Below are 72,089 nucleotides of genomic sequence, written 5' to 3' on the forward strand. Positions count from 1 at the left end.
GGGATCGGGTGGGGGCTGACTGGGCATTGTGTGCATGTATGTCTACAAAAGTATGTATCCCACTATGATGTATGAATACAGTGCACCAATAAAAATAAATATGAAAAAAAAAAGAAAAAAAAAAAAAAAAAAAAAAAAGAAAATTGTTCTTTAGTAAAATTATAACTATTTTAAAGTAAAACATTTTAGGATATAATTTATTAAAGTATAAAGTGATCAATGACACATCTATATTGCAAATATAATCATTTATTAATCATCTCTCAATTATTTTTGTGTGTCTGGTGTTTTTAAGGTCCCATGTAAATGGTAAAAATAATAAATAAATAGACTAAGTAAATAGTTTAATAGTGAAATAATAAATAAAAAATGGCCCCTAGCCATCAGTTGCTTACAATGTAGTGGAGGAGACAAATTAACAAAAATATTTGATATGATTAAAGTATATTCCAAATACAGTGGGAATGTAAATTGGGTAGCAAAAAGTACTGCTTAAAATTAAAGTTCAGGAAGATCATAAAATATTTCTTTAGACTATGTCATATGCATGTGTTATTTTGAAGCTGAACACAAAATGTTGCATATTAGTGAATGAAAATAATATTAAAAATAAGCTATATAATTGTTATTTTATAAGTTTAGATAAATTTGTTTTATTTATACTTTAGAACAGAACTAAAAGGTAGATAGTCATAAATTGGTATCTTATTTCACAGGTGAAGAAATTAATACTTAGGTTGATTCCACTTGCATAGGATCTTATATCTGTGTGTGTGTGTGTGTGTGTGCGCGCGCATAGGATCTTATATCTGTGTGTGTGTGTGTGCATAGGATCTTATATCTCTGTGTGTGTGTGTGTGTGCGCATAGGATCTTATATCTGTGTGTGTGTGTGCGCATAGGATCTTATATCTGTGTGTGTGTGTGTGTGTGTGTGTGTGTGTGCGCGCGCGCATAGGATCTTATATCTGTGTGTGTGTGCGCATAGGATCTTATATCTGTGTGTGTGTGTGTGCATAGGATCTTATATCTGTGTGTGTGTGTGCATAGGATCTTATATCTGTGTGTGTGTGTGAGCATAGGATCTTATATCTGTGTGTGTGTGTGAGCATAGGATCTTATATCTGTGTGTGTGTGTGTGTGAGCATAGGATCTTATATTTGTGTGTGTGTGCATAGGATCTTATATCTGCGTGTGTGTGTGTGTGAGCATAGGATCTTATATCTGTGTGTGTGTATGTGTGTGTGTGCATAGGATCTTATATCTGTCTGTGTGTGTGTGTGCGCATAGGATCTTATATCTGTGTGTGTGTGTGCATAGGATCTTATATCTGTGTGTGTGTGTGTGTGTGCGCATAGGATCTTATATCTGTGTGTGTGTGCATAGGATTTTATATCTGTGTGTGTGTGCATAGGATCTTATATCTGTGTGTGTGTGTGTGTGCATAGGATCTTATATCTGTGTGTGTGTGTGCATAGGATCTTATATCTGTGTGTGTGTGCATAGGATTTTATATCTGTGTGTGTGTGTGTGTGCGCGCATAGGATCTTATATCTGTGTGTGTGTGTGTGTGCATAGGATCTTATATCTGTGTGTGTATGTGTGTGTGTGCATAGGATCTTATATCTGTGTGTGTGTGCATAGGATCTTATATCTGTGTGTGTGTGTGTGTGTGTGTGTGTGTGTGTGTGTGTGTGTGTGTGTGTTACTGGAAATAGAACCCAGGGGCATTCTACCTCTGAGCTATAGCCTAGCCCTATTTTTTTAGTTTTTTTGTTTGTTTGTTTGTTTGTTTGTTTGGTGGTACTGGAAACCCTTCTTTCTCCACGTTACACTCCCAGACCTATTTTATATTTTATTTGGAGACAGGGTCTCTTAAGCCAGCAAGGCTGGCTTCGAACCAGCACGATCCTCCTATCTCCGCCTCTCAAGCACGGGGATTACAAGCATGAGCCACCACGCCCGGCCAGTATTTTTATTTTTTGAAACAGGGTCTCACTAAGTTTTATGAAGGGCCTTGCCTAAGTAGCTGAAGCTGTCTATGAACCCCAATTCTCTGGTCTCCACCTCCTGAATACTGGGATTATAAGCATGAGCCACCAATGCCCAGAGCAGGATCTTATATCTTACTTATGCTTTCTCTTATATGAGATATTGAGATCCCCCCAAGAAAGAGGAAATATTTTCTGAGATGAAATTCTGATTTGATTTGAGAAGTCAGTATTAGTTTATGCTAGTTCATTTATTTGTTCAACATTATTTTATTTTTTGTGCATTGATTATTACTTAGTCACTTGTTTATTCTATCACTTTTATTCTTGCACTCTCAGATGATATATGGAGGGCCCATGTTAAGTCTAACATAGGTAGACAGAGTACAGTAAGATAATATTGTTGGCTTAGGGAGCTCTGATTCCATCAAGGGAAAGCAGATAGATATGAAAGAGTAATGAAAAGGTCCCAAGAAATGAATCGGCAAAGGGCTAGTGAATTCAATGGAGGTGGAACTGGGCACATACATACATAATAATTCTGGATCTTCATTGTGGAAAAAAAATCCTAGGAATCCTAAAGTGGAATTATGACTACTTTAATATCAGAACTGTCAAACTCCAAAACATCACAACTTTTCAAACCCCATGGTGGCAAAGGCCATGGCTCACAATAGCACCAGGAATCAACTACCTACACTAAACTTACACATTGATTCATGACACATTCCCAGCCCATAATTATTACCATCTCTGCTTCTCTCTTTCAGATCTATGCAGGCCCATAATCAGATGTCCCAGAATGTAACTAAGCATCATGAATTTAATCTCCAGCTTTTCTAGGAAATAATCCCTTCCTGTAGTGATGTTCAACATGCTTCTGGTTATTCTTGCCAAAAGACCATTTTTTTCTGCCTCCAGAGAATGTTGACATATTTAATTTCTGGATACAACCCAAGATAGCCCTAATACATACTAGCCTCCGTATATATGTGTGTGTGTGTGTGTGTGTGTGTGTGTGTTTCTTTTGTGTGTGTGTGTGTGTGTGTGTGGTACTGGGGATGGAACCCAGGGGCATTCTACCTCCAAGCTACACCTCCAGCCCTATTTCTTATTATTTATTTTGAAACAGGGTCTCACTGAGTTGCAAAGGGTCTCACTAAGTAGCTGAGGCTGTCCGCAAACTGCAATTCTCTGGTCTCAGCCTCCCAAATACTGGGATTACAAGTGTGAGCCCCCACGCCCAACTTAGATCAATTAATAATTGATCCAGAATTTACAACGCATCACTCACTCTTTTGCTCCAACTATGGTGTCTGGGTAGCTCTCCTCCCAACACTAGATTATCCAGTGCTTCTAGATCTGCCAAAGAGTTAGAACTTGACCCTGAATAGCATCTTGAGCAGTCTACGGCGTATCTCCTTTGTCTTAATGGAGTAGATGATGGGATTTAGCATGGGAGGCACAAAGAGGTAAAGAACAGACATGAGAATATGAACAGCATGAGGCAGACCAGCCCCAAAGCGATGCACAATAGACACACTGACCATGGGCACGTAGAAGATTAGCACGGCTAAGATGTGAGACACACAGGTGTTGAGCGTCTTCAGGCGCTCCTCCCGAGAGGCAATGGCTAGCACTGATCGCAGGATGAGCACGTAGGAGATGAGGATGAGTGCGGAGTCCAGGCCAAAGGTGAGCAGCACAATGGACAGCCCATAGTGGCTGTTGAGGGAGACATCAGCACATGCCAACTTAATCATATCCACATGAAGGCAATAGGCATGGGAGAGGATGTTCTGGGGGCGGCAGAAGGGCAGTCTGTGCAGCAGGAGTGGGAAGACCAGGATGAGGACAAAGCTGCGGAGGACAGTCCCCAGGCCCATCGCCACAAGGCGGGCATTGGTGAGCACTGTAGCGTAGCGCAGGGGGTTGCAAATGGCCACATAGCGATCAACACTCATAGCCAGAAGAATGCCAGACTCTGTCCAAGAGAAAAGATGGATGAAAAACATTTGGGCCAAGCAGGCATTAAAGTTGATCACTCGGGCACGGAAGCAGAGGGCCGCTAGCACCGTCGGCAGCGTGGAGAAGGACACGCCCAGGTCATTGACCGAGAGGAGGGACAAGAGGTAGTACATGGGCTGGTGCAAGCTCTGCTCCTGCTTGACGATGAGGAGGATCAGGGTATTACCCACAATGGAGATGGCATAGAACAAAAGGAGGGGAAGAGAGAGCCAGGGCTCCATTGCCTCCATTCCTGGAAAGCCGGTCAGAATAAAGCTGGGAGCATCTGAGGCGTTGATTCTGAAGTTGCCCATGAGAGGATGGGGGCATTTGCATCTGCTGACAGAATCTTTTTGAGAAACTACACCAGGAGTCTAAGATTGCTACTGTTCCTAGGGAAAAAATGGCCACATTGCAGTTTATAAAATGTGTTACCCATGGATTTTGTTCCTGAAATTTACTGGAGAAATGCCTAGAAAATTATGGAATGCTAATTATTGAAATAAAGACTTCTTTATTCAACCTGTTATAGAAGAGTGAATTTTAAGGGAGTTGACCATCTCATTCGATCTCACTGGTAGCTAACTCTGGATACCCTCGGGTGGTCATTGTGTCAGCTAGCCTTCATGTGTCTCAAATTTCCTAGCCAGAGACGTTACCATTTACAGCCATTCTGAATGATGATTAGACAGATGTTCAGGAAGAGGAAGAAAATTTCCTTTTCTCATAAGGAAATTACATGACTAGAACTTGACCTCTATAATCCAACTTCAATCCTAGGGTACTTACATAGTCGAAGGCCCCACATTTAATACTAAAAGATTTTCATAAGAAGCCTGGAAAATCCATAGTTCGTGAGAGGGATCCTAAGGTTAGAGTTGAGGGTCTGAGTGCCAGTATTTTCAGACATTAGCTATGTGACACTAGTCAAATTTCTTAAACTGTCTCCTTTTAATTAATTTATTTATGTAGGGGAAATACTTGAGATTGGATCCAGGGGCATTCTAACTCCAATACTATATCCCCATCCTTTTTTATTTTTTTTATATCAAAACAGAGTCTCTGTATGCTGCAATCCTCCCATCTCAGCCTTCCAAGTACTGGTATGCCACCTTGCCTGGATATCTCCCTTCATTTCAAGATGTGGACCAAAATAGTTATTCAATGGATATATACATATGGAAAGAGACGCAGAAATAGACAGAATGATAGAGAAAGAATTTGTACTTTTAACAGGTCCTGCCTATTAGTAAGCATTTGTTGTTGTCATAATTATTTAAAGGGAAGTCAATCATACATTGTAGTTTCTTTTTTACAAAATACATGTTACATGTTTATATAAAATACATATAATTTTAAACCCTATATGATCACCTAATAGATTATAAGACATTAAACACAAGTAAAATACAAAAGATTACAAAACAAAAATTATGACACTGAGAACATTCTGCCCATTACCTTATTTTTTCTATGAATGGATAAAGAATAGAGTTCTTTAGTTTCCATCTCAGACAACTGTTGTTGCTCTTACAGAATGTCACACTTGCAGAAATGTTGCCTTACATCAGGACAAATGAGGGTGTGAGAGAAGCTGATGAAGGAGACGTGTGATGGCTTTTATATTCTTCCCCTTGCACTTTGGAATTTCAGGAACACCATTTGGGAAAGAAACTTCACTTAAAAGAATGCCATTACATTTCTGTATCATGTAGAAGAGCATCCTCACCTACCATTTTCTGGCTCTCACAAATAATTCCTGACTGAGTAATTTATTATAACACTGTCATATTTATTGCTTCATATAACCATCAGAATAAAAAGTTATTTTCTCTAATATAAGCTATGTTATATGAGTAAATAATCAAATTAGACATTAGAGGGAAATTTCTTGCTAGAAGAATAAGGGTCAGGGGGGGAGAGTCCCACAGACCTACTTCTGAAGGATGAGATGTTTACTGAACAGCATCACTAGATTTAAATAGGTAAGAAGAATGAACCAGGTGAGCCCTGAGAAACCTGTACAGCACAGTGAATCTCACTAGTGCCCTGCAAAGAAACGAACACTGAAGATTTTAGAGGAGATGGCCTCAAGGCCACCCTACATCTTAAACAATGCACCCAATGTGCAATATGAGGCCTTCCACTGTACTGATGCTGAAAAATACCTTAACTAAAACCCTCTGCTACAGAATAAGATGGTTTTAGTGTTTCTTTCCTGGTGTAAATGGAGATGATGGAGCACAAATGAGTGGCCCCTGCTGGCACTTGTGTCTTTTTTGTTCCTTGATATGGTTTCCCTGTGTTTTCACCAAGCACAAAGTGGTGACAGAGAGTGACAAGTGCTAAAGAGACAGAAAGATAGGCATAGAAGGCAGTGGAAAAAAACAGAAAAAGTGACAGGCCAAGAAGGATAAAAAACACAGAACAAATAACACGAAGGCGGGAAGACAAAGGTGAGGGAAGCAAATGCAAGATCCAAGAAAAAATTTTAGGAAGACAATTACTGGGACATTGAACATGAAGAAAAAGGAAGAGAAACAGACAAAGCTGAGCAGAGCTACAAGCAATGCCCCAGCCTGTCCCAGGTGCTTTCCCTGGGGCAGTCCAAGGCTACAGAAGACACCACACTTGTACCATGTTCACAAGAGCCAGCCCTCAATCTCTGAGCAGCAGATGGGCTATTGCCTGCCCTAATATCCCCCAGCTGAACCTGCTGGGAATTGATCTCCACAGAGGGATCCAGAGCACGTCTCCTTCTGCCTATTCCCTTGGGTGGTTCAGATAAGGCAACACTGCCTCTCCCCCCAGCCAGGCAGGACTTACCTGCTGCCACACCATGTCCTCATGGCCCCTGAAGTCCTGAAAGAGATGCATCCTGAGAGTCCTCTGCCCAATCGAATGCAAAAATCAGAAATAAACCAATTCATTTTGTTACACCTCACAATATTTTAAAACTATTTTTATTGGTACATTATAGTCTTACGGTCTCACATCATAATGTAGTTCATGCACACAGTAGTTGAAGATAAAACGGTGTTACTAGAAAATGTGAAAAATTTTACAAGAATAAATCATTATCATCCACTCACCTCTAGGAGAAAGGGCACACAGAAAATCACAGACTGTCTCCTTTCAGTGGTGGGGATGCTCAGACAATAACACTAGGATGAGAAGGAGACTTCTGACTTCACTGAGAGCACTTAGAAAAATATCCTATATCTCCTCCCACCTTTTCTCATAATGTTTCTGTCATTCTCAGGCCCAGCCTGAAAGCTTTTATTCATCTTTGTTTTCTCTCATCTTTGATGTTCAGTTATTAAATGTCAAGACCAATTATTTAACAATAAATAATAAATGTCTGATTATATAAATGATATTTAAATTAAATGTCATCTCACCACATTTTGACAAATTCTTTTACCACTTCATTTACACTTCATTTACTCTATCTGAATTAAAGAAGCAGCCTCCAAATTGTTTCCTGTAACAACTCTGCTAGATATGATCTTTTTCTTTCTTTTGCTGATGGGATGATGATTCTAGGGTCTAAAACAGAGCCTGGTGCTGTAACGTGCACCTGTAATCCCATTACTTAGGAAGCTGAAATGAGATGATTGCAAGCTCAGGGACAGTGCTTACTAACTTAGCAAGATCTTGTTTCAAAATAAAAAAATAAAAAGAGCTTTGAGTGTAGCTCAGTGGTAAAATACACCTGGGTTGAAACCTCAGTACCTGCCGGGCATGGTGGCTTATCCTTGTAGTCCCCACGCTTGGGAGGTGGAGACAGGAGGATCGCACAGGATCGAAGCCAGCCTTGCTGGCTTAAGAGACCCTGTTTCCAAATTAAAAAAAAAAAAGGTATAAAATAGGTCTGGGAGTGTAGCCCAGAGGTAGAAGGGTTTCCAGGAACCCCAGTACCACCAAAAAAGAAAAAAGGGGGAAAAAAAGAAACCTCAGTACCTGAGGCAGAGAGAAGAGGAAGAGGAGGAGGAGGCGAGGAGGAGGAGGAGGAGGAGGAGGAGGAGGAGGAGGAGGAGGAGGAGGAGGGAAAAGAGCCCTACATTCTTCAAACATATACATCTCACTTTAAAAACAAAACTTAAACAACAACGCAGACACATGTCATCTTTCAGAATTTCATGAACTGGTCTGAATTCATGTCTCTACTTCCAGATCCATTCATGTTTGTTTGGAATACTTAAGCCCTTCTTTTACTAGCAGTAAAAGAAGTGTATCTATTGCAGCCTGTAGTTCATCACTGTTCTATGAGACGCTCAAGCACAGGTTCGGGGACCACTTGGTTCTGAAGAGTTCGAAATTGCCCACCTTCCCAAATAACGGAGAATACACAAGGGATGTAATTCCAAGCAGGGTTTATTGCTGCAGCATGTTCCTCACCGGCAAGGGGCCTTCCAAGATCGACGGCACTCACCCGTGGGGAGGAGGAGTCAGTCGTGGTCCGGCGGCCCCTAGCCTCTGGTTCCCTCTAACTCTATAGCCGGAGTAGGGGGTGGGCACACACACCAGAGCCCGCCAAGGAGAAGCCCGCGAAAGATACATCCAATCAATTAAACTGGTAAACAGGTACAACCACTAAGTTTAAAGCAATCACACATCCATTTGAATTACAGCAAATGGTTTCACAGAGCTGCCTCCCTATGTCATTGCCCGCCAAGGGTCTCCTTTGTCTTCCCTATGGGGGGATGTGCGCCCCTGCTTCAGGAGCCGCCCCTAGCTGGCAAATGTTTCCCATCAGATAACTTTTATGGCTTCCAACATTCCTTCCGTATCACCCCTGTCTGAAACAAATGGCTATCTCCTCTGCGTGGACAAACGGCTATCTCACACTTATCTCCGGTACCTCAGCCAGGGTCTTAAGCAGGTTATAACAGAAGAAAGAAGTTTGCCCATTTATTCAATTCATTGCTTACACAAACTGCTACCTTCTTATCCTAACCTTATATAATATTTCCTTAACTCTAATATTAGCAAGGGCTTCTTTAACTAAAACCTCAAGCTGGGGTAGACTTTTCTTCCTGCATTCCTACAGTTCATTTATATCTCCTTCCTTTTGCCATTCACTCCTAAGTGGGCTGCATTTTGACATTATCACCTCATAAAATCCTCCTCTGCTGTCACCACAACACAGCCCAGATATTGGGACAGCTCCTTCTTGTTTTGTTTTATTTTTTGGTGGTACTGGGGTTTCTGGAAACCCTTCTACCTCTGGGCTACACCCCCAGACCAATTTTTTATATTTTTTATTTGGAAACAGGGTCTCTTAAACCAGAGCCACTGGCTTTGAACCTGCGCGATCCTCCTGTCTCTGCCTCCCAAGCGCAGGTATTACAAGCATGCGCCACCACGCCCGCTGGACAGCTCCTTCTTATTTTTTTATTTTTCCTCCTTTCTTAAATCAGTATCACTGGGCTTTCTTAGCTCTACCTTTTTCTGCATCTACCTTTCTTTAGTTTCCTTTACAAATGACAATACCTCCTTTCTCCTCTAAATGTTACATTCTCTTCAGCTCTTTTCCAAGCATGCTTCAGTTGGACTCTGTTCTCTCTGGATGATCCCAGAAAACGTTAAATTTCTACTACCTCTGACACACAGGTGACTCTAAAGTATATACCTGTATTTCTAATTTCTAACTGCTTGCCAACTATCATTGGCTACTTAATAGACATTTTAAGATCAACATGTTCAAAAATGTGAATAAAAACTTCTTTCCAGTTTCCTTTTCATCATGAATGACATGTTTTTAGCTAACTAAACCAAAACTCATATATAATTCTTCATATAGGTATGAAGTCAGCATAGATTTCTCTCATGACTCCCCAGATCCTGAATATTGTACATACTGAGTACAGATGATTAGTGCAGAGAGCTCCAGTGGCACGGTGTGTATTTGAAAAGTCTTTTAAGAGGGAATTAACCACATCAAGGGGACTGGTTTCTGAATAAAACTAAGGTTTGAGCTATGGGTTTATATGGTACTTGAGGGATTTTTTTCCATAGTAATTATTATGAATTTAATTGTATCCTCATCACCCCATCCCCAATTTCATATGTCAAAGTACAAACGTTTTAAGTAATGAAGAAAAATATTATGAGCTATAACAAAATAAATTAATTTATTTCTGATTTTACACAGGCTTTATATTTACTCACTCCCAAATGGCCATACAAGTTATAGCATGTGTATGTATGGAGGTGTACTAAGCGATGACTGTGATGACTGTGTAGTCTTTTAGCTCCCAAGCCACCCTGCTGTGCTCAGCTTAGGAGGCCTAGGAGGTTGGACTCTGTTTTCCCTCTCCAGACAGAGTCCTATTGGGTTCTGCCGCCAGGAAGCTTTAAAGGCGAGCTGGAGGGACTGACTGAGGGAGGAGGGCTTTGCTGGGCCTATTCAGGTTTATTTTATCAGTGTCATTTTATCAGGTTTATTTTATCAAGTTCTTCATGCAAACGAATTCTTAGAGCTTGCTTTTTTTTTAATATAAATACATTAAGAATAAATGAATATTAACCCTATCTTGTTTTATCAATACTCTCTTGTGTATTCATGAAGTTACTTGAGAGGAAAAAAATAAAGTTCTATCAATTTCACTAAGAAAAATATTTCCAAAGACATAGGGCTATATTTAATAATTTATAAAATTTAAATATTTTCATATTGAATTTATTAATGTATTCTTGTAATAGTTATAAAATATATTAAAACAAAGATGGGCATGGTGTGCACATTTGTAATTCCAGTACTTGGGAGGGTGAAATAGGAGGATCATAGGTTCATGGCCAGCCTCAGCTACTTAAATGAGGTCCTCTGCAACTTAATGAGACCCTGTTTCAAAATAAAAAATAAAAAATAGAGGTGAGGGTATAGCTTGGAGGTAAAATGTGCCTTGGTTCAATCCCCAGCACTTAAAAAAAAGATATTAAAATATTTGAAGCTCATTACAAGAAGTAAATGAAATAATTCTGGTTTGTAAACATGTTAATATGAGAGACGTAGAATAAAGAAATATTCAAGCGAAAAATAAATCATATATTAATGGAACAACTTTCAGGAGATGAAGCAGTGACATTAAAGTTCTGACAGTTAAGAAACTTTCTTATATATTTTTAAATAATGATGGTTAGTTGGAAGTTTCTAGGGTACACACATTCCACTGGTATATTTAAAATAGAAATGTAAAAGTTTAATTTTTAAAAAGGCAATATACTGAAAATTGCATCCTTTTCTAATATTTAAACTTTTAAAGATGATTGTTAAATGTTGACACAGTGTTTAAAGGGACAGATAGTATTTTTGAAATTCTTGTACTTTTTAAAATTTATTCTCATTAGTGCATAGAAACATAATAGCTGTATATGCTAATGCAATAAATATAGTTATTTTTACATACTTTTATTACAGTGCACCAATAAAATGCTTTTAGAAAGTAATAGATAAAAATGTTGAAGGCCACTGGATTGAGTTAATTTGAGAAAATGTGTGCACAAGAGAAGAGAGTATGCTACTCTGAAGTGGAGAAATTAATTAATCCTGTAAAAAGGTTTTGATGTAAATGAATATTGAGAGGAGGACCTAATACATGGCTAATGTCATGAGATACGGGAAATCTGGCCAGAAAACTGAAGCCATTTCTTAAAATGACTGGCTTTATGGGCATACAGTCTGGGCATCTACAGTGAGCTATGCTCAGAAAAGTCTACAGTGAAAATGGGTGGAACTGGAGACCATTATGCTAACTGAGATTAGCCAGTCACAGAAAGTGAAGGCTCATATGTTTTCTTTCACATGTGAAAGGTAGAGAATAATCGAGATTCCAGAAGGACCTCAGATAATGGAGGAAAAACTCCAGTGGAGGCAGGGAGGTGGTTCAGGGGGGAAGAAGAGGGAGAATGAATGAAGAAATCACTTCCATGGATATTATGTACTTATGTAAGAATACCAATGTCAGTGTCAGTACCCTGCATGGGGCAGGAGGAGTGGGGAAGGAGGGAGCGGGAAAGCTCCCAAGTGCTGTGTGCATGTGTGTCGCCCTCACTGTGAACTGCATTATGATGTGAGACAGTAATGCCCCAATAAGTATTAGTATTAGCATTTTTTAAAGCCCTGCAGTTCACGCAATACTCTTCTACATAGTCATGAAAATATTTATACTTTTGTTTTTGAATTTACATTTTGAAAAGAAAGTATGATGGTACAATAAGGTATATAAATGTCAAACACCATTATTGGCTGAACCATTCACAAAAATATTTCATCTTGCCCCACAAGCACAAAATTTAGGCGAATCCATAAGAAAAAGGAATTCAGAGGCTCACAGAAATAAAGAAATAAAGGAGAGTGAGAAGAGACAGGAAAAGAAGATATTAGAATGCAGAATAAAACGTATGGATGAGACATTTAATTTCCATTTCTCTCTTTTTTTTTTTTTTTTTTTTACAGTATTGGGGATTGAACCCAGGGGTATTCTACTTCCAAGCTACACCTCCAGTCCCCTATATTTTATTCTTTGTTTTGAAACAGGATTTTATTAATTTGCAGAAGTCCTCACTAAGTAGCTGAGGCTGGCTTTGAACATGTGATCCTCCTGTCTCAGTCTCCCAGGTACTGGGATTACAAGCATGCACCACCAGGCCTGGCTCATTTCCACTTGTCTTACAAAGTTACTGGAAAGAGTTCCTTGCTCATTTCTTCTTTATTTATCAACAACTCATTTTCTTTCTCTCCCTTAACAGATAAACCAGAGATCAAATCCCTAGAGGTGGCCAGGGGAGATTTCACACCTGAGCATCACAAAGAAAGTCAATAAATAACATCACTTACCAAGCCCTTAGACCAAAGACTAGAATACAGAAATGAGCTGAATATTCAGCGAGTCCAAAAGACAGAAAGGAGCAGATAGCTCTACACAGATTATCCATTCAGACCCTCATACCATACCTATCTTGACCTACAAAAAACACGAAGTTCACTTCTGGAAACGAAACTTTGTATTCTGGTACTTACCTCCCACTCCTGCAAATGCACTGCTACACTCTGTCCCACACCGCTTCATACCATGAAACAAATCTTATCTTGGAGCTTTTAATTCAGCATCTTCCACCAGCAAAAGCATGTCTTCTGCACAGGTAAGTTCTTCAAATCGGATTTCCTACAACTAGTATTCAGTGAACAAACTCAGAGTTAAGTTACTAAGTTGTGGTGTAGCTCTGACAGCAGGATCTCAAAGACTCAGTTGTTATATTGAAACAAAAACCACCTTGTACTCCATTAAGATGTATGACTAAACCAGACATGGTGGTGCTAGTTTGTAATCCCAGCATTTAGGAGGCTGAGACAGAAGGATCCAGATTCGAGGACAGCCTCAGCTACTTAGTGAGGCCCTTTGCAACTCAGTGAGAATCTGTTTCAAAATAAAGAATAAGCCAGTGTGGTGGCACATGCTTGTAATCCCAGCATTTGGGAGGCTTCGACAGAAAGACCGGTTCACTGACAGCCTCAGCTACTACTTAGGCCCTTTGCAACTCAGTGAGACCCTGTTTCAAAAATAAAAGAATAAAAAATAGGGCTGGGGATGTAGCTTGGAGGTAGTGTCCCTGAGTTCCATCTCCAGTACCGCTAAAAAAAAAAATGTATGACTACAATGTACCAATTAAATTTTTTTTTCAGTAGTAAGAAAAGCCAGGCGTGGTGGTGCACGCTTGTAATCCCCGCACTTGGGAGGCGGAGACAGGAGGATCGCTCAGGTTCAAAGCCAGCTGTGCTAGCTTAAGAGACCCTGTTTCCAAATATTAAAAAAAAAAGTATAAAATAGGTCTTGGAGTGTAGCCCGGAGGTAGAAGGGCTTCCAGGAACCCCAGTACCACCGGAAAAAAAAAACAAGGTGATGAAACAAGTTTAGGGGGATGAAACAGGGTTGTGCTTCAGTATAATATCCTTTTCCTATTGTTTCCCAAAGGGGGATAAAGAAATTCTGCTCTTATCCTCATCTTTTGGGTCTTCTCATCCATAGATGCTGAAAGAGTAGCAGATATAACACAGGAACCATTTGAAATACTCCATAGCAGAAAGGGATGTAGTTACTTCTGCTCTCCAGAGTTCATTATCGAAGCTTCTTTCCCCTAGTGTCACAGGCCAGTGTCGAGTAAGCCCAAGACCTCAATGCATATAGAAAGTGACTTCTTAGTTTTCTGTACATATTTCAAACAAGGAGTAACATTATTATTGCACAAGTAGAAGTTGATACTAAAGAAAATGGTTTGTTTGGAAGAGATAGAAATTCAAGTACTATCTATATTAATGAACTGTATGGTAAGATAAAAACACCAAACTATGAATCTGGAGATAGGACATCTATTACTGGTCTGCAAACAACAAGCCTACCGTGTAAATTACATCAGGTAATCTCTCTGGGCTTGGTTTTTCTGCTGGTTGGGTGTGAATAGTATTTATGCACTTCAGAGTGTATATTGTTAAGAGATAAAGATCTTGTAGAAAAAAAAGAGAGGAAATATTTTGGAAATGCATATTTTTAATTTGGACTAATATTAATATCCAGGAACACTAATCTTTGCTCAACTAAAAAAAAAATAAAGGTATTTACTGAGAGACACATGAAATTTTTACCAATTTAGAAATGAAAAAGTGAGTCACAAAAAAAATTTGGGATCTTTCTAATGCCACATAATGAGCATATAGAAAAACAAAGAATGACTAGAGAATCAAGCCCTTTCTAAACTGAAGTTTCCAAGAGAAGGAAGAAATTTGTTCAAGGTCACACAGCAATCTTGTAATGAAATCAGAACCAAACTTCAGGCTTTCTAGTGTTCTGACATTCTTGTAAGTACACAGTATGTTACTGAGATAATACAGACAACATTAGCTCTCCCCTTATAGCCAAATCAGACTTCTCTTCCAGTGTGTCCTTGCAGTTGACAACACTAGAACATCCCCACCTTCTCCTTCCTCTCCTGCCTTCTCCTGCCTCTCTCAGCACTTGATATCTGGTCCAGCCATTACACTGGTGGATTTGCAGGATATGAGCTCATTTGGACATCGCTAAGAGTTGTCTTCTCACAAAAAAGCTCTGATTTATCTCACCCTTTCTTCTATTACACCTATATGAATGTCCAAACCATTGAAGATATTCATTCTTAAAGTATGTAAGCATGTCCAGGTGGCCTAACCTCTTTCTAGGAATTTCAGATGAAATATAAAAATTAACTGTTTGGCATGTATCAGGAAAAAATAGTCTACAAATCCAGAGAAGAAAGTGAATGCTTTGTTATATCACCGTCAAAAAGTCAATGATATGTTGCTGAGTTATGAGATTTGAGTCTTTGGTGAACATCTGTCACAGTGCCTAGATACAGTCATGAGCATGGGGAGGTTACAATCTCATAGATATATAGTCCCAGCTCCCAAAGGATTATGGAGTATTGTAAAAGAATGAAGAGTAAAAATTTAAAGATTATTATGCTATCTGAATGGCAAGGAAACTTTCCCTTAAACTTATTAAAATAGAGGGGAAGAAAACAAAGAAAAGAGACTTGTCCTGCATGGAAAACACATGAAGAGAAGAGAGGTTAGCGAGTGGCTCCAGATGTGGGTGGAATAAATTCAATAAACAAAGTGCAGGATGTGGTAGGAGATAACTCACAAAAGGTCAATGTAAGCAGATAAATACTTGGTTCTTTGAGCATAGTACTCAAAACATCTTTGTTGACTATTGGAGGAAAGAATAAATGGTTTAAAAATGGATTCAATGTGAAAAACTCTTCTCAGATGTTTGAACAAGTGATAAATATTTTTCTCAGTCCCCAAACTATTATTTCACAGAAAGGTCATTATTTCGTGTGAATCAAGCACAGTGTGCTGCTGTAGGGGAGGCCTGCCATCGCCCTGTGGCCAGATCCCTTGATTCGGCATGAAAGATGTCAACCTCCAACATCAGTGGCAATAGTCTCCCAGCCACTCTCTTCCTGACAGGGATCCCGGGGCTGGAGTTTGCCCACATCTGGATCGCAATCCCATTCTGTGCCATGTACCTGATAGCACTGCTTGGAAACGCTGCTCTCATCGTTGTCATAGTGACAGACAGTGCTCTCCACGCTCCCATGTACCTCTTCCTTTGCCTTCTTTCACTCACTGACCTGGCTCTCAGCTCCACCACTGTGCCCAAAATGCTGGCTATTCTGTGGCTCCACGCTGGCGAGATTTCCTTCAGCGGATGCCTGGCTCAGATGTTCTGTGTCCATTCTATTTATGCTCTAGAGTCCTCGGTCCTCCTGGCCATGGCCTTTGATCGATATGTGGCTATCTGCAACCCACTAAGGTACATGACCATCCTCAACCATGCTGTCATAGGCCGCATTGGTTTTGCTGGAATATTCCGTAGCGTGGCTATCGTCTCCCCCTTTATCTTCTTGCTGAGAAGACTGCCCTACTGTGGTCACCGTGTCATGGCTCACACATACTGTGAGCATATGGGCATTGCCCGACTGGCCTGTGCCAACATCACTGTCAATATTGTCTATGGGCTTACTGTGGCACTTCTGGCCATGGGCCTGGATTCCATCCTCATCGCTGTCTCCTATGGCTTCATCCTCCGTGCTGTCTTCCGTCTTCCTTCCCGAGATGCTCAACACAAGGCTCTGAGTACCTGTGGCTCGCACTTGGGCGTCATCCTGGTTTTCTACATCCCTGCCTTCTTCTCCTTTCTCACCCACCGCTTTGGCCACAACCGAGTCCCCAGGCATGTGCACATCTTCCTGGCTAATCTCTACGTGTTGGTGCCTCCTGTGCTCAACCCTATCATCTACGGAGCTAGAACCAGGGAGATTCGCAGTCGACTTCTGAAACTGCTTCACTTAGAGGCGATCTCAGCATGAATTATGAGCAGAAATCAGAAATAAGAAAAATGAGTAAGACTAGAGGACATTAATATAAGTGAGATTAGCCAGTCTCAGAAAGTGAACAGTTGAAAATTTTCTCACTTTTTTGGAAGCTAGAGAGCTATTGGGTGAAGAAAGGTATCTCAGATAAAGGAATAGACTCCAAAGGAGCAAGGGAGGGAGTGTCTTGTGGAAAGAGGGGAGAAATAGACATGATAGCAACAATTCAAATAATGCTATGTTCATATATAAAATTATCAATACAAATCTCAGTGACAGGTACAGAGAAGGAAAGGGAGCAAGATGGGAGTTTGGAGGGAAACACTTCAAGTGTTGTGTGCATGTGCATTCTTATTCCTTTATGCCTTATTGTGATGTATAATTACAGTGCACCAATAAAAGCATATTCAACCAAAAACTAAATAATTAGGTAGGTTAGCTCTCCAGAAAGATTTACATGATGGAGACCTAGGATAAGAGAGGACTGTATTCACATAGTTGGAAACTCAGGAAGGAAGAGGATTGGCTGGATGAAATAGAGATGTTAATTTTAACACATTGGACCTAACATATTTCTAAGACTTCTTGAGGAACTCTGAAGAGCCCAGGAAGATGATCATATTTTCACTCTTTTCTCTAAAGTGGCTCTGACCTACTAAGGAGCAAGTCAGTTATTGATCTTAAGAGAAGACTGGGTTTCAAGATAGGAACACTCTCAGGTGAATCCTGGGAGACAGGAAAGGAGAGCAGGGTGGAACGAGAAAGGAAAAACACCATGTGATGAGTACATATAGCATTTTGAGATTCACTATGTGGCATAATTGTAATGCACTAATAAAAGTATAAAAACATATTGAAAAGGAAGAAAAAAGTGTTTGTTGTAAACTTGAATCTGAATTCCACCATTCAGGTAGCAAATGAGAGGACAGAGTATGGAGTGAGAGTGCCTGGGTTTGAATCTCAGCTTCTCCTCCTATTAAATTACCTTGAGCTTATTACTAAACATCTCTTTACCTCAGTTTGACCAACTGTTATATAGGGATAATAAATAAACATATAAAACTTAAGACAGTGACTTACATACCAATTATTCAATGTGTAGCCTCTCTACACATTCTTAGGCATACCATTTAACTTATCTAAGACTTTTTTTATATTATCTCGATTACTGTGCTAACTATGTTACATAAAAATGTATAATATTTAAACAGTGGTTAAGATGTGACTCATGCTCAGTGGAATCATATTTTGTCCCTCTCTTCCTCCAGTTCTCCATTCTGAGGTCCCTTTCCTTTTACCCATAAAGTGATCCCTGTTCAGAATTCAGAGAGCCAGCTCTGTGTACACGTTCTTCTTTTGTAATAGTCCTTCCACGCTTTAGTCATCCCAGTTCTAAAACAAGCAAGTTCACCAATAATACCCTTACCACTTTTTCAAAAAGATGGTTGTAATGCACATAGGAGAAATTATCAACGCCAATCTCAATATTTTGTATGGGGAAGGAGAGGGAGCAGGGAGGGTGCTGGGGGAAAGCTCACCAAGTGCTGTATGTATGTATGTACGCTCCTATCATTCTGAAGGACATTATGACATGAGACTACAGTGTACCAATAAAAGTATGTTAAAAAGATATAATTGGCAAATAAAAATTGTATACATGTGTAGTAAAAAATGGTTGTTGGCACATACATTTTAGATTATCTATTCAGAGAAACTGATAGTCTAAGGTTGCTCCTTTTATATAGACGATATTTCATACATTATCTAGAATTTTATCGTGGGAATAAGCTCTAGATACAGATGACCATGAGTTTAAGTTTCAGAATCCTTATCCACTAACTGCACAAATTACTGCATGCCCCTTATCTCTCCTGAGTAAAGTGCATTCTATGCTATCTAAAACAAAGCAAGCTCTCAATACACATTGGTGGTTGTTGGTATTATTTGGCTAGTGATCCTGTATTTTATAAAAGTAGACTCAGTTTCATCCTATCTACCTAACTAAGTGACCTGCTGTTATTCTATGCGTTCTTCTTCACTGGTTATTACTGTTAAAGTCATCACATCAAACATTTCATCACACTTTACACGTAACTGATAAGTGCTCAGTAAATGCTATGGAAAAAGTCTCATGGTTCCTACTGGTGCGTATCATATTCTTTGCTGAATCAATAAATGGCATCTTCTTTATACTACTGCGATGAGTGATGAAAGTGTATGTCTAGCACAGTGTCTGGCATGACACAGATATGTAGTCATTTAATTCCTATTTTTTCATATTATGCTGAGACTGTTCAGATGGAGGCACAGCCATGGAATTAGTATAGAGCTAAGGCAGAGTATTTTACCCAAAAGAGTAATTAGAAGAAAAAAATTTATCATGAATTCCACGGGTGAGATAGATGAGAAGTGTCAGCGCTAGCCCTAGAAAGATCCTTGCACAAGGCCAGGGCCAGTGATATCTTGGCACAGAAAAACTCTAAGAGCAAAGATCAAATGGGCTGGAGCTCAAATGAAGTGAAAGAGAAAGAGGGACAGAACAGAGGTGCAGGCAAGAGACAACAGGGAGGGCACCAAGAGAGTGCGAGGAAGCCACATGAGGTTACATTTCCAGGGAGCCTCAGAAACCACGCCCAGACCTGAGACACGGCAGAACCTTGGAAGTTTTATCAATCAGCCTGTACTGAAGCAGCAATGGACTGGCCTCAATCCATTGTGACAGAAGTTCTAGATAAAGTGAGACTGCTGGCTGATGAGGGAAGCAGAGATTCCCTAAAGTGACACTTCCCTGGGGACAGCCCAGTATTCACACCATCCTTCCCTAACAAGAAATCTTATGCTGTGATGTAGCCCTCAAAGGAAATTGAGCTTCCAAGGAAGTCACCAGTCCTAGAACATATGCAGATGATTCATCCTGCTGTGTGAGCTTGCTTTATAATAAGTCTAACCCTGAGCTCTTGCTTTGTTAAATAAACTAGGTTTTGTTTTTTGTTTTTTTGTTTTGTTTTGTTTTGTTTTTGTTTTTTTACCCTAAGTCTAGTGCTTTAATTTGTACTGAGGGAGAATGTCTGAACTCAATTTTAAGAGACTGCCCTGGAACTGGCAAAGCACTGAATTTTTTGTGCCACGTTCTTTTCAATTTAATAATCCATCTCAGAGCCAGAATTCAACCTATTCCAACACTCTCAAACCTCTCCTGCTTAAAATACCCACCTATGATACTAGTACTTGGAAAGCTGAGACAGGAGGATCAAGGCCAGCCTCAGAGATTTAGCAACATTTTTAGCAACTTAGCAAGATTCTATTTAAAAATAAAAAATAAAGTAGGACTGAAGGCATAGCTCATAGGTGGAATGCCCCTGGATTCAATCCCCAGTACCAAACGATAATAATAATAATAATAATAATAATAATAATAATAACAACAACAACAACAACAACAACAACAGATACTCACACACTGCCCCAACCACAAACACGAGCACACATTTTCGTACACATATAGAATTGTAAAATAAAAATAAATTCTTCCAAATAGTCCCTGAGAAAACTCCACTTATCATTCTTCCCTTCCTCCTACTCCACAGCCACATAATTTATTTTGCTTTGATATATTAATTATGATTCTCAGCATCTGGGAGAATTCTATTTGTGTTTTCTTTTTATTTTTGTTTTTATGATTTTTTTATTTTTGTTTTTGTACTGGGGATTGAACCAGGGGCATTCTACTTCTGCGCTATACTTCCAGTCATATTTTATTTTCTATTTGGAAACAGGGTCTCACTAAGTTGCTGAGGGTTTTGCTAAATTGTTGAAGCCATCCTAAAACTTGAAATCTTCCTATCTCGGCCTCCCAAGTAATGGTATTAGAGGCATGTGCCACCATTCTTGGCTTTAATTTGTTCTTATTACAAACATATAGGAAATTTCTTTGCTGTAATTTGTATTATTCTCTGAATTTCTCCTCTCTAAATAAGATTCTAAACTTCCAAAGAGTTTGGAAACATAATTTGTTCCTTCCTCTGTGCTGGGGCAAAATGGAATACACTTTCTTCTCACTGAATTCAGGGATATATTGATTTTGGTTGTATTCCAGCAAAATGTTTTAAATGTTCTGAAACTCAAGAGCTCAAATTGCCACATGTCTGTTCATCGCCAACCTTGTGACACTGGGAAAATTATAAACCTCTCTGTACCTGCTTCGTAGTGTTTATAACTCTGTCCAGTTTGCCTTGGTATTTAAAGGATAAATATGGCTGTTATATCAATAATACAGTAAAAGATAGGACGGGAGCAAGGGTGTAGCAAGAACAGTGTTAGAACACTACTTCAATGATAATGTGAAACTTGTCAGCAGTAAGATAGAGTCACAAGTGTCAAACCCAAACAAAAGAGTCAGAAGGTTAAGAAGAGACAGACCTCTGCACACGCACCTATATAAGAACTATTGCAGACTCCCTAAAGGATGCATACACACACATATATATATATATATATATATATATATATATATATATATATATATATATTTGAAAAGAACTTTCCAAAGTGCAGCTTGCTACCTATGTCATAAGGACAGCTAGCTGGATGTACAAGAATTCTTGTATGACTCACTTTTCAGAAAACAAAGAAAATAGACAAAAACTTTAAAATTGAAAGGTCAAGAAGAAGAAACAGTAAAGGGAACTGAGAAGAAAAAGTCATAGAGAGAAGTATTAACTTAAAAATATGTGGAGTCAGTCTAAAAATAGAGTGGAAAGTGTTTGAAGGAAGAATGATGACCTACTATGTCCTATATAAGGACTCCCCCCCCCAACATGACTGGGGTAAATAGAGTGGTGACTGAGGAATTACATAGGATTCAGCCATGCAGAGCTCTTTGGTTGACCAGAGTACTTGCAAACTTTTACTAAACTATACTAACATTGTAATCCTGCATTATCACTAGTAATACAGAAAGGACTTGTTTTAGCAGAGATAGCCACCTTTCTTCTCCAATTATAGCTTTTCCAGTAGCTCCTCACATTTCTTTTCCCTGCTAGAGAAATAATCAGGGAGGCAGGCACCATAGTTGCTAATGCCTCACGGGATCTAGCTAGAGCCTCTATTCTGGACTGGCAGCTATGGGTCAAGCACAGGACAGCTTGTCTTCATGATTTTCCATTGCTGAACAAAGCACAGACTTGCAGTTGCCACAGACAACAGATGATGGATTCTTTTTTTTTTTTTTTTTTTTGTGGTACTGAGGTTGGAACCCAGGGGCTTTAATCCCAGACCTATTTTATACTTTATTTGGAAACAGGGTCTTACTAAGTTGCTGAGAGCCTCACTAAGTAGCTGAGGCTGGCTTTGAACCTGTGCGATCGATCCTCCTGTCTCAGCCTCCTAAGCGTGGGGATTAAAAGCGTGCGCCACCACGCCCGGCTCAACAGATGATGGATTCTATGGGATTGACAGCGAGCTCTACCCCTTTCACTGCTGGTTTGGACTCCTTTATCATCACACAGCAATAGATCTTGTGGTATAGGGAGTGCTTTGAGAAAGTCAGTAGGCTGCCATCCATTTCCATTGAGGTATAGCAGGACCCAGCCTGCAGTAAGACAATAATAATATCGTCTGCCCCACTCAGAGATCTAGCCCATGGGGTCTGTATGATGAAGGAAGAAAGCCTAATTCCCTTTCCATCATTCTCACTCCATCTCAGGAACTCTCACTCTTCCCTAGGACCAAACATTGGCAACTGATCTCAGAAATTAAGACCAAGTTCCTGGAGAATAAAGAATAAACCATGTACCAGGATCACTGATGGGAAGTGAGGCCCCAGAGATATTTGGTCTACAGTTCCTGGCCTCCAAAACCTTTAGGTATCTAGCCTCACAGAGCATCACAACACAATTAAGTCACAGTGTCTACATCATAGATGTACATCCTTTCTATCCCAACCCCCAGGAATGCTACATGGTTATACTAAGTCACTGGTACTCTGGAACACAGTCTATTTGCCTGCTCTACGAGTTGCCTCGCTAACAGATCAGAAGTTTACAGGAGAGGTGGTTGGGTGGTTTGTGAAATCATCACTTTCACTGAGGTATCAGAAACATAGGATTTAAAGAAAGAGAGGAGAAAATTGCTGAAATATATTTGGAAATAATGAGCTAGAGACTCCCTTGATACACCCAAAGAGGAAGCTGGTAAAAGAGAGAAGCATAAATATTAAACTAAAAGTGTACAGGTAAGAGTGTAGAAGTAAGAGCCAGAGCTTTGGCTATGGAAATGGCCAAACTCTGAGAGAGGAATAAAGAATTGAGCCAGGCATAGGGGCACACACTTGTAACTTCAGTAATTGGGGAGGCTGAGACAGGAGCATCACAGGTTTGATGCTGGCCTCAGCAGGTTAGCAAGGCCTTCAGCAATTTAGTGAGACCCTGTTTTAAAATAAAAATGTCTAGGGTGTAGCTTAGAGGTAGAATGCCCCTGAGTTCAATCCCCAGTGCTGAAGAAGGGGGAGGAGGAGGAGGAGGAGGAGGAGGAGGAGGAGGAGGAGGAGAGAAAATTTTTTAAAAGGAATATAAGGAAAGAATAGATATAATATACTCAATGTACTCTCAAGAAGCACCACTGTATAAGGGAATGGATAAAAAAATTAAAAAAGCAGTTTCAGGAAACTGATGTCAGTAGATCAGGTTCTGTAGAAAATTTTGTAATATAAGAAATGAGAAAGCGTCTCCACTTTATCAGGGGTAAGTCCTCAAATGTCGAGGATGGAGACACATTGCCTCTGGAAGGGGAGACACTCGCATGAAATTCAGAAGCAAAACTTCAGTGACAAATTTCATTTACTGATAATACAACAGAGTCAAGCACTCTGCAGGTTACAAAAAGGCCTGCACGGAGAGAGGGAAAGGTGTTCAGGTGGTAGAAATCCTTCACAGATCAGGATCCTGGCATAGACAGATACCAAGGGAATAGATCTGAGAGGGAAATTACACATCTCCTCCCAGCATTAAAATACTGGGCCTATAGACAGAGAAAACAAGCCATTAAATTCACACCTTCTTGGGAGAGCAGCAGCCAGGATTTCTTCAGAATCTTTTTAGATTGGAATAGATTGCTTATGGGGATATTGGTGTATTGGTGGGGGATCAGATTCCTGATTAAGCATGAGTAAATTTACAAAATAATAGCCAGGCGTGGTGGCACACATTTGTAATCCCCAGAAAGGAGGATCATACAGGTTCGAAGCCAGCCTTGCTGGCTTAAGAGACCCTGTTTCCAAATGAAAATATAAAAATAGGTCTGGGAGTGTAGTACGAAGGTAGAAGGGTTTCCAGGAACCCCAGAACCACCAAAAAACAAACAACAAAAATAAAACAAAATAATAAAAACCCCTGCCAGGCATGGTGGTACATTCCTGTAATCCCAGCACTTGGGAGACTAAAACAGGAGGATCCCAGATTTAAGGCTGGCAAGCAATAACTTAGTAAGACCCCATTTCAAAATTAAAAAAATAAATAAAAGAGTATAGTGGCACATAAAAGGTATAGTGGCACATGCCTGTGATCCAAGTTTTTGAAACAGACATAAGGATCACAGGTTCCAGGTCAGCCTCAGCAATGTGGCAAGACTTTCAGTAACCTAGTGAGACCCTGTTTCAAATAAAAAATTTGAGAGGGAGACACGTGCTAGGGATGTGGCTTGGAGGTAACATGCCCCTGGGTTCAATCCCAAATACCAAAACAGAAAAGGGAGGACTGGGGGTGCAATGTATATCAGTGGTAGAACACTCTTGGATTCTATCCCTAGTACTACACACACACACAAATAAAAGAACCTTAAGAATGTTTCCGCCTCTGGTTCAAAATATAGAGACTAATGTTGGAGGCATGAGGAGATGAAGGTCCCAAAATCAAATAACATGATTGATCCTTTTTCAAATTATATTTGCTTTGCCCACCTACTTTCAGATTTACATCACACCTGAGATCCAAGCATCATACCTGAGATCCAAGCAATCTCTTTAATGTAGAACAGGCTTAGACAGTGAGAGGGGAGCTGTCCCAATGAACTCATGACCTGAGTAGGGGGCATTCCCAAAATAAGTGACTTCCCTCCCCTCCCTCCCCCTCCTTTTCTCTCCCTCTCCATGGGGTGATGCTCGTGAGCATCAGCTGCTGGATCCTAGGCCTGTGGTACCCCTAGTAGTCTCTCAATGGCAGCATAGATGTCTCCATCTGTGGCCATCAGGGCCTGCAAGTTGGCATCACGATTAGCAAACCCCAGGGCCTTCAGCTGCTCCAGTTCTTGCTGGTAGCGACCTTCAGTGAAGAGGGATGAAGGCTGGGTAGACTGGGAACAGGCATTGGCCAACTCATGGAGAAGCTGAAGAACGGCTAGGGTGGGATGCACAGCATCTTCTCTGTGACCTTGTCTTCCACCCCTCATTTCTTGGACTCCTCTGGCCCCACGTGGTCGAGCTGGGTCCCGTAAGAAGGGTCGTAGTCCAGGCACCTCCCTGCACAGCATCTGTAGGCCTTGTTCTATCTGTATCAATGCCTGTAGAGCTCGTGGGTTAGTGAGGATGGGAAGCAGAGGGATATGATGCTGCAGGGGACTGCCAGTTGCCAGCTGGTGTAGCAGAGCTGGATTCCGCTGCAGGACATGCAAGGCTCGGTGCAAAACAGAGGGTGAAGTTCTTGGCTGACTGGGTACAGAGGTTTTCTCCATGGGCTGCTGGCTATCCTGGGAGGGGAGGTCTTGGCTGGAGGATAAGTCCTGCATGCCAGTCTTACACCCTGAACTGGCCTGATTCAAATCCACACCCTTGCCTTGGGCAGTGACTCCTGTACTGACCTCTTGTATCAATGGCTTGGCAGGTGCAGCACCAAGAGGGATGGTGGTGGTGGCATCAGAACTGCTGTGAGCATTGGCTTCTCCTCTGAAAGCCTCTGCACCTGAGATGTGGCCTTTGGAGACAACTAATAGGGCCAGAGTGGAGAGCATGAGATGCTGGAGATCAGAGCAGACTGGACGCATGGCGTTGTCACCACCCGGCACTGCCTTCAAGGCCTCCAGCCTCCGTTTGTCTACCTGCAGGAGCTCCTGCTGCTGGGCTGGCTTCTGCAAGATTTCCAGAGCCTTGAGAGCTGAGTCACGTCTCTGTGCTGGCCTTGAGGAGTCTGGAACATGGCTGCCATTGGCTTGCTTCTCACCTGCCAAACCTTGAGTCACAGGGTCTTCCAAGAACTGCACCATGGACTCCGGTGCAGTCATCAGGAACTGAGCCAGCTGGCCAAAGAAGTCAGCTAGATCGGGTGAGCTCCGGCCCAGCCGGGCCAGCCTACCTAGCATGACAGCGCTCTCCGAGGCTGATGGTTCTGGACGATGGGCACCGTGGCCTGTGGGGCCTGGCACAGTTCCGTGCCTGGCTAACCCTCTCAAACGAGTCCTCACCACCAAGTGGACTGTTGTGCCATCGAGGATGCCACGCTGGCTCAGTATGTCTTGGTCTCGAAGGATCTTTCCAGTGAAGATGAGCACCAGCCGGTCAGTGTCACAGTGAAGGCGCTTGGAGATCTGCTTTTTAAAGTGGCGGACGCTGCTATTTTCTGCCAGCAAAAATTCCTGGCAGTCCTGTGGGGTCTTGACAGACACTCTGATGATACGTAATGATGGCTCCCGACCAGACACCAGCTGGCTGTCCCCTGCTTCTTCCCTAGCCCGTGCCATATTGCCTTGATTCGAGGCCAGCTGAGGACACTGTGGAGCACAGACCTGCAGAAGCCTGGATGCGTCAATGAGTACACCTGGGTGCAGGGACCAGTAGGTGTCCAGTGATGTCCTTACACCCACGTCCTGCAGGTTCCACCTCCCCAGTGTAGTCCTGCAGCCGCCTGGCTCCCAGAGAGGGGGCCGCTGCTCCTCTCCTGGGCCAGGCTTTGGGAATATGGTGTCAGTGATGAGGTCACAGTTGAAAAGCTGGCATGCATGAATGGGGGAAGGGCAGAGGGCTTTGCCACCTGCTTGAGGTTGGGGTCCTCTTATGATTTGATTTAAGCAGCAATAGAAAAAGAATTAAGAGTCCCTATCTAGACACAGAAAATAAAGGGTAATATGCTTGCTCTCATACACAGAAGCTAGGGAATCATTGGGCTACAAGAGGGACTTTAGATAACAGAAAAGAAACCCCAGTGAAGCGAGTGATCTAGAGAGGGTAGGGCGGTGGAGAAATGAGGAAAACACTTCCAGTGACGTCTGTAGGTATGTGAGCATATCAGTGTCAATCTCGGCGTCATGTATGGGGAGGGTGAAGAATAGGGAAGGAGCCAGAGGAAAGCTCACCAAGTGCTGAGTGCATGTACGTCATGAAGTACGTCAGAACTGCCTCATGCTGTGAGACTACAGTACCCCAGTAAGAGTATATAAAAAGAGTCCCTGTCTAGAAGTATGTTTCACACCAGCCTATTCCACTGTGTAAAGTCCAACCATTGGAGTTTAATATAATTTATTGGTACATAGTCATTACCATTGGAGCTTGATGAATGAATATGGCTGAGTAAGCAAGGTACCAGTCTATGCATTTGCTTAGGAAGTACTAATTCTAGTCAGTAATCTCCCACTAAATTACCATACACTGACCATGGCCCAGTCAGGTCCCCAAGTCCCTGTTTCTATACAAACAGAATAAAGATCCATATAATTAGTCTACACATTCTCACTAGGGCCTGTAAGGCAACTTGGACCCAGAAACCCTCCAGATTAAGTAACCCATCTGCATGATTTTAAAGAACTTGTAAGCAAAGTTGTTTTCAGGGAAATAAATTATAATAGTGATCCAGGTGTGGTGGCACACACTTGTATTCTCAGTACTTGGGAAGCTGAGACAGGAGGATCCGGGTTACTGGCCAGCCTCAGCTATTTCATGAGGCTCACCCTCTGCAACTTAGTGAGATTCTATTTCAAAATAAAGAATAAAAAACAGGGCTAGCCGGGCGTGGTGGCGCACGCTTGTAATCCCCGCGCTTGGGAGGCGGAGACAGGAGGATTGCGCAGGTTCGAGGCCAGCCGTGCTGGCGTAAGAGACCCTTTTTCAAAAATATAAAAAAATAGGTCTGGGAGTGTAGCCCGGAGGTAGAAGGGCTTCCAGGAACCCCAGTACCACCAAAAAAAAAAAAAAAAAAAAAAACAGGGCTAGAGGTGTTGCTCTGAGGTAGAATGCCCCTGGGTTCAATCCCCAGTACCCCAACCCCCCCCCCAAAAAAAAAAACATTATACCAACTCAAAGGATTGGGGCTGAGATAAGAAAAATCATACAAAAATGCTTTAATCTAGGTCAGTATGATTAACCATTATTAGATGTAAAATAACATAGAGAGATATCACATAGAGGTGACATATTTCAACTATAAAAGCACAAAATAGCCTCTAAGGCACCGATTTGGACCACTCCAGGCAAGTAGAGACTAAAGTCTAATCCCTGCAGCAACTATTGGTTACTCTGAGACTGGATGATATCTCGAGCTATCTTAAGTTTGTATGATTAACTACTGCCATCATATACTTAAACCTTTCCTTTATTCTAAAACTTCCAAGGACTACAAAATCAGAATGTGGCTGCCTAGAATGCCACCTCCAAAAGATCCTGCTGGATGTGACATGAGTGTCTAGATTCTTCAGCAGCCACATTTTTATCATCTATTTAAATACATTCTTATATATCGATTTGTTTGAATTAGTATCTTCACAGTCAGAACAATAAATGATGTAATAAGTTATAATTTTGAGTTGAAAGAATGTCTCACTCCAAGAAACCTTCAGAGTGCCTTGTGGCTGACTTTGATAATGTCCTGACTTCAGAATGATGTCCATGCAAGCACTACAAGTATAACCAACTCCTTTGGTGATTCTCTCTATTCTAATTAACATTTCTGGATTCCCCTTAGGAAATACATGCATGTGCGTGTATGGCAGGGGTTAAAGAATGGTCCAGGTAACAATTATCAAGGGCCATCTTTTCATATTTCATATTTTCCAGGAATCTCATGTTCCCCTCGTAGACTTGGAGGCGAATCATCCTGTTGGCCTCCTCCTTTACAGGTTTTATTGTCTGTGCCTAATGTACTGGAAAGGAGCAGGTTCTCAGGAGAAAATCAAGATTACTGTTTGGATCATAATTTATTTAGTAGTCTCTATTAGAGTTTAAGGAAGATGACAAGTCTCGAGGGGGACGCATGTCAAAGCAGGACACGTGGGCCTGCTGCTCTTCAGAATGAATGGATGTGACTGAAAGCCATGGAGCCAGATTACCCAGGCAGACTGAGCAGTCAGAAGTGTGGGGTACACAGAAGATCCACAGTTTTGACTACTTAGTTTTATTGGGTAAAATCACAGAAATAGACTTATTCTTGGGCCAAAAAGTAACCTAAATTTTAAGCTTATTTAACAATTTAAAATGCCTTTTAGGGTGGCTGTATTATATCTGCCAGTCAGAACTAGAGAAAGAAGCAACAGGTCCAATTTTTCACAGGAAGAATTTAAGGAGATCTAGGTCAGACAGTCAAGAGTTTGAACAATTGTACCATCTTAGCACCAAGTTTTTCTTTCAATTTATGTACCATTCTAGAAATTTAGTCCCTAGTGGCACTGTCACCTAGCAGTATTGTGATGGCCAACTTTTGATAGTGGAAAGCCAATAAAAATCTCACTTGACCTTTTATGAAATATGGTATGTACTATACAAATGTATTTAGAAAAAATTGACAAAATTAGCACATGATATTTTGCAAAAGAATAATAAATAATTTTGTAAAACCTTTGTCATTAAATATTTTGATGTTAAAATAACTGAAGTATAATACTGGTAAATAAAATTTAAAAGAAACAGGCATATAGATATGCCTGTTTATATGCATATATATGATATATATATGTGTATATATATATATATATTATAAAATAAATAAGATTTGTAATTTAAATAGGTGTAGATATTTGTAGAAATTAAGCTTGCAAACATTCCAAATTAAATACCACAACTTCTGCCCTGCTCTACATTTTGGGGAATAAGAAGGCACAAATTAATTTGCTTTGCTAAAGTGATTAACAGTATGGGCTCTGGAAATAGACTAATTTTAAATCCTGGACATAATCTGAAAAGACTTTTAACTTTTTTTCCTCTGTGTAATTCCTTTATTTTCTACATATTAGTGCTTTACCCCCACCCACTATAACCATAAAGAACACAATTCCAAATACTATACTTTCTCATTTGGAGAGATCACAGTCTACAGACTAATTTACTTATATTAGACAAGATTAACCTCATTCAAAACCTACTGTGATTTATAAATTCACATAAATATAGAAATTGATGCAATTAAACAAAAATTTCAGGATCTTATTTTTTTAATTCTTGGATTTTAACTTTTTTTCTGTGGGCTATAATTACCTGCTCCATAATAATCAATGTTATTATTCAGCTTAACTACATCAATTTTAAGACTTTTAACTTTAAGTCATGTACTATCCTTCTTCCTAGGCCTCAGCTTTCCTTATCTATAAATTAGGGATACTAATACTACGTCCATTCAAAGACTATTGTATAGAATCAGACCTAAAGAGATTGAAACAGGGCCTGGCATATTTTTTAAAAATCCTCAATAAGTGCTAGCTATTATTAAAATTAAATGTTAAGTAGGGAAACTCTAAAGTATTCAAAAAATATGGGCAAACATTTATGATGAAAATTAGAATACATTTTAAAAAGAAAGAACACTAATGCATAGAAGCTTCTCTTAAACTGCTGTCCAACTCCCTAGCTATTTGTGATGCAGATAGGCATTGCAGACTTAACCACTTGTTTTTGGGGGAGGGTTCTTTTGGTTTGTTTGTTTTGTCTGCTTTCTTTTTTTGTGGGTCTGGGGATGGAACCTCTGAGCTATACCCCCTGACCTATTTCTTATTATTTTGAAACAAGGTCTCACTGAGTTGCAGAGGGCCTCACTAAGTAGCTGAGGCTTCCACGAACCACAATCCTCCTGTCTCAGCCTCCCGAATGCTGGGATTACAAGCGTGTGCCACCATGCCCGGCTTCTGCTTTCTTTTTTCATTTTAGTTTTTAAAAAAAAATTTATTGGCTGGGTGTGGTGGCGCACGCTTGTAATCCCCACACTTGGGAGGCGGAGACAGGAGGATCACGCAGGTTCGAAGCCAGCCGCGCTGGCTTAAGAGACCCTGTTTCCAAATTTTAAAAAAGTACAAAACTAGGTCTGGGAGTGTAGCCCAGAGGTAGAAGGGTTTTCAGGAATCCCAGTACCACCAAAAAAAATTTTTTTTTCATTGGTACATTGTAGTCATATAACTCAGTGGGGTACAAGATGGCAGGGGCATACATGCACGCATCACTAGCAAGTCCATTGGTCTGAAAAAAGATAATTATTTGGAAGGAGACAGTCACTCGGCCTTGTATGACCAAAGCTTTCTGAGACTGTCTTCTCTTTTCCACCAGCACAACCTCCATGCCCTATCTTTCCAAGGCCCAGATATTTGATCTCACACCACTGCTGAGAGGGTAGGATAGTACAAAAACCAGAGCAGAGACAGCAAATGGGAAGCCCCAGGAGACCTGCAATTTAGTAAACATCAGCCTGCAGGGACCTCATTTCTGCAAAGTTTCCACAGGCTTATTCCTCCAGGCACATGCTCTGGTCCTGTGGCATCTTCTACTTAATTTGTGTCTATCCTGTCTCAAACTTGTTCTCATGCAGTTGCCTCTCCTCACTCATCACTCCGTCCGCAATCATCCAATCACTCGTGAACTGCTTACCATGGGACAGATTTCATCTTAGCTTCTGAGCGGAAGGCAGTGACCCAAACCTTCCTCTCCTAAACTCATCACCATGGAGCTGAGCACGAGGCTGAGTTCAGTCTCTGATGAAGCTACAGCCAGGAATTTAAGCACCCAATCAACAGTGGAGGGTTCTCTAGAGTTGGTGAAGATGTAAATGAGTCCAGCCATTATGAAGGACAGTATGGAAGTTCCCTAAGAAACTGAAAATAGATCTATCATATGATTCAGCTGTCCAGCTAGTGTATACATCTAAAGGAAGTGAAATCACTTTGTATCAAAGAGATACCTGAACACCCACATTTATTATAGAACTATTCAAGCCGGGCGTGGTGGCGCACGCTTGTAATCCCCGTGCTTGGGAGGCTGAGATAGGAGGATTGCGCAGGTTCAAAGCCAGCCTCGGCTACCTAGTGAGGCTCTCAGCAACTTAGTGAGACCCTGTTTCCAAATAAAATATAAAAAAAGGTCTGGGAGTATAGCCCGGAGGTAGAAAGCCTCTGGGTTCCATCCCCAGTACCACCAAAAAAATAAAAAAAAATTTAAATTATAGAACTATTCACAATAGCTAAGATATGAAGTCAGCCTAGAAAAACGCAAAAGGGATATGTGACATACAGACACAACGGAGTATTATTCAGCCAAGAGAAATGAAATCCTGTCATTTGCAGCAAAAGGGATGGACCCGGAAAACATTTAGTGGAACAAGCCAGGCATGTAAAGACAAGAACTGCATGTTCTCTCTCATATGTGGAAGCTTATAAAGTCAACCTAAAAGTAGAATAGTGATTACTAAGGCTGAGAAGGGTGTAGGAGGTGAGTAAAAAAGGGTGGTTGGATTTAATCAAGGTGCACTGTTTACAAGTATGGAAATATCACAATGTTTACTGAATACTCTACTCCCCTAGTCAAGGCTTTCAGATGGAGCCCACTGCGATCTGCTCTGGTGAGCTGGACTTCAGGCTTTCTCCAGCACAGATGGAAGTCAGGTAAAGGCAGCAACATTTCTTTCCATGAGTGTTTTTCCCAGACCTACTTCACCTTTCTAAGATGGAAACTACAGGTGATGTCGTACATCTGCTCCAGTTAGAAGGAGCCCCAGAGCACATGCCTTATGAGTTGCAAGAAACAGAGAGGCAGGACTTTCCTCTTCCCCTGCTCCCGAGTACCACCATAAACTGCAGTGTGTTTTGATTTGGACAAAAATTCCATTAATGGAGAACAGAGGTTCTTAAAGCTTTGTGTCCCTAAGATTAAAACCTAAATCACAAAGATAAAGTTTTTCCCCATATGGCAGTAGCTCAAAGTTGGATAGGCTTGTCTAAGTATCTCAGGCTCTAAGTGGACTTTCTGTTTCTCTCAGCCCCAGTTGTCACACTGAGTCTCTGACACTTCAACACAGCCCTGACCACTCTTACCACGGTGGTATACCACGTGAAGGGCCCTCTTCCTTCCTTGACTGCAATACACCATGAATGTTTTGTTTGCATTCCTACTCAACTCTGATCTAACAGACTGTGATTTGTATATGTGTATGTGCATGTGTGTACGTAGTGTGCCCATGTGAAAGTATAAGAAGATACACCTTGTATGTGCGTTTTCACCAACATGTGCTTATAGACACATTTATGCAGATACACACTGGAAAGTGTAACTCATGTGACATATGAATTGTAACATTTTTATCCTAGAAGTTGGAATGCATCCCTGAATGTAAACCAGAATTTAGTCTGAGATGCTGGGGACCGAGGAGGAGGGGACCTCCTGTCTTTTGTACTTTATAGATCAGTCCTTGTGCGCATCCTGGTTCTTCAGCAGAAATTCTCTTCCATTTTCCTTCAAAGCTTTACCTACTTCTCTCTCACCACATTTCAGGTTTTATCCATGAATAGACACTGAGAGAACCCTTTCCTAGCTCCCTGGACTCTATGAGCAACAAGCCCTTTTCTGCTCTTCACAGACTCCCATCTTTTCCCTTAACACTTATCATAGCTTGCAATTATGTATAATGAGCACTTTTCATGTCTTTTGTTTGAGCAGTTTCTGCTACCATTCTATAAATTCAAGAGGGCAGGACTATATTTCCTTTACTCACAGTGAATTCATAATAGTTAGCCGATACCATCCATGCACAGGGTAGATACCAGAATTTTTGAGCTAGAAGTTTTAAGTCAACTACTCAAGTATGACTGCAAGGGTCTGGGTAAAATTCAAGAATCTTATAATTAAGTCTGAATCTTTGTCACTGTCTGGGCAGGGACGAATATAAAATTCTGAAAAGTGACAGCCATCTGTAGGATAGACTTCAGGGACAATAAATATAAGAAACCATGACAATTCTTCAACTACCTGGTGGGAGCCTCTCAAAACAACACATGATGGCAGCTACTTCAGGACATAAAATCTGAAAGACTTTGGGAAAGACACCAAAGGACCTGCAGGCCTTGGCCTTCAAAGGGCTACAGCAACAGAGCCCCTCTCTGTCTCCAGGCCTCTGACCTTCTAACTTCCAACTTCTTAATCTCCCCCAAACTATGTTTTTGTTATTGTTTCTGCTGAGGTTTGAACCTGGGGGCCTTCTATCTCCAAGTGATACCCCAACCATTTATTTGTTTATCTATTTATTTATTTGAAACAGGTATCGCTAAGTTGCTGAGACTGGCCTCAAAACTACAATCCTTCGGTCCCAATGTCCCAAGTATTGAGATTACAGATGTGCATCACCACACCCAGCTTAGTCTTCCATTTAAGCCCTCCCATCCATAGAGACAGAACTTATCACTAGCTCTTCTCCCATTCCTTCCCCTTTTCCTTTAGCCCACAAGAACAAGACTGAGACAACAGCTAACACTGGAGATTGGCTGTAATTGCATCTCAAGATAGGCATACACCAAGCTCAGACAGGGGCCCCGTGGTAGTACAGTGGCGAGGGCAGTTGGGTCACGCAGAGCACCTTCACCCTATTTCTGGCTCCTGGTCTTCTGCACTGACTCTGGAACATTGTCTCCACAGTAAAGGGCATCATAGTAAATTTGGTTTATAATGCGGTTGCATTCAAGAATTGGAGAACTAGAGTAATAGGATATGGGGAAAAGACACAGAGGAAAAAAGGTGCAGCCTGAACAAGGGTGCCTAGGACTGCCTCAGCTTCTCCACCGCAGCATCTACATCGCCCCCCGTGGCAATGAGGGCCTGAAGGTTGGCTTCGGCATTCAGAAAGCCCATGGACCGCAGTTGTTCCAGTTGTGCCTGGAAGTGAGCCTCGGGCTGTAGCTGCTGTGGGTTGGTGTTGGCCAAGGCTTGCAACATCTGGAGAAAGCGAGTGGAGCGGAAGCCTAGTTCTGTAGAGCCCTGTGCTGGGGAAACCTGAGGAGCCAGGGCTGGAGGGGGATTGTCAGACACAAAGCCACCTTCTCTAGACTCTGTACCTCCCGCCACATCACCCGTCCCTGCTAGGCAAGGCATGAACCACAGCAGGAGGCGAGGCGCCTCCGTAGCCAGGATCTGCAGGCCCTGCTCAATCTGCAGCAGGGCTTGCATTGCACAAGGGTTTGCCATGGCTGCCTGCAGATGCAGCAGCAGTGGTAGCTGTTGGTGCAGCTCATCCTGCAACTGTGGGGACTGATTCACACCAGCTGACCTCACAGATCTCGAGTAACCTGGTGGTGTCGACCAGGGAGCTTCGGGGCCCCCAGGAGGGGCTGCTGTAGGGGAAGGTGGAGAAGGACCAAATGTAGCATGGTTGGCAGAATTGCCTAGCCCAGAGACAAGATTGGGCATGCTGGCGCTGTGGCCAGTAGAGTCCTTCCCTGCGCCCTCTTGACCTCCACCTTGTTCAGTACCACTCTCAGAGGGGCATCTCAGGAAAGCCGGGCAGGAAGACTTTCCCTTGATTACTACTGACTCCTTGGGCTGGCCTGACCTGGGTTCCTGAGATGAGGGTGAAGTTGGGGGAACTCTGTTTCCTGGTGGTGATGGTTCCTGTCTTGGGCTGAGGGTGGATGCTGTACCCTGCAAATAGGTTCCTAGGGTCTGGGGGGTCTCATGTAACTGCTGGATATAATCATAGAGCCCAATGTTGCCCAGAAAATTTGGAATCCTATTTCTAGTTTCAGATGCATTCTGGGCCCCAGACTGTCCTCCTTGCCTGCTACCAGAACCTCCATATGTAGAAGTCCAGGGATTGGGGAGAGGGTCACAATTCTCTGTCCTTGAAGGTTGGTTGCTGCTGGTAGTGGTGTTGGTAGTAGTGGTAGTGGCAAAAGGATTGCCACCGAACTGCTCCTGGACTGCATTAAGCATTGGGTCCATAATATCTGTGTACATGGTACGAAGTACGTTGTAGCCCCCAGGGATGCTCTCCAGGTTACTGAGTGCCCGGTCCTGGCTACGCATCATCTCTTGCATCATGGCAGGGTTACGTAGAAACTCAAGTGTCTGCCGCATGATCTCTGGGTTGTTGAGAATGTGCCCAATCTCAGGGTTGTGCTGGATAAGCTGCTGCATGCGAGGATTGTCGAGAACCAGCTGGCGCACCAGGCCCGTGTTGGACAGCAGACCCTGGATGAAAGGGTCATCAATGAGCTGATCCATGATGTCGGGTACTGATACGTGCTGCCACATCAGGGAGTTTGGCTGGTCAGGAAAGCTACCAGAAGTCAGGCCCAGCCCACTGAGGCCTGTGAGGACACCTAAGCTGAAGGTAGGGGGCCCATCTGCCGGGTAAATGGAGCTTAGCTGAGGGAGTGACCCAGGACTTGGGCCTGGGGTAGGGACTGAAGCAGCTGGACACTCGGTACCCACAGCATGGCGCTGCATCTTGATGACCAGGTGAACGGTAAGACCATCTCGCACTCCACACTGCGCCAGTGAGTCGGGGTCCTTGAGGATTTTGCCAGCAAAGATGAGGACCAGTTGATCAGGATGGGCCTTAAAGCGCTGAGATATCTCTTCCTTCAGCTGCTGGATGGTGCACGTGTCTGTAACCGAGAAATCCTCCTTGTCCTTGGGCGTCTTCACTGTCACCTTGATGAGGTGGGGATCCTGGACTGGTGCTGGACTGCCCTGTGGCAGAGCCTCTCCACTTTTGGCCATGGTGCGCAGCAGGAGGCCCAGGTCTGTGGGAACACAGCTGGAGGAGAGGGGATGGGAGACCAAGATCATCCTTTCAGGCAGCCGTGAAAGTAAGAAAGATTAGGATGAAGAGGGCCATGGGCCTTGGAGTAGGGGGAGCCTTAGGGTCCACACGGAAGGGGTCACATCATCCCTGGACGGGGATGCTTTGCAGGTGATGGGATTAAGAGATGTTGGAGTGAGGGAAAGGAAGTCTAGGGCCCTGGGGGAAAAGGTCATCAGTTGATGGATGAGGAGACAAAGGTAGGAAGAAGGGCCCAGTCTGAGAAACACATACCAGTCAGCTGTGGCCCTGTCCTTCCTCTTATGCAGGGCTCCAAACCACCCTCATCTTGTTTCACAGCTGCCCCTGAAGCCTTCTGGGCTGGAACCTACTCCATCAGGTCACCTCTGTGACTTCATTACTGACATCACAACCTCACACAATGGATTCTAGAGACTCCTCCAAGGTGCTCTGGGTTCCTAGGAACCCCTTTTCCCACCCTTTACCTTTTCTATTTTCTATACCTCAGTTCCTTGATTCATAGTGAGGGCCCTGGGTTGAACTCCTTAAGCCAAGAGCCTTGCTTCCACACAGCCTCAAAAGTGGTTTACAGAGACTCAGACTAGAATTGGAGAGTTCCTAGTCCTTCAGTTCTGTCCCCAGTAAGGCCCAAATTCATCTTCCTTTGTTCAAAGGGATTCTTCCTGAGTTTCTTCTATGTCCTCATTTTCTGTCTGATTCAACATTACCCATGAATTCATTCTATATTTCCAAAGTATTAATTTGCTGATAGATAGAACTTGGGGTATGAAAATGGGATTGAGGATGACTTGAAGTGTTTTTTTTTTTACCTGTTTTAAAGTTATTTCCAAAAAAAATCCCAGAGGATGAACATTTATTGAGATAAAAATATCAATGAATAAAGCAGGTCATCAAGGAGAAAAATTAGCATGTTGTTTTAACAGTATACTTATATACATATACATACATATATTTGAGATGACTATATCTAAATGGAGATAAAAAGAGATGATGGAAGATAGCTTAATATTATAAGTCTAGAGTTTATCAGCATTTAGGAAATACTTAAAAATAATTTACTGGTTAATATTAACTAGTTAGCAGTCGCAGAAAAAAAGAGATAAAAAATTTGAATAGTGGCACTAAAACATTTAGAAGTCTGAAATATTCGAAGAATTCAGAAAAATAGAGGAAATAAAGCAGTTAGGAAGAAAAAGAAGTGTCAAATGAAGAACTTGAAGAACAAAATTGTGTCATTAGCAGGAAGATGAATGAACTAATGAATATTATGCTAAGTGAGATTTGCCAGTCTTAAAAAGTGAACAGTTGTGTGTTTCCTGTCATGTATGGAAGCTAGATAAAAATTGGGAAACAAGAGTAACCTCAGATGGGCAAGCAGAGACTCCACTGGAGTGATGGACTGAGTTTAGGAGATGGAGGAGAGGGATGGAGGGGTAAAGAAGGTTAGAAGTTGAAATGATGCTGTGTATACTAAACTACCAAAGACAATCTCAAAGACGTTTGAGGGGAATTGAAAGGGAGAAGGTAGAAACTGGAGTTGAAACGCTCTATGAATTGTGCGCGTGTATATTCCTATCATTCTGTAGTCGGTATGATGAATAATTACAAGGTAACCAATAAAAAAGAGAGAGGGTAACCAATTCTAACAAATGATGCTAGTAGATCAATAGGATGAGAACTGAGACTTAACCACTAAATTTGATTTAAAAAATAGCTCTAGACCATGTTGAGTACAACTTTGTAACCGTGGTGGGAGACAGAAAGCTTGAATCAACATGTGCTTAAGAGTAAATGACTAGGAAAGGAACAGAATCCAACATAGTATGAAAATAAGAAAAGGGGGTGATGGCTATATGGGAATGTAGGTTTTAAAGACTCTTTGATGTTTTGTTTTGTTTTAAGATGAAGCTAGTATTCAAGTTTTTTAGTTGATGTTGAGTTGTTGGCTGGTTGGCTGGTCAGTTGTTTGGTTGATTTGGGGATTGGACCCAGGGGCATTCTACCTCTGAGCTACAGCCTGAGCCTTTTTCATTTTTATTTTGAAATCTTGTCTTGCTAATCTGCTATGGGTCACACCAAGTTCCTGAGGCTGCCCTTGAAACTGTCATTCTTCTGTCTCAGCCTCCAAAGTACTGAAATTACAGGCATGCACCACTATGCCTGTAATTCCAAACACAATATCTTTATTTTGATGGAAATAATTCAATGAGAAGAGAAAAAATAATTCAGGAAAAAAGAAAACAATCACAAGAACACAGCCTTGAGTAAATAGGTTTCAGAGATTGGGAGCAAGTACCCAAGGAAAGAGTTTTGGTTAGAAACATATATGGTTTACTCATTACAACAGAATGAAGAGTAGAGAAGGTACCAATATGTTAGTTGGTCATTTGGCAGCTGACACATCTGAAAATCCCTTTTAATTTGTCCCTTTTGGTCTTGTTAAAATAGGCAAAATTCTGGCTGAGATCCAGAATACACAAGAAGACTCTGAAGATTTGAGAAGCCCAGAAAAGGTATGAAATAGTTGTCTCAAAGAATAAGGTAATGGAGATCACCATATGTGGTCCCCACATTGCTCTGTACCTCCACATCACCTGAAACTTGTTAAAAATGAGAAAATTAGGCCCCGCTCGAGATCTAATGAATCAGAGGCCCTTGAAATGCAACTCAGCTAGTACAAATTCTGGTGAGAATCATCAGCTGGTATTATGTAAGTAGGATTATTAAGAGAGTGATTAAGGCTTTCCACAATAAATGTAAATAAAACTAGTCCCCATGGCTGTGTGCTTTTCTCTTCCTACAAAGAGATTAGGCAAAGCTGGATATAACCATGATAAATTTACTAGGTGTTTACTATGCCAGAATGATTATTTCATGGCTGGTGGGGTAGTCTTCAAGAGAACTAGAGTTGAGAAGCAACTAGAAGGTACAAAAATGACACCACCCACTCCTAAGATCATTGGGAATGAAAGAAACAGCTACCATGCCAGGAAAGTAGTGGCTGCAGTGTTTTCAGTGGACACATTTCTGTTATACCACAAAGGTTAGGGAATATTTAGAAAGAAGGTTGTATATAGGAGAGTTTTGAAGGTTTTTTTTTTTTTTTTTTTTTTTTTTTTGGTGTACTGGGGTTCCTGGAAGCCCTTCTACCTCCAGGCTACCCTCCCAGACTTATTTTATACTTTGTATTTGGAAACAGGGTCTCTTAAGCCAGCCCGGCTGGCTTCGAACCAGTGTGATCCTCCTGTCTGCCTCCCAAGCGCGGGGATTACAAGTGTGTGTCACTACACCTAGCTCGGAGGGTTTCACCATGCTTTGAATCGTATCCATCTTCCTCTGTTTGGATCACCCTTCTCTCAGAGAATTGCATGTTCAGCTTTTATTTTCTTTAGATTTTAGCTCAAACATCATCTTTTCGGAAAGGCCTTTTCTGATTGCTCTGTTCAGAGAAACTTATCCAAGTTCATTTTTCTTCATAACACTCAGCACCATCTAATGTATCTATAATTTTAATATTGCCCATATATCCACAAAAGAGAGATCCAATCAATAAATAAAAGGTCTTTGTATCATCTTGCTATTTAGTCAATGCCTAAAACCATGTTGACTTAATAAATTATGGCAAAAGCTTATTCCATTATCAAACAATTGAACTGAACCATAGTTGGTTGCATATTATGCCAGGCTGTGATACACTAGTTGAGGCAGGAAGAAAAGGGAGGGTCTTGGCACTGTGGGAAGCACAAGCTATAAATAAAAAAAAAAGATATGCTGAAGGGTATGATTCTCTTAGAAGGTGCCATGTCCCATGGAGGGCTGGCTTTGTGATGACGGAAATGTTCATTGAAGGTGGCAGCAGCTGCATCCTTTTGTACTAATGCAAGAATAGAAACAGCCCTTCCTATGATCATAGAAATGACAATTACTAAGAGGCCCCAATTGTAGTTACTTATTAATTGTAGTTACTCATTAAGACCTGGTCAATAGGTAATTTTTTCCTACTCTGATCATTTAAGTCATTCTCTGTCACTCTCAAACTTGAATGATACAGGTTTAAGAAATGTGTGACTAAATACCTGTCTTTCAAACTAAGTATCTGCGTCTATGTAACTTTCCCGTTCTGTGTGGATATTTTGTAATTTGTCTAACCCTACATGTGGGTCTGTTTAGGTATCTCTAGAATTTTGTTACAGTGTATGTGTATGCACATCAGGCTACATATGCATGCCCTTGGATATTTAACCATGAGTGCAACTGGGGTTCTTTTCATTTGTATATTAATATGTATGCGTGTATGTATATATACCTGTGATGTGTGTGAGGGAGTGTGTGTGTGTGTATGTGTGGTAGGTAAGACAGGAATGTTGAACACATGTAGTTGTGTTTCTGCAAAGGAAACAAAGCCAAACCTCAAATGAAGGCATGTAGAGGTAGCCATTTTATTGACAGATCTTCCAGCCATGACCCATGGTTCCAGTATTCAGTAGAGAGAGCATTGGTTGGTTTCCCCTTTACCAGGACTTCACCTAGGGGACAGCATCAGGAGAGGTGGAAAAGGCAGATGAGGTGGTCAAATAGGACAGCAGGCAGGTAGAAAGCAGACAGGTAGGTGGCTAGAATCCCTGGGATCTCTTGAGCTTGCGAATTGCAGCATTAGTGTCCCCCTCGGTAGCAATAAGTGCCTGAAGATTGGCCTGGTGATTCCCAAATCCCATGGCCTGGAGAGATTCCATCTGCTTGCTGAAACGCACCTCAGGGGCTTGTGAAGGGTGAGAAGGATCTCCAGCTAGGGAACGAAGCTTCTGCAGAACAGCCCCAGATTTGTGACAGCAATCAGGCTTCTTGGGCTCGGTCATATCTGGCACATTCCAGGCCCAGGGCACCATTTCAGGATAGCTGCAGCTGGGAGCAGGAAGCCAACCTAGGCCCCAGAGGCAAGGTGCAACCCAGGGCAGAAGAGCAGGAGCCTCTGTGGCCAACAGCTGGAGGCCCTGCTCGATCTGTAATATTGCTTGTGATGCTTTAGGGTTGGCTACGGCTAAGAGCAGGTCAGAAAGCTGTGACTGCTGCAGGGATGTGGGCAGCTGCTGCCTCCACTGTTCACTCAGCTGGGGCATGCTCAGAAACAGCATCATCTGAGCTGCCAACTGGGGGTTGTTCATAAGCAACTGCATCATGCCTCCTGTGATTTGAGAGCTGGCCTGCTCATCAGACAGCAGGGAATCTTCCTCCATCCTCCGTTCTGAGCTGCAAATAGAGATGGTGGTATCCTTGTCTTCCTCCCGGGACTGATGAGTGACTTCTATGCTAGGTAAAGCTGGTATCCCAGAGGGCTGTTGAATGGAACAGACATAGTTCTGGCCCTTGGTGGAGATTGTATTGGCTCTGGAAGTCTGGTCAACCCTGTTGGTGGCGGTGTTGGTGGAGGTAACAGGAGATAAACCATGAGAACTGGTATATATGACTCGAGTTGTATGGAGTTGTGGGAGCTGGTCCCGTTGTTCCTGGGATGGCGGTGGAGGTAGGGATGAAGGCTGGGCCTGTTCTGGCATTTGTCCTGCCAGGAGAGCTGTAAAAGGGTTACCACCAAAGGGATCCTGCATGCTGTTGAGCATCTGGTCACTAAAACCAGCATAGCTCTGGCCCAGGGCATTGCTCCCACCCGGGATTGTCTCTAAGTTCGGGTAGGGCTGTAAATTCAGTGCATGCTCAAGGTTCTGTGCAGGTTGCTGGATCTGCATTATCTCTTGGATCATGGCGAGGTTCTTGGCCAGCTCCAGAGCCTGACAGAGGATCTCAGAATTGTTGAGCAGGTGGAAGACTTCTGAATTCTGCTGCATGTCGGGGTGTTCTGAGACAAACTGCCGCATGAACTCCATGTTGGACAGAAGCCGCTGGACGCTCGGACTCCCCAGCATCTGTGCCATGTGCTCTGAATTGTCCCCTTCGAAGTTCCGGGTACACACCTTGGAGGCATCCGAATCCATAGAGACCGTTGACTGCACTGGGGCCTGACTCACAGCAGCAGGTTGGTACGCTCCACTGTTACCTCCTTTGGTACTTCTGTCCCGGTGGCAGGGCACATTGGTTGGCAGGTTCTGGGAAGAATGCGCCAGGGATTTGGGGCCATGTCTAGACTTGATGACCAGGTGGATTGTGTGTCCATCTACGATGCCCCTCTGGCTCAGCGTGTCCTGGTCTTTGAGAAGGCGACCCATGAAGACCAACACGAGTTGGTCCATTTGGCACTTGAAGTGAGCCGATAGCTTCTCCTTGAACTGCCTCACTGAGATGTCATCAGCCACTGTGAAGTCTTTATGGTTACCTGCTGTCTTCACTATCACTCGAGTGACACTTGAGATATTCCTGTTTGCAGGAAGACCTGCAGGACGCCCTCTCTGGGGCATCTTGGGTGTTCGAGAGAGTACATGCGGCATGGAACTTAGTGGGTGGGCAGCTGGGGAGCAGGCAGAAGCAAGGACAGCGGGGTGAGGCAGACAGAGGCTTCTGCTGGCCTTTGTTGCAGGTGTTGTGTTCGCAAGCCGCAGGCTAGTTTCCTTGCTGCCCAAGAGAGGATGAGTTACTGGGCTGGGGCCAGTATTTTGTGGTGTTATACCCTCACCCCAGTTCTTCAGATGTGGCCCAGCTGAGGCCTGACGTGGCTATTAATTCATATTGGCACAGGGTGGACTAAGTAGTGCTGACTCTCCCTTAACACAGCTGCCCCTGCTGCCCCACCCACCCATGGCGTGAAACTTCAGAAAAGGGATATTGTGATGTCAAGATAAGCCTCATTGCATGCTAGGACTAGCTGAGGACAAATTTGGTGGGATAGAGGGGAGTCTAAGTGTCTATTATAAATTAAAATAAAACAATTTCCCCGAAAAAAAAAAATGAAGATGCAATTCCCCAGCAAAAAAAAAAAAAGAAAAAATACGTGTGTGTGTGTGTGTGTGTGTGTGTGTGTGTGTGTGTGTGTGTGTGTGTGTGTGGTGTGTTTCCGAGTGGTGCTATGTATAGGTCCCTTAAGGGGATGTTAGGCATATCATATAAAAGGCTGCAGCTACTGAAGCCATTGACAAAACCACATTCCTGTGAGTACTAATGGACCTATGCCACCAGAAGGTGCTTATTAATTTTATTAGTAATCTGGGAAAAGCAGGCCTTACAAAGGAATATGGAGAGGCGGGTGTGGTGGCACAAGCTTGTAATCCCAGTATTTGGGAGGCTGAGACAGGAGAACCACGGTTCACGGAGAGTCTCAGCTACTTAGTGAGACCCTTTGCAACTTAGTGAGACCCTGTTTCAAAATAAAGAATAAAAAAAATAGGGTTAAGGATGTAGTTCGGAGGTAGAAGACCTCTGGGTTCCATCCCCAGTACCTCAAAAAAAAAAAAAAAAAGAAAAGAAAATTGAATTGAGAAAGAAAGGGAGTTTACGTTTTCCTCTGGTGTCTAGATTGGGGATTCTAGACCTAACAGAGTGCTCCCATGTAGTGGGAAAAAATATTTCTTCTCTAGGAAGCTAGAGGGCTAACGCGGGCTTCTCTCTATAGGAGTATTACAGACTAAAGGTGAGTGAGCCACGCTTGAACATAATTCACGTTTTGCTTTTCTATTTACCAGCACAACAAATTTTAGACTGATTTATTTCAAGGTCCTTACTCAGTCTTAAGAGTGCTCACCTTTGCATCAGAGCATTAAAGAAGAAAGGCATCCGCAAATCGAGAGGAGGAGTGGAGATGGTTTGTAGATGACTCCTCGGGGCCTATTCAGATAACTGAAAAGCCAGGTTCACAAATTTGGAGATAGCGTTTGATTTTTAGTTGGGAATCTGATTAATTAGTTATTAGTGAATATGTTAAAATGTCTATGTTGATATTTAGGTAGAAATTAAATTATCATATATTCAAGAACAAAAATACATGTTATTATTTTGGGGTGTGTATTTGTGAATGTATGTATTGCAAAAGTTATATATACTGTGTAAGAGTGGGAATACTTCAGGTCTTGAATTCCCAAACATTTCATCTCCTGCCTAGAAGAATCACACCCCATATTCTCTCAGGGTGTTGAAGACTAGCAAAGAAACTACAAACAGTTGGTCCAGAGACTTCCTGCATTCACACCTAAGATTCTTTATTGACAATATCTGGGCCCCCACACAATCCATCTCAGATTCAGTTCATTCATCAGTTGCCAGCTTTCCTGAGCAGGTTTCCAGCTTCAGCACATTTTTCCATTGCACTTAAAGTGGATTGTTTTGTTACAGTAAAGAAATTAATAATAATCTTCAGACCAAGACTCTGGCCTCTTTTATCTCTGGGGACCCCATAGGAAGAACAGGTCTTCCCTATAGGAAGAGGGAATTTCTGTATCCCTAATGACTATTTTTCATGGATCTTGCATGCTAGAATCCAATGTTCTCAACTTAACACTAGAAATTATAGGTCATATAACTGTAGAATTTTAGGAGCCACACAGATTATGAGATAGCAGAGTCTAAGAGAAGGTAAAATTTCCCTAAGTACTGTGTGTGTGTGTGTGTGTGTGTGTGTGTGTGTGTGCGTGTGTTGCTAGGAGTTGAAAAAACAATTTATCTGTGCTTAGAATTATACAGAGCTGGGTGCCTGCTAAGCATGTGCTCTACCACTGAACTATTCCACCAGACCCTCCCTAGCTAATATTGTCTTTCATTTCTCAAGCAAATCCTCCCAGACCATTACTAAAGGAAACCTTATTGTGTTGATTGAGATGTTAATTACATAAAGAACTAGCTAGGTAAAAATCATTGCTTCTCAATCATCTAGAGTCTCTAGCTATTTTGAAAAGTGGTTCTTCTAGAGGTGAGGAAGAGGTCACATGCTTGCCAATGCCCTGCCTAGCCCTGGGGTCTCAGGACCCAGAGGGCTTGTTTGGTTTGACAGGTTTGAGTGGAGCACGGGTCCCAGAAGACTTTTCAGCTTCTGGTCTCGGTAGCCCGTCCTTCAGTGCCAGGAAAGTGAGATCATAATCCATCAGGTAACCATCGTTGTAGACGTAGAGCTTGTGGTCTGAGGGGCAGTAATTGATGCCGTGTAGTGTCTCCAGCATCTTGTCCAACAGGATGCTGAGGTGATGTTCCTGCCCAGTGTTGGTATCAAAGGCATAGAAGATCTCCTCCTGGCGAGTGCTCAGAGAGCGGAGGGCGTAGAGCACCCCGCAGGCCATGAAGGCCCCCGACAGGGCTGGCTTATACTGGCTGGTGCGCCAGGTCTTCTCTACCTCTAGGGTGCTGGCATTGAGACGACTCACCACCAGGTTGCCCTTGCTCTCCTCGGTGGCATAGAGCACCCATAGGCCCTTCTCATCACCAGCAAAATCTAAGGCCTTCCAAGGCACAGCAGCATAGGAGAAGCGGTTATTGTAGGTGGCACCCGGCAAAGGGCGCCGCAGCACTAGGGCATTGGTGGAAAGGTCCACCTTGGCCATGTCGCCCGTACCGTAGTAGTTAAAGTACATGAAGTTCTTGTACACGGTGTTGCCGCTGCCATCTCCATAGCCTACCTTCCACTGCTCATAGTTCTTCAGCAGCAGCAGGTCGTCAAGGGACTTATGCAGGCGGTAGTAGTCAAAGTACCTAGGCCAAGCCCATGACATGGAGACATTAGGTGACAGCCATCCGCAGGATGACAAAGTGCTATGACAGTGGGCAGCTTATTTGAACTGTCCCCTTCCTCAAGCCTCATTCCCCCTTCCCAGCTCCCTCCCCAGCACCTTCCGCCATTCTACTGGTTTCTCTCCTCCTTAGACTGACGTCTTTTTTGTTGCCTATTTTCTAACTCCCACACATGGGAGAGAAAACATATAGTCTTTGGCTCTCTGAGCCTGGCTGATTTTACTTAGCATAATATTCTCTAATTCCATCCATTTTCCTGCAAATGCCATATTTTTGTTGTTCTTGATGGCTGAATAAAATCCCATTTTTTTGTGTGTGTAATATACCAGTTCAAATCAAGGGTCATATGTTTTCTCTCATACATGGAAGCCAGAACAAAAATAGGAAGAAGCAGAAAAGGACGTCAGTCAAATAAAAGAAAAACAGTAAAATAGGAGAAAGGGGGCTGGGGAAGGGAAGGGGCGGGGTATAAATGAGGATGAGGAAGGGAAACAGTTCATATAAGGTTATGTCCTTATAAGGTTTCACTACCAATCTCACTAACATGTATGGGGAAAGAGGAAAGAGAAGGGGAGTTTGGTATACTTAGAGAAATACACCAAGTGATGTGTGTCTATATATATTTGTATCACTTTGAATCTCCACATGGTGTATAATTACATTGTACCAATAAAAGTACAAAAATAAAATTAGTTTAAAAATAAGGTTTTATTCATAAATAAGGTCATATTCACTAGTAATCTCACTAACAGGTATAGGGAAGGATGAAGGGGATTGGGGTGAGATTCAGAAGGAAATACACCAAGTAATGTGTGTATATACTTACATATCACTCTGAATCACACTCTCATGTATAATTATAGTATGCCAATAAAAGTATGAGAAAAATGGTCATGTAAATGATTCAAATAAAAGCAGAAACTTTGCCGGGTGTGGTGGCCCACGCTTGTAATCCCCTCGCTTGGGAGGCGGAGACAGGAGGATCGCCTGGTTCGAAGCCAGCCTCGCTGGCTTAAGAGACCCTGTTTCCAAATTTAAAAATATAAAATAGGTCTGGGAGTGTAGCCCGGTGGTAGAAGGTCTTCCAGGAACCCCAGTACCATCAAAAAAAAAAAAAAAAAAAAAAGCAGAAACTTAGCCTGGCTATGGTGACCCATGCCTATAATCCCAGTACCTGAGAGGCTGAGACAGGATTACAGGTTTGAGGCCAGCCCCGGCAACTTAGTGGAACTAAGCAATTTAGTAAAATATTTATTTTAAGATGAAAAATAAAAATAGGGTTGGAGATGCAGCTCGGAGGTAGAATACCCCCTGAATTCAATTCCCAGTACAAAAAAAAAAGCAAGGAGTATAGAATCAAATAGAATTGAATTTTAACCTAGGTTCTTTTTACTTATTACATACTATGACAAAATAACAGTACCACCTGGGCACAGTGCTACACAGCAGTAATCCCAGTACTGGAAAGGCTGAAACAGGCGTACTGTAGGTTTGAGACCAGTGTATGGTAACTTAGAAACACCCTGAGTTCAAGTCCAGGTAACACACACACACACACACACACAGAGCAACAGTGAAAATAAAGCAGCAACTGAGTGCCTGTTAGGCACTGTATATGCATTGACTCTTAATTATAATAAAGACACTGTCAGGCATGTTTTGTCTTCACAGAAAAGGAAAACTAGATCTCAGGAAGATTAATTTGCTCGAGGCCATACAACATGTATGTAAAATATGTAAAAGGAAAATGTAATTATCAGAACTGATCAAGATAATGCAAAGAAAGGAAATAACACAGTATTCATCTCAAAGTGAGCCATCAACAGACAGTAATCTTTCTTTTCTTCTTATTTTTCTTTGTGTGTGTGTGGGGAGGGAGGTCCTGGGGATTGAACCCAGGGGCATTCTACCACGGAGTTACATCCTCAGCCCTTTTTTATTTTGAAAGAGGCCTTGCTAAGTTGCCACATGCTGACTTTGAACCTGTAATCCTCCAGTCTCAGCCTCCCAAGCATACCCCCACGTATTGTCCCAGGTATTGCTTCCCTCTTTCTGAACACTCTTCTGTATCTAGACTCCACTGATTCACCTGCCCTTCAGATTCAGGTTTTCTGTAGTGGGACATAGTTCTGGGGCTGGATTTAGGGTGTTTATATTCATGAGGTCATTTTGAAAAGTCACTTAATTATTTTTTAACACTGAGCAGAAAGTGCTAACTTATGGACTAGAATTCTGAGAAGACTCAAAGAGCAAAGGCATATTGGCGTATTTCATAAACCACAAAATGCATATAGGAACTGAGGAGCATGTTATCTCCAATGCTGATATTTCTGAGAGGAGCTTCGACTAGACCCTTCAATGACTGGTTCAACCTATGTGTATCCCTCTCTTCCATAACCTTTTACTCAATTGGGTCTACACCACACTTCCGCATCTACTGACTTTATTTTTTTAATTTTTTTTTTTTTTTTTGCGGGTTTGGGGATGGAACCCAGGGGCATTTGACCTCCGAGCTACACTCCCTGCCCTATTTTTCTTTATATTTTTGAAACAGGGTCTCACTGAGTTGCAGAGGGCCTCACTAAATAGCTGAGGCTGTCCGCGAACCGCGATCCTCCGGTTTCAGCCTCCCAAATGCTGGGATTACAAGCGTGCGCCACCACACCCGGCTTCTACTGACTTTAAACACTCTGTGAGGCCAACCAAGTAAGGGCTCATTCATCTATTAAATGAGCCATTTCTTTTATCAGCAAATACTTGTCAGTGCCTACTATATTGTTTATACTTTTCTGTGTAATCTCATGTAATGGTCTCATATGTTCCCCTCATGCTCTAAATGGCTAAGAATGGGCCTATGTCTCCAAGGTCACTTAGTTTAAGTGGCAGTGCTAACAATCATCCTTGGAACAGCTTAACTCCAAGTCTCAAGCTTGACCAGGGTCATTTTCTAAATTTCTAAGAAGAAATTAGGATTCTAAGGCCAAGGTGTAAAAAAAGTTTGTCCATAAGATGGATTGGAGTAGAGAAAGAACCATCTTTGGTTAAAATATTGAAAACAGTGGAATTCTGAACGAAGCTCAGGGAAGTCTAGACCACAGGAGAAAAAATGTCAACAGGTTGTCTATTAGATCTGGGTCAGATTTTTCCAGGAACTTTGCTAAAATCTGGGCTGGAACTACAAAGAAACCTGCTAGGAAAAGAATAGGGCATACTTAGAATGAATCTGGTTGCAAAAATCTATCATCCAGAGCTCACCTGCCATCTGTTCTCAGTGGGGCCACCCAGTAAAGGGAAGAGACTGGGTTTGGTGCTGAGTCCCGGCCCCACATGCCTGCCTTGTGTGAGAGGCCCTTCCAGTTGAGCTGCACCACATGGGGTCTGCTGACCTTCTGGAGTCCTCCGTGAGCACAAGAACCTAGAAATTAGAGCATCAAAGGAGTGAGCTAGGTGCAAAACACACAACCCTCAGAAAGCAGATTGTGAAAAATAGTAGTCATGTGTGTATGAGAGAGCCCAGCCATATACCTGAGGCATATACAAGTCTATAAGCAGGTTGGCTTCTCATGAATAGAGATCAGCATGTATATATGATTATGAGGTATTCCAAGTGCGTGTATCTGGGTATTCCTGTGTGTGAGAATATACTAATCTTGGTCTGCACTCCTTAGCAACACACAAAACTAGGAAAGTATAGCTGGATTCTATCAAGATCTTTAGTGCTCTCCTCACACTATGGCCAAGACTGCACTCTCAACACAGTCGCAAGGGAACAAGCTCTTGGGACATTCAGTTTGTGAACTCACCAGGAAGCAGGGGAGGCCCAAGGTCCCCGGAAGCCTGTTCTTGCTCCTTCTCCCTCTCGCACTCCCTCAGCCGGCCCTCCAGCACATCCACCTCCTGCTGCAGAGCTCCGACGCTGCGCTGCTCAGAGTCGGCCAAAAGCTGAAGCGTGAGACTAGCATTGATCACCTAGGGCAACGAGATGCCGGGATGCAGGTCACAGAGCATGCTAAAAAGTTAAACTCGAGACCTCATACCTCTCTGTTCTGGGACTTCTTTCCCCAAAAGAAGTGATTTTCAAAATTGTCAAGCATCTGGGGTTCATTAAGAGTGTGGCGGTGGAAGGAGGGAAGGGCTCATTAATCTATCGCATACCTGGTCCTGGAGTTGGTGGAGGAGGTCCACAGCCTCGTCAACTCCTCCCTGGGCCTTCAGCTGGGTCGCAAACTCCTGTGCTCCTTCTAGCTCCAGGCGCAGCAGATGGAAGGCTGGGGTCTCAGAGAGGGACGCAATGGCGCTGGGATCCCTGGACTCCTGCACGTGGCGCATTTCCAGGGCCTGGTTTTCTTGATCTTCAACGGCAGGTGTGTGTGCACCAGCCTGGGTAGGGGGAATGGACAGGCATCCCTCCAGATGTCAACACCTGTGGCTCTTCCCAGCCATTCCCATCCTCTGAGCGCCAAATCGCCTACAAATTATTCTCATATCTAGGATCTTATTTGCTTCCATGAACAGTCTCTGAGATGAGAATTAAGCTTGTCCTCCAAGAAGGATAATGAAGGAGAAACCCCACTAGAGAGATGGAGGGGCCTAGGAGAAGGTGGGGTGGAGGGGAGATGAGGAACTAATGGAGGAAACACTTTCACTTATATGCATATGTGAAGTTACCAAAGCTGATCTCAATGTCATGTAGGGAGAAGGGGAGGGGTGGGGAGAGAGCTGGAGGGAGCTCACCAAGTGCTATGTACATGTACGTGTCTGTCACTCTGAACTACATCACGAGGAGAGACAACAGTGCACCAATGCAAGTATATTATTCCCATTCCACAGCTGAGACCACTCACCTCCTTCACACTTCAAGAAAAAACTTCTTAGCCCACAACCAGCACAACTTCTTTTCCCTACCCTGGTCCCACCACCCTTCAGGACTGGCTGGGTGAATGAGAATGAATGGACAGGCTCCCCGCTTCCGATCTGGCCACATCCCTCAGGCTTCCCCACCAGCCCAACGAATGAAGAAGTACCATATCACACTGCAGGAGCGACACTTGTGTTCACTCATCCTTGTGAGAGGATCAACTCCGAGCTTAGCAGACTGCCCACAAATCCTCCCACTCAGTGCTCCCACTCGTCAAGCCAACTTCTGCCTCCTCTGTGTGGCTCATTCCACGTCCAAGCCTTTGATTAGTCTACACTTGTGTCTCATTTTCCCCCTTCTCCAGCATACTCATATCTATTAATATTACCCATTTACAGAGGAAGCACCCTTACATAAGCCTTATTATACTGTTACTAACACTGGGGATCCCAAAAACAGTTCCTAATTTTGCCTCCCTTCTAAGGATTCATCTCAGAGATAAGGGCTGTGCTTATTTTAGCTTCTTCTCTACTTCCAAAACTCACCCCCTGGCTGCACCTGATAGAGGCTGGGTTTGGATCGCTCTGAGCCTCCACCCCAGCCCACAGCTCCAGTACTCACCCTGAGCAGCTCCTGCTCATACTTGCCAAGGAGCTCCCGCACTGTGCTTTGTAGCTGCTCCAGCTGCTGCAGGAGGGTTGAGTTATTGGGCAGTTGGATTGTGCAATGGCATTTGTCACTCTCCTCCTCAGAGATTGACACACTTCTCACCTTTACATTCTGCAAAAACATGGTCATAAGCATATGATGTGTGGCAAAGTATGTTTGGCCACAACGTGCTATTTGAGAACGTGAGGCAGGAGAAGCACTGATTCTGCTCTGCAGTGCCAGGAAAGAGTTTGCTCTGTACAGGGGGGCTCTCCTTGATTTTCTGGGCATCCCTCTGTCCGGAGTTTGAGTCATCCTCTTCCCCCTCTTCCTTTGAGTTACTGGAGATTGAAGTTACTGGAGTACAGAAGTTCTCTACCACAGAACCATATGCCCAGCCCCACCCACCCACCCACTCAATAGCCCCCCTCCTTATTTTTTTTTTCTTGCTTGAGACAGGGTTTCACCAAGTTGCCCAGTCTGATTTCAAGCTTGCAATTCTCCTGCCCCAGCCTCCCAAGTCGCGGGTATTACAGGCAGGCACCACTGTACCCAGATGAGCCACCCTCCTTTAAAGTCCCATAACTGAAGCTTCAATCCCTTTCTGGCTCCTATTAGACCATCCTCGCTCTACTTCATGCCCTGGCTACACGTGCCTACAGTTCACGTAGCTAGAAGCCAACTTCTCCTTAAGGCCCTGTGAGGAGAGAGCATAGCTAACCTTCAGAGACACATTAGGGAGCTGGCTTCAGTTCTCTCCAATATCCCCACTCTAGATATTTGACAAGATTCCCATGACTTTATCCTGCCTTGAAGACAGCAGGTAAAGAGAGCTCCTAATCCTCAAATAAAGGAATTAGCAGTAATAGCACCATGAGGCACTGGGATCAGAACTGATGATATTTATATAAAAATGACATGAATTTTAATTTTAATCCATATTTTACAGTTGCAAGAAAGAGAGTCTGAGACTTTAAAGATATCTTATAAAGTCACTTGATTGGCTGGCAGCTTGTAGCTACCCTAGGTTTCACATTTGTTCTAGATTCTGCTCTCACACCTTAAAGGAGCTACGCAGCTCCAAGCTATGCTGGGGAGGGTGTGCGGTGCCAGCCAAAAGGGCGGGGGTGGGAGGCAGCTCCCTTGTCAGCTCAGTACATCAAAGAGGGAAGGTCCTAGATATATATCATTTGGAATCTTCTTCTCCTTACTGCTCATACTCATATAGACAACAAACCCAACTGATTCTATAATCAGAACTCCTGAGTTCTAACTTTCGCTCTTAATATAGGATAAATTACTGCATTTCTTTGTGTCCCAGTGTCTTTGTGTGCATAATGGTAGGCATTATGATCTCTGCATTATTGTTTTACTTTAAGAATAATAGATTGGTAGATAAGAAGAATGTTTACAAGAGATTTATAATAGTAATTGCCTGCCTATGATAGAGTCATTTATACTATTATAATTCTCTAAGTCCATCTCTCTACTCTCATTTTGAAGTTGGATGAACCAGTGCTACACTGAAAATTCCTTTCCAAATTTTTAAATTAGAAATTAGACCTGTGGCATCAGCTGGGGTTACGTATAGAATCTTTGAGAATTAAATATGTGGCCTTTTTGCTGCTCTGCAAAGTCCCACTCATAGCTTTTCTGGCCCTGGCAACCATAGTTTACTCTGGCTATCTGTCCTCAACTTGTCTAAGAGCTTCGGCAGGCAGGGTGGGGAGATAATGAAGCATAGTCTGAAATCGCCTGGCCTGGTCTCCATTAGCTCCAGCATCCTTAGTACAGGAAGAAGGAGGCAGATTTTGTGGAGAACAAGGCTTCATATCTGAGCAGAGTAGACAACCCAGACCTCTTTCCTCTATTGTCTTCTCCATCACAACCTCTGCCCATAGAAGAAAAATAATTAGATAAACTTGGTCGGTCTCTCTCTCTCTCTCTCTCTCTCTCTCTCTCTCTCTCATTCTACCTCCCAACTCTGTCCTCACTCTCTCTCTCTGGGGGTTCTTGAAAAGAATCTGAATATAGAAGAAAGCCATCTCAAAGCACAAAACCATCTTTCCTACTTTCTTGAGACCCCTCCACCCTCAGCCTGTACCTGAGGCCGCCCTGGGAGCACCAGGAGCAGCAGCAGTAGAGTGGTCAGAAGAGTTGGGATGGGCTGCATCTTGTCCCAGCTACAGGAGTGCAGTAAGTCTTTGGGGCTCCCCTGAGCTTTTATCTCTAGTGCAAACAAATAGTCTCTGTAGGAGGGGAAACTGATTTCAACATCTGAAGACTGAGAGCCTGAGAATATATGGGGAGGGTCTGAAGAGGTAGAGAAGTGGAATGTGACAGACCAATGGACCCAAACATGGGTGAAGGTGGGTTTCCCAGTGCAAACAGGGTTGTCCTCGTCCATATCCAGGCTGAGATCATCTCCAGCCCTGCCAAGCCCTCCTCTCCAAACAGATTAAGGCAAACCTGATACAACCCAGGAGGCCTTGAGATGGGTCCGTTTCAGGAGGGATTGTGGTCTGTCCCTCAACTTTAAGAAAGGGAAGACTCTAGAAGGAAATGCAACCCTATCTATTCAATCTCAGTAACAGAAGCCATTTACTTAACCCTGTGCCTTGGAAGAGGGCCAACATGTGTACTTGGGTATTGCTTCAGCAACACTCCTGGATTGCTCTGTTTATACCCCCTCTTACCCCTAGCAATTAGCTTCCTCTATTACCCTAAGCACTGTTTGTCATCCCACCCCACTATTTAAATGCTCCCTCTAATTCCCCTAGTCTTGATGCCCATAGCCTCCTCTGCTTGTTGTCCAAGAATGTTCTCATCTAATGCTTTCTACGCTGCCCCCAGAGGCTGTCAAGCCTCAAATCCTCTGGCCTCTCAACTGGACAGCCCTATAGAGAAGGAAGAGTTTGGCTCCCAAGGCCTGGGCGAGGAGTCACAGCTCAGTGTTCTTGGTGATGGCCCTCTAAATTGCTCTCTCCTCCTCTGCCATCTCACCTGAGTTCTTCCCAGGTAACGAGGAGAACACTGGCATTCACCTGAGTGCCAGGGGATGTCAGATTTCTTGTAGGAGTGTATATCATTTCCTGTGAAGTACATCTATTTTTTTTACTGAGGAATTTGGTTTCTGTAGGTCCTCTCTCCATACCTATTGTTGCTTCCCTTCTTCTCATAGCACCCCCAACTTCAGATACCAAGGCCACTCAACATAAATGTCCTCTGCTTGTCTGTATCATTATTTGAGGCTATCCCAACTCTGGTACATAACCCAGTACAGAAGGAATATGAGGACTGCCCTTTATCTTCAGGGAAAAACTTCAAAAGCTTAGGTGAAGCCAGGTGTGGTGATTCATGCCTGTAACCCCAGTACTTGGGAGGTAGAGAGAGGAGAACTAGGAGTTCAAGGCCAACCTCAGCAACTCAGAACTTCAGCAACTTAGTGACACCTTGTTTCAAAACAAACAAACAAAAAAATTAAAAGCTTAGCTGAATGTAAGACCCCATGGAGACAGGCCCAGGGCTCTGCTGAGGAGACTGTTGATGAGAGATCAAATTTTTATCTTCTTTAAGGATTCCTACCCTCTGAATTCCTACCCCAAAACAGAGACTCGTTCTCTATCAACCCCTCTAGCCTGGCCTTGCTGTAACCATGGTGTTCAGAGAAGCATAGAGGCTAGGAAGATAAGAGAGAAGTAGGGTGGGAAAACTTAGAGTGCAAGGCACAGGGCAACTGTCCATCAGAATGCAGGTGGGTGTCACTAGACCTGCGGCAGCTTACAGAGAGAGGCGTGAAGAGAGAGATGAGTAGAATAGAACGTGAAGTGCTCTGATGCTGGGGTCATCTTCTCATTTATTTCCCACCTACATTTTGCCAGTAGCACATGGCATAACAGCAACTGTAACCTCGGCATCCAATCAAAGATGGGAAACAGTTTCGGGAAGGGGCCACAGAATGGCCTGCTCTCTTCTCAGGTGTACAGAGCCGTAGATATCAACCACCAAGGTCAGAAACAGAGCCAGTAGCCAGATCTGTGGTCTATTTTATTCACACTGCACGGTTTCCCAAACCCCTCCTGTCTTCACCCATTCGGCAAACATAAAATTCCTTTTTAGTATCAGACACTGTGGAAAGGACCCATTCAGAGGTACCTTTCACTAATCTGGCTCTGTCTAGGTAATAACCCCGAGGCTGTGTCCTGAGCTGCCCTGCCTGTCACAGTCCAGGCCGAATCTCTTCCATAGGTGCGCAAATTATTTATCTATGGAGGTCAATCTAGAGTTATAAGAGGCAGGAGTACACCCTGCAGGTGGTCATTTCAGTGTACTCTACACACGTGATGGGATAGGATGGGCTAAGGTGTGAGCATAGTGCCACCTAGGGGCAGAAGCAGGAGATGCCTTGGTCAGCTCCCTCCCCAAATACAAAGCATATTCATTCTGGACGTGAGGCCCTCTCTGGGCCCACCTTCCTCATCGCCCCTGCCCATAAGAGCTGAAGCAAGTGCCTAAGCCTTTGCGCAATCTGCTGGGTCCGTACTCCATATACCACGGGATTCAGGGCTGGGGGAACCACTATATAGAGGTTGGCCAGGAGGATGTGGATATGGCCAGGCACTGTGTGGCGGCCAAAACGGTGAGCCAGGAAGGAGAAGAGGGCAGGTGTGTAGAAAAGGGCAATGACACTGGCATGGGCCCCGCAGGTACCAAGGGCCTTGTGGCGGGCACCATGGGACGGCAGGCGGCAGACATCCCGGAGAATAAGGACGTAGGAAGCACCTATGAGCCCCAGGTCCAGGGCTGGGGAGAGCAGCGTGGTGGCCAGTCCATACCAGATGTTGGGGCGGGTGTCGCCACATGCCAGGCGAGCCACACCCATGTGCTCACAGTAGGTGTGGGGCATGGCCCGCTGCCCACAGTAAGGCAGCCTCTGGAGCAAGACCACTGGGGGCGCCATGACGCAGGCACCGCGGGCCACAGCGGCCACAGCCACTACACCCACCACGCGCTGGGTCAGCAAGGCTCCATAGCGCAGAGGCTGGCAAATGGCCACGTAGCGGTCCACAGCCATGGCCAGCAGCACCGAGGACTCAGCAATGAAGGCCACGTGGGCAATGAAGAGCTGGGCTAGGCAGGCCCCAAAGGAGATCTCACCCGACAAGCCCCAGAGCACGGCCAGAGCTTTGGGAACGGTGGATGTGGCCAGAATCAAGTCAGCAGCAGCCAGAAGCCCCAGCAGCTGGTACATGGGAGCCTGAAGTGCCTTGTCAGTCGCCACCAGCCCCAGGAGAAGGACATTCCCTACCAAAGCCACCACATATAGCAGACATATAGGCACAGAAAGCCAGGCATGCAGGGCCTCCAACCCTGGAACCCCCAGCAGGACAAAGGGCCCAGGACCAGAGAGCAGCAAAGTCTGGTTGAGTGCAGTCAGGGCAGGATGAAGCTCCATCTCCTGGTTCCACCTGGCTTTGTCCCTGCAGGGCAAAAATAGCACCTCTGAGAGGCAACCAGCAGCTATAGAGATTTTAGCAACATAGGTATGAACATCAGGGTTTAGGATGCTATAGCTAATCTGGTACTGTTGTGAGATTTGTCATAAACCAAATGATGGACTTCTTATCAGTCTTGTGGGTTCATTAGCATTCCATATGATGGATCAAGGAATTCATTTTCTGGAAGTTTAAAAAACTCTTAGTCATATAAATGGTAAGTAGAAGAGCTAGGCTATGACTCAAAACCCATCTGACTAAACACCACACTCTTCTGACAGTCCACTCCTCAGGGTGGAATGTTCCCACATCAGCCCCAGGATACAAAAAGTTGTTCATGTAATCTAAGTCTAATCCCTCCAAAGGTTACCAGAGAGATATAAGCCACAAGGAAGGAGATACACAATGGTTGTTTTCCAGTTCATTCACTGACAGATGCTCAGACAAAACCTCTGTTCTATGATCATTTCTGAATGGGAGAGGGGTAAGAGAGAGAGAGAGAATGTGTGTGTGTGTGTGTGTGTGTGTGTGTGTGTGTGTGTGTGTGTGTGTGTGTGATACTCCTCCCAATCTGTCCAGTACATTTTCCAGCTGCCCATGACATCCTTCCTCCAAGCTCTTGTCCACCCATAGTTCTAGGCACCTGGCTCATGGAATTTAGTTCTTTCTTTGACCAGTGTAGACATCCATCGTCTGACTCAAATCTGTGCTCCTCTTTCCTCTGTCCTTTATCCATGGGAAGACACTTCAGGTTCTACCCAATCCAGTCTGGGAAATCTGATGCCTGCTAAGGACAAAGAAGATCATCAAGTCTGGGCTGCAGTGGAAGGGAAATCAGTCACCAAGATGCCATGGTGACAGTGCAGATGGAGGGGAAGTTAACATGGTGGTGAGTGGGAAGGGCACACTTTACTTACCTGGCCTTAAGTAGATATAAATAAGCCTTGGGAAGAATCTAAAGTAAGATGGATCTTCCAACTCAGGACCATGGTTATGTCCTTGATCATCTTGATATAAAATCTGGTAAGCTAACCTGAGCCTGGATGATGAAAACCCAGAGTAGGAGTAGGGCCTCTGACCCTGAGTAAGGCTCTAGGCTTCCATCACAGCCCGCTCTGCAGCCCTGCCTCCTGTGCCTTCACGCATCCCTCACTCTGACCCCTCCTGAGACAAGACAGATTAAAACCCAAACTAATCTTTCCCACAGAGGAGTCTTGTTGGTTTAGAAACCCAAGCTTTCTTCTAAGGGTTGAGGCTTTGCCAAGTCATGGGGCCCTGCTGGCTCCTCCAGACCCTGGAAACATCTTGCCAGGGCCCAACTCACTGCAGAGCTGGCTCAGCCTTCACTAGGGAGGAAAGATATCAAGTCTCTCAGCAACTGGGGACATCTCTCCCAAAACTACAGGGCAAGTACCCAGGCAAGACCTCTCAGGAAAGCCCTATATGCAGGATGCAGGCTCTACTAACACACTTCTTCTTGGCAATTTTCTACAGATGACTACCTTAGTTTCTCCATGTTTGTAGCATACACTTACCTCTGTTTCCTCCTATAGGGTAAGAAAAGGAAGAGGAGGATGCTAGGGACCTCCTCAACTTGTCTCTGCCCTGTGTCCCTCCTCATCTTACCTGCATCTTCTGTTTTCTTGACTCCCAGCCCCTCAACTCATACCCAGGGCTTACCAGCTCATCTTCCTCTGCAAGTTCCAGTTCATAAAAGGCCATGAAGGCTCCCTGAGCTCCCAAGAACAGCACTGTCTCCAAGCTGCATCTCCAAGTCCTGGAACACCTCCAGAGTGGTGGTGCGGCTGCAGGCGTGTTACATTATTCTGTGCTCCTTTCTAGGATGAAGAAATCCATGTAACCAAAAGAATAGGGTCACAGAGCTGGGGCCAAGAGTAAGTTCTTCCATATCCTAGTCCAGCATTGTTACTTCTCCCAGATTCTTAGCCTTATTCCCTATGTGACAGCTGTTTACTTCTCGTCCAAAGATGCTGCCTGGGCCACTCACACAGATTCTAAACATCTGTATGACTCTGGGCTTTCATTCCTACTCTTTGTTCTAACTCTGCTCACATATGAAATTTTCACCAGCCTAGGTCCTTGGAGCATTAGTGATACAGAGACCCTCCAGAATCAGCTGTGGACTGAGACTTGTCCAAGACCATCCACTGGCCTGGAATTCTGTAGTCCTCAACAAGGTCACACTCTCCCTCATCTTTTTTCTCTTTATCCTCCTCAGGGTGATTATGGATTCTCAGAGGCAGTCCACTCAGAATGGCTCATAGGTGGAGTCCTGTCTATGAGCCTGAAGGATAAGGTATGCCCTCCATGTCATTATAGAGCATCAAAGAACATAGTAAGTGCAGCTGGATGCTGGGGAAGAAAGAAGACATAGGGAAAAGAGTGTTTGAAAGGAACTTGTGTGACCTGTGCTTGATCTCACTTCTCCTGCATGGTAAATCATTAATTAATAACTTGTAGCCATCAGCATATATGGTCCTCGCTCTGATGGTTGGAAGGAAAATATGGAACAAAGTCATATTTTTCTTATTCCTGTTTATTATCATTTTAGCACAGTGGCAAAATGCAGATTATCTAGGCTCAAATCTTAGCTCTGCTGCATAAAACCTGTGTGATTCGGAGTACGATCCTCAACTTTTAGTGGCTCCATTTTCTCATCTCTAAATTGGGAATAATCAGAAGTGCATCTACTTTACATAGAATATCATATAGATTTAACAAAATAGCGTATGTAAAGAAGTTACATAGGATTCAACAGCGCCTGCAACACAGTAAACGCCCAAAGCATGGTAAATATTATTGCTATTATAATTAGCACTATTATTGCTCCTTGACTCTATCATGTTTGAGAACTGTTCCATTGCATAATCTGATGAATAATCCCAAAATGTAGTTTACATTTTAAAAACACAAGTTGGGAACTGAAGAGAGGCTGCTTGAAAGCAGAATGGTTCTGAATTTGATTTTTAAAAATTGGCTGAACGTCAGAATAAAAGATTCTAACTAGATCAATGGAAGAAGTTCCTTTGCCAATAGAGCTGAAGGAATTAGACTAATTACAAGACTATCTCTAATAAAATGGGGAAAATAGTGATGTTACCATGATTCACGTGTCCTTGTCACTCTGACCTGAGACAGAAACAGGGAAAGAGAACTGTAGCATCTCAGCCTCAGTTCTCAAAGAAAACAACACATCGACCCCACCTCTTGTTGTCCTTCCTGCAGGGCAACCTGGGCTTGGAAGGCTAAGGCGCACATGCAAGAACGCCCAGTGGTAGGACCAAGTCAACCTGCCTTCCTTTAGTTGTTCTCTGAAAAATGTCTGAACAACTCATTTCATTAGTCTGAAGCAGTTTCTGAGAGCATCTCCACAGGTACTGGCACTTTTGACTTTTAGAGCCAGAATCAGTATAGAATAAATCCAGGTAGACGTTAGGAGATAACTTTTACAGGAATTTTCAAACTATGTCTAGGATGTGACTACTCTTGGCTAAGGAATTGCTACTGCAAATGGGACTAAGACTTCTCACCTCTGTGCCACCGACATGGAATTAAAGATGAGGGTGAGCATCTTGTCTCTATCCATCCAATCCTGCTTCAATCCTTGCTTCTCCTGCATAGCCACAGAGCCAATAGTACACCTAGGATCTACGAGACTCTGAGAGGTTCCTCTGGCAGAAAGCAAGTGTTTATGATTTATAGCCTTCTCCTGTTGGCCCCTCAGGGAATGTGAACCCTGAGTCCTTAACAGGACTGAGAGCTTTCTTGTCTCAGCTGCGAACTGTTAATGAGGAATTAGCAGAGATCCAAAGTTATCTCTGAGGACTTTGCTGGACTCCAGGCTTACATGCCTGGCAGACCCAGAGCCTGGAGAGAGGTAGACACTGAGCAGGGAGGTGCCTCAGAACCACAGGATGGTGTAGCAGCAGACTTGAGCTGGAGACTACACAAATGACAAGCCCTGTTACCATCTGGAAATTGACAGCTGTCCTTGCCTGGACGTGTGAATAAAGTTTCAGTACTATGTAGACCTAGCACTCATCTTGATCCTTCTGAGCTCAGTTGTTATTCTGGGCAATGAGAATTAGTGTATCTTCCCCAAAAAGCAGTTGTAAAAAAAAAATTAATGTAATATGCATAAAGCACTTGACAGGGTGCCTTGAGTTTAGAAGAATTAATACAACATTATACAATATCATGGTTTGAAAAGAGTCAGCTTAAAGATATTCTGTTTATCTGAGAAGTCTGGTGTAGGTACATGGATTAGCTATTATACCCTAATAAAAGACATACCAGTTTCACAGTTCCTCCCCTCGCTCAAAAAAGTTACTATCTCTCATGTAGAACAACGTAATAACTTTCAAAATATATCATGAAGTTCCTATTTAGTTTTTTCCCTAGACTGATTGAAATTATTTTTTATATACATGCCCAGAGCCAACTCATATGATTTATCAAATAACAGCAAAAATATTCATATATAGCTGTGGGCATATTTTGAGATTCCAGAATGATCCAATAACCCCTTACCCTTATGTTGAGTGTCTTCCTTCCTTTCTTTCTTCCTTTCTTCCTTTCTTTCTCTCTTTCTTTCTTTCTTTCTTTCTTTCCTTTTGTGGTATTGGGGGTTGAACACAGGGGTGTTCTAACCTCTGAATTATACCCCCAACCCCATTTTATTTTTTATTTTGAAATACTGAGGGCCTCACTATGTTGATGAGGCTGACCTTGAACCTGTAATCCTCCCAAGTACTAGGATTATAGACATATACCACCACTCCTTGCATTTGGGCCTGTTCCTTGTAGAGTACGTGGCAGGGAGGTACATCAGTACATCACAATGTAGAGTCCATGGGAGCATTTAACATGATGAGCCCCAAAAACATAAACAACAAGGCCACTGTGCAAATGCTATGACTTAGTCCTGGGGGTCCTCAGTGAGAATCCAGGATGCATGACTTCCTGTGGTAGACTCTATCCCAGGTTGGCTGCCTATTTTCCAATGGAACATGGCTTTTTTTTTTTTTTTTTTTTACATGCTTAGTAATTATATCATGCTATGGAAATCCAACTCACAGAACAAATAAAGCTCACAACACCTTTTTCATTCCAAGTTTATGAATGCACAGCCATTGCCAATATAATACGGTTTTATTACATATGTGATTTGGACAGGACAGTGAGACAAAGGAAAAATTATTTTTTCAATTTGCTTGCTGAATCATATGTAAGGTTGGGAATGATTAAATGTCAATAATTATAGCTTTTAAGTTTGACATAAAAGTATGTTCTAATGAAGGTATAGGTAGATATTCTTCAGTAAAATTCAAGAGTATACCAGTATATAAATCAAAAGCTATGATATAAAAATTCAACTAAACTTAATAATGTGTTCAATGTTATAATATTAATAGGCAATTTTACAAAGTTTAATATGTTAAACTCAAAATTACTCCCTTTGCTGTGTGGTAACATAAAAACTGACTAAAATTGAGGAGTTACTGCTTTAGTTATTCAGGGGGGAATTACTACTGAGATGTCAGACCTACAGAATGAACTTTGTGCAAAATAAGAAACCCGTGTGGTCCCAACATTTTGAAGATATAAACTGGATAACCAGATATTATTTTGGGGCTGCCTTTGATATTTTTATTATTTTTAATACTGTCATGCAACATGTTACGCAATGATTGGTTGTAGATGTAAATACATAAGTTACAAGTTTTGAGGATTAGAATTTCTACATAACAATATTTAGGTAATATGTCAGATGAGCTTGCATCTTGCTCGTTAATTTATGTAACATAAGATACATTGATAACAATGCTCCATTAATTTTTGATAAAATAAATAATGAACTATATATTGTATATCTGCAAAAAAAAAAATTCACTAAACAAGCAAGGTGTGGTGGCACATGCCTATAATCCCAGTACTTGGGAGGCAAAAACAGGAAGATCACAGGTTCAAGGCTAGCCTCAGCCACTTAGCAAGGCCCTCAGCAACTTAGAAAAACCCTGTTTCAAAATAAAAAATAAAAGAGTAGGAGTGTAGCTGAGAGGAATACTGTTCCTGAGTTCAATGCCTAGTACCGAAAAAAAATATTAAGCAGTTTATCAATTTAATAAAGGTTTGTTGCTGTTGTCATTTTTGGCAGTGCTAGGGATCAAAATCATGGGCCTTTGTACATACTAGGCAAGCACTCTACCACTAAGCCACATCCCCAGCCCTATTAGAATGTTTTAAATTTTTCATCAAAAGAACCACACATTAGAAATTTAAGAACTAAGGATCTATTATTTCATTTAAAAACCAATTTAACTAAAATGTTATAGAATAGAGCCCGGGAATGGTGGCTCACGCTTGTAATCCAGCATTCAGGAGGTAGAAACAGGAGGGAGGATCTCAGTTCACAGACAGCCTCAGCTACTTAAAGAGGTCCTTTGCAACTCAGTGAGATCCTATTTAAAAAATAAAAGACTAAAGAATAGGACTGGGGGTGTAGCTCAGAGGTAGAATGCCCTGGATTCCATCCCCAGTACTGCAAAAAATATATATAGAGAGAGAATAAATTATTGGAACTGATTACTAATATAGCATTGGAGATAAATAATAAAAAGTATATCATTGCTTGAAAACTAACTAAAAACTATATAAAAGTTTATTTATATTTTAAAATATAAAGATAAAAGTTCTAAAACTAATGGAATTTCTTTAAAAGCATTTCTTTCATACTTACTAATAGTTGTTATTTATTTATTTACTTTTTTTTGGTGGAACTGGAGGTGGAACCCAGAGGCTTCCTACCTCCGGGCTATACTCCCAGACCTATTTTATATATTTTTTTATTTGGAAACAGGGTCTTACTAAGTTACTGAGAGCCTCACTAAGTAGCTGAGGCTGGCTTCGAACTTGTGTGATCCTCCTGTCTCAGCCTCCCAAACGCAGGGATTACAAGCGTGCACCACCACGCCTGGCCTAATAGGTGTTTTTTAGACAGATTTCCCTACTCTGAATATTAGCAAAGTAAAACTTGGACTTCTTTACTTTTTCTTTTTCTTTTTTTTTTTCTTTTTTTTGTCTCTCATAAACAGTAAAGAGGAGAGAGAATTTTAAATTTAAAAAATGATGATTTTAATTATAAATGATGAATCTAAAGAGAAAATGGAGGCAGTAGTTATTAAAGATAATGACATAGCAGCTAATATTAGAATCTGCAAAGCATATTCATCATTTTCCTTTCAGTAGCCACCCTATGCAATCTGAAAAGCAAGCACTAAAATCATCAGAAATATTGCATATAAAAACAAAGGCAAGCCGGGCATGGTGGCGCACGCTTGTAATCCCCATGCTTGGGAGGGGGAGACAGGAGGATTGTGCAGGTTTGAAGCCAGCCGCTCTGGTTTAAGAGACCCTGTTTCCAAATTTAAAAAAAAGTATAAAAAATAGGTCTGGTAGTATAGCCCGGAGGTAGAAGGACTTCCGGGAACCCCAGTACCACACACACACACACACACACACACACACACACACACACACACACACACACAAAGGCAAGGCTAGGCGTGGTGACACAAGCTTGTAATCCCTGTGCTTGGGAGGCTGAGACAGGAGGATTGCACAGATTCAAAGCCAGCCTTAGCTACTAAGTGAGGCTTTTAGCAAACTAGTCACACCCTGTTTCCAAATAAAATGGAAAATAGGTCTGGCAGGGCTAAGCCCCTGGATTTTATCCCAGCCCCACTAAAAAAAAAAAAAAAAAAAAAAAAAAAAAAAAAAAAAAAAAGGCAAGCAACTCAGTGAGACCCTGTTTCAAAATAAAGACTAAAAAATAGGGCTGGGAGTGTCACTTGGAGGTAGAATGTCCCTGGGTTCCATCCCCAGTACCACAAAAAAAAAAAAAAAGGCAAAAACAGCAAAGAGGCCATATAGGCATAGAAATAGACATTGTCCTGGAGGAGAAAATGGTAAAATATAAGCAGACAGCTAAGCCAGAGAAAAAGAATAGGAGGAGAAAAGGATACAGATTCAGCAAAGGATCCTTCCTTTGCTTTTTTTTTTTTTCTTTCTCTTAGTCCATTGTTCTTTTACGGGAACCACTCATGCCCGTCAGTGAATAACCTTGGGCTTGAGTTCCTACTGAGATGAATGGAGTATGTACTTTTCAACTTATTTCTGAATCTGTTTATTTATGTAAGCTTTTAAAAATAACAGCTCTTGGCTAAACCATTTTCTCAGTAAGACAGAAATTCCAGAAAAGAGTCAGACAATACCAGAAGGGTATCTGGGAACTTGTTTTTCCCCCATAAGCTGACACAGAAAGCAGAATCCCCGTACAATGGGATGTGGCTTAATTTAAGAAAGCTAGAGTTCACAGGGAAGTAGAGTGGAGTGGCGATTACCAGAGAATGGGGGAAATGGTGATGAGGGTGTTAAAAGGGTACAAAGTCTCAGTTCATGGGAGAAATAAGTTCTGGTGATCTACCACACAGCATCGGTGACTATGGTTAAGAAAGGGTAAGTAAGTAAGGCCACCGATGTGTTAATTAATCTAATTCAATTACTCCACAATGTATAAGTATATAATAAATTACACTACATTCTGTACCTACATATATACATTTCTCAAATACAAATAAAAATAAATGGCTTTACTTAGTTTTCAGTTGAATTTTCTGTTTTCTGAAATAACATTTTTCTAATTTAAATAAGTAAATATATACGTAAATATTTAGATCTTAAAAATAAATAGCATTCACAACAATAAAATCAGGTTCTGGCATTTCTAGATATTTTTTTTCCTTCCTTCAGAATCTATTTTCCTAAGCATGCTACTGCGTTCAATGGGAAAGTCGCTGAACTGGAAATTAGAAGACTTTATTCTAGCTCTGTATTAATAACTTTCTTGTTATTTGGCTTGGAAAAGTCTTCCTCACACAGTGGGCTTCAGTTGTTCTTTTGAGAATAAGGTTTGGATGACTCCAGGCCCCCAGGGGTCTGTCCCTGCCTCCTCCCCCCTCATCTCCTGCCCTCTCCCCTGCAATCCCTTCCTCCTTGTCCAGCTCTCAGATTACATCAAGCAGTTTCTAGACCCAGAATAACTGCACTGACTGACTGTCCTCTCTGCCATTTTCTCTTTGCCCATATTCAGCTCTAGTTTTTTGTTTTTTTTTTTTAATTTTTATGTCACTGTCAAACTTGGGTAATCAAAAGAGAGCAAAGATTCTCCTTAGCTAGAATAACATGCATCTGGAGGTACCCAGGACAATCCTGACACCATCATTTCTTACTTGTTTTCTTGCTTGTTACTTCCTATACCATAAGATCCATGGAAGCAAGATGGATTCTCCTCTGTATGTTCAGCCCCCGTAATCCTAACTGCGTAGAGCAATATTTGGAAAATAGCAGCTACTCAATAAATATTTTCCAAGAAAAATGGATGATAAAACAAGATTAGCCGGGCGTGGTGGCGCACGCTTGTAATCCCCACGCTTGGGAGGCAGAGACAGGAGGATTGCGCAGGTTCGCTGGCTTAAGAGACCCTGTTTCAAAAAAAAAAAAAAATAGGTCTGGGAGTGTAGCCCGGATGTAGAAGGGCTTCCAGGAACCCCAGTACCACAAAAAAAAAAAAAAAAAAAAAAACAAGATTATTTGGAGATCACTATTTTTAAGTAGAATTATACCTAAACACTTGATACATGAAGTAAGTAATGGCAGATCTGGTCAGAATGCAGAGAACAAGGGCAAGAAACTTCTTCCCCACAAGCCTTGAGATGCAGTAATACAGCAGCTGCTCAGAACCCAGCTCCTTAGGATGGGGTTGAGAACTACAAGGGTCCGCCAAATCTATTCTTCCTACCAGTCTGCAATTGTACTTCTCAGATCCTACTTTGACCATAGAAAATCGTATTTTCTAAATTCTAATACCTATGAAACGTGGATGTAGCTTACTAAGAACACATTACTTTATTGCAGTGTTTCCTTCACCATCCCCCCCTGCTCGCTGCTGAACCGCGTCCCATAATTCATTCCCTTTGCAGTCAAGGAATTGCAGTCTATACAATACATAAGTCCTCCAACCTATGTGGTTACGTTCTTACTTTAGTGATTAAATGATCTGGCTTGAGGGCTAAGTACTGTGGGATATCCAACTATTTTCAGGGCTTGGGTTGTCTCGGCACCACCTCTGCAGCTCGCTTTCTCCATGGGCCTTGGAAGCTAGAAGCTACCCTCGCTTCCCAGCACCCAGCCAACAGCCCTGGCTTTGATACATATGCTAATTATCTCATCCCTGTGATAGTATTGCTGATAGAACTTGTTAATAGCAGGCTTGGGATGAATAGGTTTTTTTTTAGGGAGGGGGAAGCTGAGGGAGACATTTAAAGGAAATTACAGTAAAACACAAAATGTACAGTAATTAGAATCAAATATTATTCTAAATATCCTAAATATCCACCTCCTCATACCCTAAATGAGAGATTTCTCATTGACCTTTTTAAGTCTTCCTTTCTCAGCATCTCTGTCTCACTTCACACATTTCTCACTTATCATTGCTGCAAATCTAAATTTCCAAATTTGTATTGCTTTTGTCACTTAGAATAATTCAACTTTCTGTTTTGACCTCCTGCTTTCTGATTATGTCATCTATAACCCCAAGTTCCACAAGCAAACAGGTCATCAAGAACTTTATTCATAGGACTGCCTCGTATATATATAACATTATATATCTTTTATATATAAATCATAAATATATATAAACATCTTATATATATTTATGTCTTAAATATAAAAGGGAACATAAATTATATTTAACATAAATATAAAAGGGAACAGAACTTAGATGTAGGATGCTCCAAGAAGTATGTACACACACACACACACACACACACACACACACACACACACACTTTTTATTCTTGATGCATTGAAATACACTTTGAAATACATTGCATTTGAAATGCATTTGAAATACATTGAAATAAACCCATTCTGGCTTTTCCATAGCTCAGTGAAACATCATTCTGAGCTCCTAGTAGAAAACAAAATTATGACCTTATCTCTGATTTGCTTGGTCTTCACTCCATAGACAATGGGGTTGAGAGCAGGTGGGATAACAATGTAAAGGTTGGCAAATGTGATATGAAATGTGCGGGAGACATTGTGGCCAAAGCGATGAGCCAGGATGGAGAAAAAGGCAGGTGTATAAAACATGAGGATGACACAGACATGGGAGCCACAGGTGCCAAGGGCCTTCTGGCGTGCGTCTCGGGAGGGGAGGTGAAAGACAGCGCAGAGGATGAGGGTGTAGGAGACAGCAATGAGGACCACGTCTGAGATGACCGTCATGATGGGAACACAAAAGCCGTACCATATGTTGATGGAGATATCGGCGCAGGCCAGCCGGGCGACGCCTATGTGCTCACAGTATGTGTGGGGTATGATGCGTGTCCTGCAGAAGGGGAGGCGCGTCAGCAAGAACACGTCTGGCAGGATGATGCAGAAACTTCGGAAGGAGATGCCCATGGCAATCTTGATGATGGTCTTGGGAGTCAAGATAGTGGTGTATCTCAAAGGGGAACAGATGGCCACGTAGCGATCGAAGGCCATGGCCATCAGAATGGCAGAATCCAGGACAAAGCTGTAGTGGAGGAAGAACATCTGGGTCAGGCACCCTGGAAATGTGATTTCCCGAGCCCCCAGCCAAAAGATACTGAGTGTTTTAGGCACGCCAGCTGTGGACAGGATGAGATCAGTCACGGCCAGCATGGAGAGAAAGAAGAACATGGGTTCATGGAGGCTACGCTCCACTGCGATGAGGTAGAGAAGGATGCAGTTGCCCACAACAGCTACCACGTAGATCATACAGAAGGGGATCCCAATCCACACGTGGAATTGCTCCAGGCCAGGGATCCCCACCAAAGTGAAGGGTCCCGGGTTGTAACTGCTCAAGTTGAAAGCCATCAGGGCAGACGCGGATGGCACAAGCCTCAGTCCTGAGAAGAGAGGGTGATAAAAACAGTGTCACCCACATCACTCTCACTTCCAACCAGTCATCCCTGAAAAGTTGGCTGTTCACCTAATTTGTCATCCAAAGTAATGCCTGGTGGGGTGTATTCATTCGAGTCACCCCTCCATGCCAGTCTGGTATAGAGCTGTACCTATCCTCTGTATTTCTAACTTTTAATAAACTTCTTTAAATCTTCAAAAAAAAAAAATAAAGTGATGCCTGGTGGAGTGATGAAAGGTCGACATAATGGTGATGGCGGCAGCATGCATAGGTCAGTCTGTGGCAGACAACTCGAGATGTGTGTTATTCTACTTGAAGAGAATTTGTTCTTATGATCACCTAAGCTTACACAGCTTTTCCAGAACACCCTCCAGACTGACACCACTCTTCAATACACACTGTCCTCTGAGATGAGCTAACAAATTACAGCACCTACCTTTTTTCATGTTTGTTAGTAGATTCGAGCTTATATGATAGAATGGACATTACTGGTTAAGATAAATCTTACCTGTCATTGTATATTGATATCTGCCCAAAACAGCTACTTGCTCCTTTCAAAGCTACCTGGTGACTGTGGTTCTTAGATTTGTGAGGTCAACATGCTTTATCTCTAGTCAATAACCACCTTCAGCTCAGCAAATATCTGTTGGGTTCCTACTCTATGTCAGGTAACATGTAACTCAAATTTGTTTGTGTATTTGTTATTTTTATTTTATACTTTTATTTGTGCACTGTACTTATACATCATAGTGAGGTTCAAAGTGATATATACATACATGCACACAGCATTTGGTGTGTTTTCTTCTGTATTCTATTCCACTACCCTCTTCTTCCTCTTCATACATGTGAGATTGGTAGTGATACCTTCATATATGAACATAGCATTATCACAATTATGTCTGTCCTCAATCCTTTGTGTGTGTGTGTGTGTGTGTGTTACTAGGGATGGAACCTAGGGCCATTCTATCTCCGAGCTACACCCCCTGCCCTATTTTGTATTCTCTATTTTGAAACAGGGTCTCACTGAGTTGCAAAGGGCCTCACTAAGTAGCTGAGGCTGTCCGTGAACCGCGATCCTCCAGTCTCAGCCTCCCAAATGCGGGGATTACGAGTGTGCACCACCATGCCTGGCTGTCCTCAATCTTTTAACCACTCCTACCTCTCTCTCCCAGTCCTCTTGCACTATTCTATTGTTCTTTCTCATTTATGTGAAGTCCTTTTGTGTCCTATCTTCTCTTTAGCTTCCACATATGAGAGAAAACATATGACCCTTGACTTTCTCAGACTAGCTGATCTCACTTAGCATGTCTTCCGCACTGAGACTCCACCTAACTCCAATTAGAATGGCAATTATCAAAAATACAAACAATAAACTGGACACAGTGACACACGCTTGTAATCCCAGTACTTGAGAAGCTGAGACAGGAGGCTCGCAGGTTCTCAGCCAGCCTCAGAAACACAGCGGGACCCTCCACAACTTAGTAAGACCCTGTTTCATAATAAAATAGGTCTGAGAGTGTAGTTCAGAAGGTAGAATACCCCTGAGCTCAATAACCAGTAGCACAAGAAAGAATACAAACAATAATTAATATGTGCTGATGAGATGTGAAGAGATAGGAACTCTTATACACTGTTAGTGAATTGAAAATTAGTATAATCACTATATTCATCAGTATAGAGGTTCCTCAAAAGACAGGAATGGAACCACCATATACCCAGCTATATTCCTTACTGATATCTTTCCAAAAAATGAAATAAAAATGCTACAGTGATACACATATATCTATGTCTATAGCATCACAACTCAAAGAGCCAAATTTTGGAACCAACCTAGGTGTCCATCGACGAATGGAAAAAGAAAACGTGGTATCTACACAGTGGAATTTTACTCAGCCATGAAATTTAACTTAAATTAGCAAAGTGTCCTACAGCTGAGGCTTTCTACTCAAATAAAAAATCCAACACACTATTTACTATACAAATGCATAATACCTAATATTTTGGACTCAGTCACACAGTCAAGATTTCTGTCAAAAGAAAGATTACATCTTTGTGAACACAAATTCTATTAGAAAGACGCATAGACCTAAACCACATACTCTCCCAAGCACAGACAGATACTTAACGGGCTTAATGCTTTCTCAGGCATACCCTGTCTGCACTTCCATCCTTGTGTATATTTTGCCATCTTATAATATTATACATTATAAATCCCTCTCCATCTCTCTCTCTCTCTCGCTCTCGCTCTCGCTCTCGCTCTTGCTCTCACTCTATCTTTCCTCATCTATAAGTAAATCAGCTTTCTTGAAGCAACCATCCATCTGCTGAAGCCTCCTGTTCTCTGGATTAGTGGCCTTCATCTCTCTTTCTTAGTCACTTTCATCTTGGCTCTCTGATCCACAGAGGGGAAATAATTCATCTATTGTTTACATTAGAAACATGATTCTCCAGGCATGGTGGTACACACTTGTAATCCCAGCATTTGGAAGGCTAA

At 42.6% G+C, this 72,089-nt stretch overlaps 6 protein-coding genes across 6 annotated transcripts; all 6 read right to left on the bottom strand.

Moving 5' to 3' along the window:
• Positions 1–3,363: 3,363 nt before the first annotated feature.
• On the bottom strand, positions 3,364–4,311 carry LOC308267555 (olfactory receptor 51I2-like; the record flags this gene model as incomplete). The annotated part of the gene is made up of 1 exon (XM_080702355.1): positions 3,364–4,311. One exon carries the CDS (start codon positions 4,309–4,311, stop codon positions 3,364–3,366), a length of 948 nt encoding a protein of 315 aa, XP_080558481.1.
• A 20,776-nt stretch (positions 4,312–25,087) lies between these two features.
• On the bottom strand, positions 25,088–26,635 carry LOC308267275 (ubiquilin-1-like; the record flags this gene model as incomplete). Its single annotated transcript, XM_080701883.1, has 1 exon — positions 25,088–26,635. One exon carries the CDS (start codon positions 26,633–26,635, stop codon positions 25,088–25,090), a length of 1,548 nt encoding a protein of 515 aa, XP_080558009.1.
• Positions 26,636–34,883: 8,248 nt separating this feature from the next.
• UBQLN3 (ubiquilin 3) lies at positions 34,884–36,934 on the bottom strand (the record flags this gene model as incomplete). Its single annotated transcript, XM_080701890.1, has 1 exon — positions 34,884–36,934. Exon 1 carries the CDS (start codon positions 36,912–36,914, stop codon positions 34,884–34,886), a length of 2,031 nt encoding a protein of 676 aa, XP_080558016.1. The 5' UTR covers positions 36,915–36,934.
• A 4,588-nt stretch (positions 36,935–41,522) lies between these two features.
• On the bottom strand, positions 41,523–43,346 carry UBQLNL (ubiquilin like; the record flags this gene model as incomplete). The annotated part of the gene is made up of 1 exon (XM_080701832.1): positions 41,523–43,346. One exon carries the CDS (start codon positions 43,344–43,346, stop codon positions 41,523–41,525), a length of 1,824 nt encoding a protein of 607 aa, XP_080557958.1.
• A 2,457-nt stretch (positions 43,347–45,803) lies between these two features.
• Positions 45,804–54,245, bottom strand: LOC308259056 (olfactomedin-4-like; the record flags this gene model as incomplete). The annotated part of the gene is made up of 6 exons (XM_080689799.1): positions 45,804–46,527; positions 49,822–49,981; positions 50,370–50,535; positions 50,722–50,946; positions 52,046–52,204; positions 54,177–54,245. The coding sequence occupies 6 exons, from the start codon at positions 54,243–54,245 to the stop codon at positions 45,804–45,806; spliced, it is 1,503 nt and encodes a 500-aa protein (XP_080545925.1).
• Positions 54,246–68,604: 14,359 nt separating this feature from the next.
• Positions 68,605–69,549, bottom strand: OR52H1 (olfactory receptor family 52 subfamily H member 1; the record flags this gene model as incomplete). Its single annotated transcript, XM_080702371.1, has 1 exon — positions 68,605–69,549. One exon carries the CDS (start codon positions 69,547–69,549, stop codon positions 68,605–68,607), a length of 945 nt encoding a protein of 314 aa, XP_080558497.1.
• Between the last annotated feature and the right edge of the window lie 2,540 nt (positions 69,550–72,089).

Source organism: Muscardinus avellanarius, assembly GCF_963383645.1.
Source record: "Muscardinus avellanarius genome assembly, chromosome: 1".
NCBI lineage: Eukaryota > Metazoa > Chordata > Mammalia > Rodentia > Gliridae > Muscardinus > Muscardinus avellanarius.